The sequence below is a fragment of the Hemicordylus capensis genome, chromosome 4, assembly GCF_027244095.1.
Source record: "Hemicordylus capensis ecotype Gifberg chromosome 4, rHemCap1.1.pri, whole genome shotgun sequence".
Classification (NCBI taxonomy): domain Eukaryota; kingdom Metazoa; phylum Chordata; class Lepidosauria; order Squamata; family Cordylidae; genus Hemicordylus; species Hemicordylus capensis.
The window spans coordinates 36,054,859-36,110,308 of NC_069660.1; the positions used below are offsets into that span (position 1 = coordinate 36,054,859).

At 46.6% G+C, this 55,450-nt stretch overlaps 1 protein-coding gene and 1 long non-coding RNA gene across 3 annotated transcripts; both read left to right on the forward strand.

The window, feature by feature from the left end:
- The first annotated feature begins 13,719 nt into the window (after positions 1 to 13,719).
- DBNDD2 (dysbindin domain containing 2) lies at positions 13,720 to 53,325 on the forward strand. 2 transcript variants are annotated; one of them, XM_053247096.1, is made up of 4 exons: positions 13,720 to 14,104; positions 40,474 to 40,629; positions 41,412 to 41,558; positions 52,669 to 53,325. In XM_053247096.1, the coding sequence occupies exons 1-4, from the start codon at positions 14,062 to 14,064 to the stop codon at positions 52,869 to 52,871; spliced, it is 549 nt and encodes a 182-aa protein (XP_053103071.1). In that variant the 5' UTR covers positions 13,720 to 14,061; the 3' UTR covers positions 52,872 to 53,325. The 2 variants fall into 2 exon arrangements, with proteins under 2 accessions (XP_053103071.1, XP_053103072.1); XM_053247097.1 differs by lacking the exon at positions 13,720 to 14,104 and adding an exon at positions 35,334 to 35,499.
- On the forward strand, positions 25,907 to 27,691 carry LOC128323630 (uncharacterized). Its single transcript, XR_008306397.1, has 2 exons — positions 25,907 to 26,015; positions 27,425 to 27,691. It is a non-coding gene; the product is annotated as an uncharacterized LOC128323630 (long non-coding RNA).
- Positions 53,326 to 55,450: the final 2,125 nt, after the last annotated feature.

A 55,450-nucleotide genomic window follows, 5' to 3' on the forward strand; every position in this document is an offset into this window, starting at 1 on the left:
GCTGTATCCACCATGAGCCCAAGATTTATCTGACCATTGCCAAACCTAGGGAGGTTAAAGCCTGGGGGGGGGGAGAAACCCAGAAAAAACCTGGGGATCGATGGAAAACAGGTTTTTTTCCGTGGGGGTTGGGGAGGATGGTCATGCCACCTCCCCCACCCCCTCCCCCACCCCCACCAGGCCTGCACACCTCTAGTCAAACCATTTGAACCATTAAGAAGTTTCTCCTAACATTCAGCTGAAATCTGCCCAGCTGTAGCTGGAGGCCATTAGATCTACTCCTGCCCTCTGGGGCAAATCTTTTCCCTCTATGATGTGACAGCCCTACAGAGATATTTGAAGAGTGCTATGAAAGGCGATGAATAGGAGAGGAGAGCTGGTCTTGTGGTAGCAAGCATGACTTGCCCCCATAGCTAAGCAGGGTCTGCCCTGGTTGCATCTGAATGGGAGTCTTGATGTGTGAGCAAGATATTCCCCTCAGGGGATGAAGCCGTTCTGGGAAGAGCAGAAGGTTCCAAGTTCCCTCCCTGGCTTCTCCAAGATAGGGCTGAGAGAGATTCCTGCCTGCAACCTTGGAGAAGCCGCTGCCAGTCTGTGAAGACAATGCTGAGCTAGATAGACCAATGGTCTGACTCAGTATATGGCAGTTTCCTATGTTCCTGTGTTAAAGGCATCATCTCATACTGCATGGGAGATGGCAATGGTAAACCCCTCATATATTCTACCAAAAGAAAAACACAGGGTCAGGGGCATAGCGAGACCCCCGGGGGCCAGGGGACAAAATCTTCTTTGGGGGCCTCCCCATCGTGCCCCCAGCCCCTTAAGCCATGCCCCCTCCATCTGACATCAGATACAAGGGGTGGGGCAACAAATCTCCCCAACGCCACCTCTGCCCTGCCCTGCCGCCACTATTTGTTGGCTTGGGGTGGGGGTGAGTTAAGCGGCGGCGGCGGCAGCTGTGGCCAGCCAGCCAGTTTCTCTGCCAGCCTCTCTGTCCGAACTGCGCACCTGTGTGATTCGATGTGGATTCATGTGCCTGTGATGTCACAGGTATGCAATGTCCATATCTGAACTGTGCAGATGTGCAGTTCAGATGGAGAGGCTGGCAGAGAAGTTGGCCAGTCGGCCACAGCGCCCGCTACCACCACCGCCCGATTCACCACCCCCCAACCCCCCAAGGCCAACACAAATAGCATTAGCAGGACAGGGGTGGCAGGCATGTATTTTGGCCAGAGAGGCCGGCAAAGAAGCCGGCCGGCCACGGCACCGCGGTCACCACTTGGCTCACACCCGCTATTCACTCCCCACCCCCAGAGGCCAACACAAATACTGTAGCTATGGTGGGGCAGAGGTGTCCTGCTTGGGGGCCCCTTGAGGGGCTCCTGACCCTCTAGATCCAGGGACATTTGTCTCTGTTTGTCCAATAGACGCTATGCCCATTCACAGGGCTATGCCCATGCACAGGGCTCTGTGGGCGCCAGGAGTCGAAATCGACTTGACAGCACACTTTTACTTTATCATGCTCCCTCCCCATCTTCTCTTCTCTAGGCTAAATAGAACCAGTTCCTTCAACCTTTCCTAAAGGACTTGTTACTCAAACTCCTATCTTTGTTGCCCACCTCTGCCCCTGTGCCACTTGGTCTTCAGCTTCGTTCAAGTGTAGCATCCAGAACTAGACATAGTACTGTAGATGTGGTCCAACTAGTGTGGAGTAAAATGGAATTATAATTGGGATGATAACTTGAAAACTATGGTTCTGTTAATGCAGCCTATAATCGCATTCACTTTTCTTTTTTCTTTTTTTTGGCAGCACTATCACACTGCTGACTAATGTTCAGCTTCTGATCCACTGCAACCTCAAGATCCTTTTCACATTTGGCACTGCCAAGTCAGGTATGCTGCATCCTATACCTCTACATTCTATCTTGTACTCTTTTGTTACCTTTGTATTTGTCTCTGCTGAATTTGATTTTTCAGTTTTTAATAATAATAATAATAATAATAATAATAGTAGTAGTAGTAGTAGTAGTAGTAGTAGTAGTAGTAGTTGTTAACATATTAATATCCCACCCTTCCAGTACAATAATGCTTGGGTTGGCTCACAACAGTAAAAGTAATATAAAGTTTAGAAAAACAAAACAAATAATACACAGCACGAAATCAAATCAAATAAAACAAACTCAATTAAAAACAAATAAGAATAAAAATAAAAACAATAAAAAATATTTATATACCACTTTTCAACAAAAGTTTCCAAAGCAGTTTACATAGAGAAATGATAATAAATAAGATGGTAAACAATGGCCACCGCACATGCATAGAGGCCATTTGCATAGCCAATACTCACTCACTCTCTCTCTCTCTCTCTCTCTCAACTTTGTCAAGTACCTGGCTAAAATCAAGATAAACTAGCTGAATCCGCACAGAGCATCTGTGTGCTAGGGCTTTGTTGCTCTCCTTGGTCCCTGCCCCCTCCCCCCCTGCCAGGCCACAGCCCTTGCTTTATTGCTCAGTGTCAGCCACCCACTCTCAGCCCCCCACTGCTGCTCACTCGCCCATTCGTCCCCTCCTGGCCGCTTGCTCGCCCACTCCCTGACGCTCACTCGTTCACCCACTCACTGCCACTTACTTATCTACTTGCCCCGCTCCCCCCTCCCCCCTCCGCTCACTTGCCCCCACCCCGCCGCTCACTCACTCACCACCTACCCGCTCCTCTTCTCTATCTGCATATGGAATCCCCACTGCCCAATCACCACAGTGCTTCTGCTCTGTGACCTCCGATTGGTAAAGTACTGTGTGGGCAGAGCTTGCCACATACGTCCTTAGCGTATTATATATATAGACTAGCTGGGCTGAGCGCAGAGCATCTGTGCCTCCGCCGGCCACTCCCCCCTCACCCCGCTTCTCCTCCCGCCACGCCTGGCCCGCGCTTTCTGGCTGGTGGGCCAGCCAGCCCGCCCACCACCTCCTCCTGCCCACCTGCCAATCCCCGGCGGCCAGGCCACCGCTGCCTGCTCCCGCCAGCTGGCTGTCCACCCGCTGGCGGGAGCAGCCCACTTCTTCTCCCTGCCCGGTGTTTTCTGACTAGCGGGCTGGCCGCAAAGCCAGCCCGCCATGTCCTCCTTCCCCCACCCCCGCCACCAATCACCACCACCTCCAGCTCCCAGCGGCTGGGTCAGGCAGGCTCACCAACACCTCCTTCTCCCAGTGGCCGGCCTGCCACCGCCGCCTCCTCTCAGCAGGGCCCAGCCCGCCTCCGCCTCCTGTTCCTGGCGGGGCCCTGCCCAGCCCAGCCCGCCCCCACCATTCTCTCCCCGTTGTTATCCCCCAGGCAGCTGCTCTCATGAGAGCTGCCACACATGGGAATAGCGATGGGTACGCCATAGAGAAATAAATATATAGATTATACCCACATCATTATTGCAATCCACTTAAAAAGTAACCTGATCTTGAAATAAAGAAATAAGAGTAATCTGTCAGGATACATTCTTGGCAAATCCATGCTGTCTTCTGTTAATCACTGCATTGTTATCAAGCTGCATCACATGGGCTGCTTTACAAGTGTTAGTGTATTCCCCTGATATCATGGTCAGACTGATGGTCTGTGATTTCCCAGTCTTCGTTTTTGAAGACTGAGACAAGATTAGCCCACCTCCATTCTTGTGGCACTTCCCCTGTTCGCTGGGATTTCTCACAGAGGATAGGCAGGGGTTTTGAGTCTCCATTAGCACCAGACTCCATTAGTTCTTTCCGTTGCAATTAATCCAGCTCTGGAACTTGAACTGGTTAAGGCAGATAGATTGTTTCCTGACCAGCTTCTTATCGGTCTTGCGGTTGTGACATGTATGTTGCATTATGCTGAGGTTGCACAGAATTCCTCTTTTGAGATAAGAGGGAAGCAAAAGAGAAATCAAACCATTCCACTTTGTCATCCTTGAACAATTTCACCTATTGAGGGCCTGCCATTTCTTCCCCTTCCTCCTACACTGACCATGCCTGGAAAAAAGCCCTTAGCATATCTGGTCAGCCTCAACTCATTCTGAACTAGGGATGTACACGGATCGTGATTCATTCACTGATTTGAAGCACAGCCCAGACTCCTTTAAAGGAGAGGAGAGCAGGTCCACTCCTTCTCTGCTTGCCAAGGCTTCCTACTGCTGTGGCGCTCTCTCTCTCTCTGCCCCCATGCAGTGGCGGCATGCACATGTCCGCCACACATGCGCGGAAGCCATGTACATGCCACTACTGCGGGAGGGCAGCTGCAGGAGTACCACTGCACAAGGGCAGCTGGGGTGGGTGGGCACAGCAGCAGGAAGCTGTGGCGAGTGGAGGAGAAGCAGGTATGGACCTGCTCTCCTCCCTTTTAATGGTGTGCTTCAAATCAGTGGATGAATCACGATTCATGGTCTTGTGGTAGCAAGCATGAATTGTCCCTTTGCTAAGCAGGGTCCACCCTAGTTTGCATTTGAATGGGAGACTACTGAGGAATATCTTGTTAAATTTTTGAGAGCCAGCGTGGTGTAGTGGTTAGAATGCTGGACTAGGACTGGGGAGACCCGAGTTCAAATCTCCATTCAGCCATAATACTAGCTGGGTGACTCTGGGCCAGTCACTTCTCTCTCAGCCTAGCCTACTTCACAGGGTTGTTGTGAAAGAGAAACTTAAGTATGTAGTACACCGCTCTGGGCTCCTTGGAGGAAGCGTGGGATATAAATGTAATAATAATTATTCTGAACTTTAGCTTCCTGATGCTATCGCAACCCATCTGTGGTAGTTCTCATCTGTTTTTGTCCTTGGTGTCCCATCTTCCTTCCATTTATTGTATGTGTCTTTTTCTTTTCTTTTAAGCTCATTACTAAGCTTTTCGTGCAGCCATAATGTCCTTTTTTAAAAATGTCTCCCATTTTTCTTCCTCATCGGAATTGTTTTGTGACTTTGCCTATACTGATTCCCACCCACCCACCCCCGCCCCAGAAAAACCACCCAGGATTCTTGCCTTGTTAGTTTATCTAACTGTGGAATCCTACCAAACACCTCTCTTATCTTATTAAAATAAGAATTGAGTAGGTGAAAAGGGGTTAAGTACAAAAAAGCAGGGTGTTGTTGTTACATAAATGGATTGTGATTGAAAGAAGCAGATCGCAGAGGCCCTCCTCTAAAATTGCAGCATGTTTCTCTGTGTTTCGGCAGCAGGGGGCAGTGTTGCTCAGTGCTATGTCTAGATGAAAATTACCATGGAAACAACAAGGCATGATCACAGGTAAGGTAAAGGGAGACAGCATGCTGTTGTTTTTAACAGAGCTGTCAACCAGTAGAAATATTTAGTCTATCAGCTGTCTGAGTTGTTACTGAACTGATTAATTCATTAAGCAGTGAAGGCACAAGCCAAGCCTGCAAGTATCTCATCATCTCTGATGTTTGGAAGGCATTTTAGGGCATAAGGTGGTGGCCCCAGGGGCTGTGGTGCCCGAGGTGAGGGGCAAAATGCTGTTTTGCCCCACGCCCCAGGTGTGGGTCAGCCCCCTTTCAAAAGCAGCCTTTGCAAGCTTTGAAAGTGCATGGGAGGCAGGGAGATTGCTAGCAGCCTCTGCTGAGGAGACTTCTTCTTATCTCACCACATGCTCCCGATCGTGGTGGTGGTGGTGATTTGGAGTCTCCTTGGCATTATCCCTCTGAAGATGCCCTCTTTCTTGGCCAGTACTGAATCTGCCAGTCAATTTCCTTGAGGGACCCTGAGTTAGAGAGAGACCCTGAGTTAGAGAGAGAGAGGTATCCATTTTCACCAAGACAGGATACCTAGAACTGTATTCAGGGGCTGACATCCAGACTAAGTTACTCAGTCATACTACTGAACAGCCAGCATGGTGTAGTGGTTAGAGTGCTGGACTAGGACCGGGGAGACCTGAGTTCAAATCCCCATTCAGCCATGAGACTTGCTGGGTGACTCTGGGCCAGTCACTTCTCTCTCAGCCTAACCTACTTCACAGGGTTGTTGTGAGGAGGAACTTAAGTGTGCAGTACACCGCTCTGGGCTCCGTGGAGGAAGAGCGGGATAGAAATGTAAATAAATAAATAAATAAATAAAATACTCAGGAGTTACTCTCAAGAGCTACTTAATTAAGGACTTCCAATGAGTAATTCATCTAGGCAGGATGTCAGCCAGTATTCCAGATGGAGCTTCACTACAGATTTATATCGAGGCAATATTGACCATTTTATTTCCAGTCTCTTTCTTCATCGTCTGTAAAAATTGAATTTGCATTTTTCACTTCTGTTGCTACACACTGAACTGATGTTCTCATTGAGCCACCCAACATGATTCCAAGGCTCCTGTTTTGGATACTCTCCCCCATGGGCTTACAGCCCCCATGGCCATGCCCACCCCAACAGACAGAGAAGCCGAGAAGTACCACCACTATGTCCCTGCGCACACACACACCCCTCCACTACGCCTCTGATTGTCTGCAGTGACTGGCAGCGGCTCTCCAGGCTTTCAGATAGGACCTTTTCTCACCCCTGGCTGGTGATGCTACACTGGGATGAACAGCAGAGTTGTTGTCCTCCTGCTAAATGTAAGAAAACCACCAAATGGTAGCATTGATTCTTCTCATTGCATCTATTTTGCAGCAGTCTTTTGCCTATCCTTCACGCTGTCTCTGACTAACCTGTCCCACAGGCAGCTAGATACTGTGGGTCTCCCTGACTGATGATGGTTACGAGGTACCAGCAGCCCTATCTTCTTTGCAACACAGTTTTAGTCTGAATTGTTTTTGCACAAATGTGCTGACTAGAGCCTAACGTGTCATAAGACTCTGGCAGCTATTTTTTTTAAAAAAAATATTTTAACGTAACAAAATACACTTGACATTACAAACTATGACACTTTAAAATCTGATTCCATATGCAAGTTAATGAATCCATATAAATAAATAACCATTTCACATCTAAGACTAAATTAGATTAAACTCTTGCTAAGTCAGCATTATCACCTTTTTAAAAAAGTAACACTTCAAACTGGTTGCCAACGCCAAATGTAACTCAGCTTAGCCTTGCCATCAAATTCCTCCAGCTTGAGTAGGGCCTCTCTTCTGATACCAGAATTACAAAATATCAGTTAAACCCAGACACTTAGGTTTTTGCTCTGTGATGAAAAGCTGCTTTGGGCAATTTTGAAACAGTTTTTTAAAATTGAGGAATAGGGGAAACAGAAAAGCGGGGAAGAGTAACTCTTTCTTTGCTTGCTGTTCTTCTGCCCCAGATCATACCCCCTTCCACAGCTTCTTTCTCCCAGTGGAGTTTCACTTGCTTATATATCATTGCAATCAGGAAGAAGAAGAAAACAGATCTGCAACAACAAAAGCTGCTGGGGAACAGGTGAAGCACCCCATTCCCCCTCCCTTTATTACTCTGCTCAGAATGCTCCCCCTACCAGCAGCTTTTCTTTACCAAAAAAAACCAGACCACTGAGACCTTGATTGCTTGTACTATAGTTTGTCTCTGGGATGCAACAGATGAATTGATCAATCAGGCAATGCAGTTTGCCACTCTCTTTTCTGCCATCTCACTTTCAGCAGATAGATGTAAAAGTAAAGGTAAAATGTACCATCAAGTCAATTTCTGGCGCCTATAGAGCCCTGTGGTTTTCTATCAAGACAATTTCTGGCGCCTATAGAGCCCTGTGGTTTTCTATCAAGTCAATTTCTGGTGCCCACAGAGCCCTGTGGTTTTCTTTGGTAGAATACGGGAGGGGTTTACCATTGCGTCTTCCCACGCAGTATGAGATGATGCTTTTCAGCATCTTCCTATATCACTGCTGCCTGATATAGGTTTTTCCCATAGTCTGGGAAACATCCCAGCGGGGATTCAAACCGGCAACCTTCTGCTTGTTAGTAAAGCATTACCCCGCTGCGCCACTTAAGGTGGCTTCAGATACTGTAGATGTGTAAAGGTCCTAAAAAGCTGAAGTTGCTCTGCTGGGAAATCTCCTTTGCTTTTTGCACCAGCTCTTGCAAATGCTAAAGGAATGTCTGTTCCACAGACAGAAAGATCATGTGTTGTGTTCAGCAAATGTTATTCAATGCAGCACCTGAACAAAGCGATGCTAATGCAAAAATGTTTACATCAGCACTGAACTTTCTTTTATGAACAACAGCACCAATTAGACTCTGGTTTTAATTATGCCTTTTCTTCAGACTTTCTGTGAACCGCTGGCAATTACTGCATGTATGCCTTTAAAAAGAATGTATTAAAGGGCAGATTCTTGGCACTCTTCTCCTCTCTATAAGCAGGGAGGATTTCAAAAGTCGTCAGTACTCAGTGAACACAGATTTGGTAAGATATGAAAAGGCCTAAGCTGGCCCAGTGTTGGGATTCTCCTCCCATAAGTACAACTCCTGCCTGCCCTTATCCCCTTATAGAGCTCTTGGGAACATAGGGAGCTGCTTTGTACGGAGTCAGACCATTGGTCCATCTAGCTCAGTACCGCCTACACAGACTGGCAGCAGCTCTCCAAGGTTTCAGGCAGGAGTCTCTCCCAGCCCTACCTGGAGATGCTGCCAGGGACTGAGCCTGGGACCTTCTGCATCATCATTATCATCTATTTGATTTCTATACCGCCCTTCCAAAAATGGCTCAGGGTGGTTTACACAGAGAAATAACAAATGAATGCATGCAAAGCAGATGCTCTTGGCCCACATCTCTGATTTTTTTCTCTGTCACCTTTATTTATTTATTTATTTATTTATTTATTTATTTATTTATTTATTTATTTATTACATTTATATCCAGCTCTTCCTCCAAGGAGCCCAGAGCGGTGAACTCCATACTTAAGTTTCTCCTCACAACAACCCTGTGAAGTAGGTTAGGCTGAGAGAGAAGTGACTGGCCCAGAGTCAAGATCTCTAGTTTCTTTAATATAACAAACAGCTAGACACATCGCACAAATACAATATACATATAAGTGGGAGAGAGGGAGAGAGAATAATTTATAACAAATTTGCAACAGCAGCAAGAATGTCTTATGAGTGGGTATCAATCTCGTAACTACTCATGTAAGATAAAGGGAGTCTAAGTCTTTTTAATGTCTCACATTTCCATTTACCATCATACAGGCAGCCATATTCAGTCAGTTTGGTCATTTGTGCTAAGTTCTGGGATCTTTCGTTTCCAGTGATGTCAGAATCGAAAGAGGCAAGTCGATGGAAACAGACAAGGCATCTAAACTAAGTCTGTAGATAAAGAGCAATGCACAGGGAGAGGAGACACACCAAGTCCAAAGCTTAGCAAGCAAGGAGGCAGAGGAGAGCAGTCTTAGCATGAGGAATTATGTAGTCAGGGACAGTGGTGAAGTCTGACCGCTGGCGGCATGTGTGCGGCCGCGGCGGTGGCCCTGCTGACCCCGCCCCCTGCGTCTGACATCAGATGCAGGGCCTAGCCATTTGATGTCAGATGTGGGGGGCGTGGTCTGGCTCCCGGAGCCTTGAGGCTCCTTTCGGGAGTTGGAGTTTAACTTCTGAAGGGGCCACACAGCCCCTTCGGAAGCTAAGCTAAGGCTGGTGCTGCAGGGAAGAGCTGCTCCTGGCTGCGCTACGAACATTAGTTTAGCTCCCGAAGGGGCTACGCAGCCCCCGCTCGGGAGCTAAACCTGCACCCCTGCATCTGACATCAGATGCGGGGGGGCGGGTGTCGGGACTGCAAGGTGTGACCCCTGATTGAGCACGGCCCGGGTTCTTTGAACCTGTTGGCCCAATGGTGGCTCCGCCCCTGGTCAGGAATATATATATCCAACCAACCAACAACATTTGAACATAGGATGCTGCCATATACCAAGTCAGACCATAGGTCCATCTAGCTCAGTATTGTCTACACAGACTGGCAACAGCTTCTCCAAGGTCGCAGACAGGCATCTCTCTCAGGCCTATCTTGGAGATGTCAAGGAGGGAACTTGGAACCTTTTGCTCTTCCCAGAGTGGCTCCATCCCCTGAGGAGAATATTTTACAGTGCTCACACATCTGGTCTCCCATTCATATGCAACCAGGGGGGACCCTGCTTAGCAAAGGGGACAAGTCATGCTTGCTACCACAAAACCAGCTCTCCTCCCATTAAATAAGTAGGGATATTTTTTTTATTTTACATTTATATCTTGCTCTTTCTCCAAGGATCCCAGAGTGGTATACATGGTTAGTTTATCCTCACAGGAACTCTGGGAGGTAGGTTAGGCTGAGAGATAAGTGATTCGTCAATAGTAATCCAGTGAGTTTCATAGCTGAACAGGGATTTGTACTCAGGTCTCCCCAGTCCTAGTCCAACACTTTAACCCAGGCCTGCTCAACTTTGGCCCGCAGCTGTTTTTGGACCATAACTCCCATAATCCCCAGCCACAGTGGTCAATAGCCAGGGATTATGGGAGTTGTAGGCCAACATCTTCAGGAAGGCCGAAGTTGAGCAAGCCTACTCTAACCACTGCACCATTCTGGTTCTATCCAACACTTATACGGAGAAATTACAGCAAAGTCTTGAGGTATACAGCAGAACATAGGGTGCCATTCACCTTCCATCATCACTGGTTCAAGAAAGTCCTAGTCAGTAGTTTGCTAGTTGGCTTGCAGTGCCTGCAGCTCTCACTCCCTGATCTATTTATTTATTTAGCTAGCTAGCTAGCTAGCTAGCCTAATGGCAAAATGAACAGGAAGCCTATGTTTGGGGCCTGGTTTGAGTCCCATAGTGTCTAACAGTGATGTGCGTATGGATGATGCCAGATATTCAAAATGGCAGCCAATATGGGTTTAGGAGGAGGCAGCCTGCCAAATCTTTTCATAGCCAGCACTAAGATAGATGGAGAATGCATTTGAATATCTATATTCTGTGCTCTGTATGAAGAAGTGATGATGTGCCAAATCACACTAAATATGAGAGTCGATTTTGCAAACACTTTAATTTGATGTAGCAGTCCTGAGTGCAGATTCTTCATCTCATCAGGGGAGAACTGAGATTTTTCCATGAGCACAGTGGGGACCTGAGCATCCTCTTTTTCCCAGAGGCTCCTCTCCCTAATTCACTCAGACACTCGGGTCCTGTTTGGGGAGCAGAAAAACAGTGCAGTGGAAGAGCATTAGTGGTTGCCTGGCAACTGTTACTTCATCCTTCCTCTCGGTTCCCCAGCAAACAGCTGCAAATCCCCCATATGAAGAACAGGAGTGTGGAGATGAGAGAAGTGGGGGTGGATGGTGGGTAAGAAGTTTTGTTGCTTGAGAAGGGGTTCTGTAGCGAATAACTCCTATTCATTCTGCCACCGGACTAGCTAAATAAATAAAATAAACAACGCCTTGGGATGGCGTGGATAAATTCACAGAGGACAAGCTTATCAGTGGCTACTAATAGTGATGGCTATAGGCTACCTCCAGGCTTAGAGGTCGGGAGCCTCCAAATACCAGTTGCAGATGAGGAGCAGAAGGAGAGGGCATGCTGCCCTCATCTCCTGGTGGTGTAACATCCTAAGGCATTTGGTGGGCCACCGTGGGAAACAGGATGCTGGACTAGATCAGTTTTGGACCTGATCCAGCAGGGCTGTTCTTATGTAACTATCCCATGGAAATAACTCCCAGAGAGAAGCTGTTAGTAAGGGCTCCCAACCCCAGTTGCCGATGGACTACAACTCTTATCATCTCCAGCCATAAGGGCCTTTAGCCATTCTGGCTAGGGATGATGGGAGCTGTAGTCCTAAAACATTTTGGGGACCTAGAGTTGGGAACTCTTGCTATATTACAGCAAAAAATAAAAATAAAATAAAGATCTGATTATAGCATTAGCTTTAGGAACATAGGAACATAGGAAGCTGCCATATACTGAGTCAGACCATTGGTCTATCTAGCTCAGTATTGTCTGCCCAGACTGGCAGCGACTTCTCCAAGGTTGCAGGCAGGAATCTCTCTCAGCCCTATCTTGGAGAAGCCAGGGAGGGAACTTGGAACCTTCTGCTCTTCCCAGAGCGGCTTCATCCCCGGAGGGGAATATCTTGCAGTGCTCACACATCAAGTCTCCCATTCATATGCAACCAGGGCAGCCCCTGCTTAGCTAAGGGGACAAGTCATGCTTGCTACCACAAGACCAGCTCTCCTCTCCTGGATCATATCCCACTTCATCTAGTCTACAAAAGCTTGTGCTACATTGATCTGTCTTTAGTGCTCAGTACTTGGGCCATCAATCAGTAGCACAGGCAAATGTATGGATTTCCCACCCCCCCCCCCAAATGTATGGAGAAGACACTGTGAGGTGGGGAGACCCAATTTCAAATCCCATTTTAGCCATAATTCACTAGGTGTGTGTTATCTACGTCATTATGACTCGGAAAGCCATCCTGACCAATCAGCTACCCGCCATAAAATGGTAACTAAGCTATAATAGACAGTGGCTATGGTTATGCCTTCATCAACATCCTGTGCTGCTGAGTGAGCACTGCAGCAGGGCTTGTCTGAGCAGCTGGAATGCAAAGAGACTATCAGATGGTGGAGATGGAAGCATGGTTGGGCCAGACAGTGGCCACCAGAAAATCCGGTTCTGCCTGCCTGACCAGTGAAGCAGGAAGAGAATGTCACAGAGTGAGATGGGCTCCTCTCCAGGCATACAGCTCTCATCCCAGCCTGCCTGCACTGTGACCTAGAATCAGTTGTATAGAGGAATGTATCCAATAAGTTACAGGCAGTTGTGTTCTGTCCCAATGCAAGATCCAAGTGCCATTTGATTTTTTTATTTCTAATATTTATTATAGATCCCATCTTTCTATACACTTATGATCAAGGCAGCTAACAGAAACCAACCAACCAAAATAAATAAGAAAAAACTGTAAAACAAATATCAGTCAAATGATCTAAAATAATACTCCAAAGATGTTTTAGAAAAAAAAAAAGCAGAAGTCAGCACTTAATTTAAAAGCAGCATAGGAATTTTATTTTTAAATGCCTATTGCAATAAAACTGTCTTTGCTGGCCATCAGATGTCTTTGAGAGGCTGATCTGCATTCTAAGTGCCACCACCAAAAAGGCCCTGTCTCTTGTTCCCATCCACCACATACTGGATAGGGGGAGAATATGGCGAAGGATCTCAGCAGTGGATTGTGGTACCCAGCAGATTCATGGGAGGAGACAATTCTCTAGTAAACCCCCAGCCTTACTCTCCCTAGTTTCTTCATGATTTATCTCCCTCACTCCGAGGGGCTACAGGGGAGAGGGGCGAACATGATGGCCCCCTCTCCCCTTGCTATGCCCCTGACTGAGCGTCTCACTTCCCCCCCCCCCTGTTCAGCATCCCTCTTTGACACAAGGCAACCCCAAGTTATGATACCACGTCCAGAGGGTACTCAGGAGAAAGGGACGCTTTCATCATGGGCACAGAAGGAAGAATCGCCCCATGAAAACAACATCGTTCTGCACTAGAAAGCCAGGGGCTGAGACCAAATCGAAACCTCCCCCCAATCCCTTGGTTCCCCCCCACCCCTTCTTGCCACCGGCTCATCTTTTCCATTAATCATAGTTTGCCTTTCACTTTTGCTGCGAAACTCAAAACCCATCACGGCGAGTGGGTGCTCAGGGGATTTCTGCCGCCCACACTGAGCCCATCATCAGTAATGAAACAAACACCAGGGGTTCCCCTCCTCCTCCTCCTCCTCTCCTCCTCCCCACGACACGTTTCTCCGCTTCGGATCTTGGCGGCGGCGGCGGCGGCGGCGGTAGCAGCCCGGCAGGCACCCTCCAGGCGAGGAAGACGCCGCTTCGCCCGCTCGCCCCTCCCACCCCTTTGCTGATACACCACTTGGTACGTTCTGCTGCCTGGGTCCCCGCCAGCCCTTCTTGCCGAGCCAGACAGCCTGAGTTGCACTCTCCCGGCCAGAGGGAGAAGTCCCGGCGCTGGACCACTCCCTGGGAAGATGAGATTGCTGGGAGCTGCGGAAGGGCTTGCCTCTGACCCGCTGCTGTGAGTGAGGGGCCTGCTGCGGGGTGGCCCTTGGAGCAGCAGAGGCCGGCACTGGCAGACCACTTTGCCTGTCACCATCGGGAGAAGAAGCCATGTCAGGACCTGAAGCGCACAGCCACGCCAGGAGGCTGCCCTGTGAGTGTGACTTATTTGCTGAGTTGGGGCAGGCCAGGTCAGGGACCCTCTCATTTCATCCTGCCCCGAGCTTCTGCTAGGCCAGAGGTTCTCAAGCCTGGGTCCCCAGAAGTTGTTGGACTACAACTCCCATCATCCCTGGCTTTGGCCATTGTGGCTGGAGATGATGGGAGTTGCAGTCCAACGACATCTGGGGACCCAGGTTTGAGATCCCCTGTGCCATGTAATTGCAGTGAACTGGGAACTGGGCCCTCCAGCTGCTTTTTTGACTATGGCTCCCATCATCCCCAGCCATAGTGACCAGTAGTTAGGGATGATGGGAGTTGTAGGCCAACATCTGCAGGAGGGCTGAGGTTGTGCAGCCCTCCCCTTTTTGTGAGGAGAAACTGAAAGACACATGACTGTTGGAGCAAATGAAGTAGGGAACAGACTCCCAAGGTTGGGTCCCCAGATATTGTCTAATATGTGCAGTAATAGTAATGAATAATTGTTGGACTACAACTCCCATCATCCCGTCATTCGGCCATTGTGACTGGGGATGATTGGAGTTGTAGTCCAACAACATCTAAGGACCCACGGTTGGGAAGCCCTGGCACATTTATTTATTACTCATTTATTTATTTGCTACATATGTATCTTGCTCTCCTTCCAAAGAGCCCAGAGTGGTGGACATGACTGTGTTTACCCTCACAACAGCCCTGTGTGTCGATTGGGCTGCAGGCTGAGTGGCTGGTCCAGAGGCAGTCTCATCCCACTTCTGGATTTTTCTGATGTGCGAACTTGGAGGACTTGGCCACCCCACCCCGCCCCGTGCTCAGTGCCCAAATGGAGGTGGGCTGATCATGACTGTGAACTTTAGTGCAGGGTTAACATCAGCTACTCCTCAAACACGCAGAGTGGGAGGGTTTGGCTCCCTAGACCCAGGACAGAATCCTCCCCTCCCCTCTGTGCTGTGGGAAAAACCAGCATACCAGCTTGAATAGACGGATCGCTCCACAGCGGATCTGCTCTGGGCTCCGGCTCAGAGGATTCACACCTCTTTGTTAATGATCAACAGCTGGGAACCATCCCAGCTATTGTGCGGTAATTGTAGTACTAGTCGCCCATTAGGATTGGATGTCATGCAAACAGCATCCCACGGCATTCCTTTCTCAAGCCCGGAGGGTGGCTGACGCACCCGCCTGCATTGTCTTCTTTGGCACACACAATGATCTGTTTTACACGAGCTTCACCTTGAAAAGATACACCTGTCGACCTTGGACTTTGAACCGAGTTCCTTGTTAGCATTCGGTAAATGTACCCGGACACATCACTGCCGCTCGCTTGCACACGCGTCTGCAGCGTCTTAAAGGGGCCTCTGCTTGCGCTGCATTTATAGGAAGAAATGGGTGCCTTTGGTCTCATTTCTCAGCTGTCATGTACATTGTACACTATCGCTCTATTTCTCTCCTTCTCTCCATGCAGTCAACAGGAAAGCTTGGGTTGAAAGCCTTTTATTGCAGGAAGGGAGCATTGGAATAGAGTTTTATATCTGGATGCACAATCAGGTTGTAGAGTGGGGCTGGGCAAATGTGGCCCTCCAGATGTTGTTGTACTACAACTCCCATCATCCCCAGCCACTGTGTAGGTCAACAACATCTGGAGAGTCACGTTTGCCCAGGCCTGTTGTAGAGCCTTCTGTTTCCATGAGGGCAGTGCTCAAATTATGTGGGGGGTGGGGTGGGAGTGGTAAGGGATTCTAATGAAATCCAGCCCCAGTCCCAGACTCCCTGGGTTAAGATTGCTGGTCTTGTGGTAGCGAGCATGAAGTGTTACCTTTGCTAAGCAGAGTCTATCCTGGTTTGCATTTGAATGGGAGACCACTGTAAAATATTCCCTTTATGGGATGGGGCCACAGAAGGTTCCAAGTTCCCTCCCTGGCATCTCCAAGATAGGGCTGAGAGAGACTCCTGCCTGCAACCTTGGAGAAGCTGCTGCCAGTCTGTGTAGACAATCCTGAGCTAGATGGACCAATGATGGACTTAGTAGAAGGCAGCTTCCTATGTCCCTCTCCAAATTTAGCCAAATAATGCACCCAGTAACATTCCAAAAACAGTTGCTAAGGGGCAAGAAATCATCTACCCTGCCTTCCCGAAATGTGTGCATTGTAATAATGGAATATATAGGCCCACAAGATCCTGAACACTTTTCTGAAGTTGTGGGACATTTTTAGGAGCTCCTGCCAAGGTCTCATTTGGAGTGAAACAGACTACATAGGAAGCTGCCTTATACCAAGTCAGACCATTGGTCCATCTACACTGACTGGCAGCAGCTATCCAGGATTTCAGGGAGAGGTCTTTCCCAGCCCTGGAGATGCCAGGGATTGAACCCAGGACCTTTTGCAGGCAAGTAGTTGCTCTACAACTAAGCTGCATCCCCATCCACTATGGGGAGTACCTTGCAACACATAGTGAGCACCCATCCAAATTTAAATGAGGGCAGGCCCTGCTTAGCAAAGGGAACAATTCATGCTCACTACCTCATGACCAGCTGTCCTCCCCACAGTCCTAATGACAAGATGTTTGATGCCCTATGAAGAGATGCCAGGCAGAATGTGCTTTCTTGTGCCCCATAGACACTCTTTCTTGTCATGTGCATCACCATTCCTCCAGAGTCCTCTGACAGCACTGGACCACTGGGACATGTGCCTCGGACTAACTTTTTTTCATGCCTCAGTCCTCCATGCTGCCGGACATTCGTGGACACATTGTTGATTAATGGCTTCAGCACTGGAAGAGAGTGTTGGATTCCTTTAGAAAGCATTAAAAGGTTTAATTATCAAACTGGGAGGGCGGGGTCTGTCTGAGCCAAGCCCTATGGGTCTAGGGCTCAGATCTTTTAAGGACCTATTAATTCCCTTGTCCCACACACACACACTACATATTAGGGCAGTTCACATCATTAACATTAATTTGGGACTGGGCGCGTTCCCGGTTTTCGATTGTGTGTTAGATGAAAACAAGTTTGAAGGTGGGGAGCTTGATTGTCAGTCAAGACCCAGCTGGGTAGAACAATTTCCTTCACTTACCTCATTCGGAAGCTGGGGATGGAATCTGGGTAGGGCACACTCATCCTACCTGGCTGAGGCTTGACCGACAATCAAGCTCCTTGCATCCAGCCTTATTTTTATCTAACACATGACAAAAATCAGGAGCGTGCCTGGCTCCCAGATTAGGGTAGGGGGCTTCTCCTACCCAAATGTTGATCATGTGAACTGCCCTATTGTGTCTCTGTCACAAAGCACCTGAGCAACAGTGCCCAACATTCCTTCATATTCTGCTCAAACCCAAGTATGCTGTACTCCATTACCCCTCATAATTTTATTTATTTGATATATTTCCACACCACTGTTCTCAAAACAAATGTTTACCCAAAGTGGTTTTTACATAAACATGTAATTCCTCCACATGCACACGGTCTTTGCCGCACCACCTTGAAATCTGCAGGCGGCAGATCTTTCACCCAAGTCACCAGCTGTGAATTCACCCTCACCATAGCAACCAATCCTAGGTTTTAATTTACAGTGGTCATGCACTGACTCCCCAGCCTCATTTGACAGACAAAGCAGTTTTCTCCATTTTTAAAGGTGACCATTGCTTCCTTTCTCTCCCTTCTCTCTTGTGCATAGAAATATAATTTTTTTATTTTATTTTACATTTTATATCCCGCTCTTCCTCCAAGGAGCCCAGAGCAGTGTACTACATACTTAGGTTTCTCCTCACAACAACCCTGTGAAGTAGGTTAGGCTGAGAGGGAAGTGACTGGCCCAGAGTCACCCAGCTAGTATGATGGCTGAATGGGGATTTGAACTCGGGTCTTCCCGGTCCTAGTCCAGCACTCTAACCACTACACCACGCTGGCTCTCTTGCCAAATTGCCAAATTCAACCTGATGAGGCTGCAAAGGAGGATCCAACAGTATCATACCCATAGGATATTATTTCAAGTATTCAAAGTAATTTGCATCTCGGTAATCTTTACAACCAGTGTTCTCTCTAACAGGGATTCCCAGATGTTGCTGAGTACAACTCCTATAATCCCCAAGCAAAGTTGCCATTGCAGCTGGAGATTCTGGGAGTTGTAGTTAGCAACATCGGGGAATCTCTGTTAGAGGGAACACCACTTACAACCACCCTGTAAAATAGATTAGGAGGATTGTTGTCCCCATATTACAGGTGGAAACTGAGGCTTGGCAATGGTGGCTTGCCTAAGGCCATCTAGTGTGTTAATGGCTGAAGTGAGATTTGAATTGGGGGGTTTTCTGCTCATAGCTTCTACACTACACTGAGAATCTGCATTCTGTCAGAGTTCAGAACCTCAGACCTCCAGAGAAGAGGAATGGATCGTCCCACAGCTCTGCACACACAACTAGTTTCAGTATGTTTTGGCAACTCATTCTATACCAAAGAAAGCTGGATTCTATAACGTATCATTTGTGCACATTTGCATACTAATTTTGCATAATTTCTGCTTCTGCCAGTCATGAGGAGGTGGAAGAAGAACTACTGGGAAATCCTGCACACGCTTGCCCCAGGTTTCAGAGATGTTCATAGTTTCAAGCTTATCTTTGAAATCTTAGGGCTAGAATGAACACACATGCATGCACGCAGACACGCACACGCACACACATTTCTGTTTTGTTTTGAATAAACATGAAGATTCTGGGAATCCTGAAAATTATTTCCTATTTGCACACATTTGTGCATCAGAGTATACAGTGCTTTCCAGAAAATGCTAGGCCAGGTGCCTGCCGCAAAGTAGGGCTGTGCACAGAACTGGTTCCTTCCATGCACTCCCGGGATGGTGGTGGTGGGGTTTACTTTAAGGGACAAGGATGGTGCCTCCTACGTGCTCATCCCTGCCCCATCACTTTCCTCCCGCCAGCGCTCTCCCAAAAAGTGTAGGTGTAGGGCTGCAGCCTGCAGCGTTCCTCCTTGCAGCCCCGTTCAGTGTTGCCACGCAAATGGCTGACACACGTGTGGTGAATAGGGAATAGAAACTGAAGCCTTGTGCCAAAGGCTTTGCAGAAATTGCAGAAATGGTGAATATTAAGAGGGGATATGAGGAAAGTAAGAGAAGAGGCATCATGCACATGCAGGTGTCCTAGGAGGAAGTTTCAAGCATGAGGAGCAATAAGTGGAGAGGGGCAAAGTCATTTGCGGGATCAGGCAGGTAAAGGTCAGGGCCAGGAGTGTAGTGAGAAAGAGAGCTGAGAGGTAGGGAGGGGAAAAGCTATGGGGGCTTTGTAGGTAAGAACAAGAAGCTTGTACAGAATGCAAGAGTGGAGAGGAAGTCAGTGAAGGGATTTAAGAGGGGCATGAAGTGGTCAGCATGATGAGAGATTCTGCACCCCATTCCAAATTCCACAAATTGCATGTTGACTGCGGAATCAAATAGGGATGTGCACAAAACACGATTCGGAGTGAGTCTGAATCATGGCACATCCCTTTCGAAATATAGAGATTAAAAATCCCTTTTAATACGGAGGAGAGCAGGTCCATACCTGCTCCTCCTCCACATGTCACCACTTCTGTTATTATTATTGTTATTATTATTATTATTATTACATTTATATCCCGCTCTTCCTCCAAGGAGCCCAGAGCGGTGTACTACATACTTGAGTTTCTCTTTCACAACAACCCTGTGAAGTAGGTTAGGCTGAGAGAGAAGTGACTGGCCCAGGGTCACCCAGCTATTTTCATGGCTGAATGAGGATTTGAACTCGGGTCTCCCCGGTCCTAGTCCAGCACTCTAGCCACTACACCACGCTGGCTGTCACGGCTCTGCCCTCCCCCAGCTATCCCCATCCGGTGCCAGCACACAGATGGCCTCCACGCATGCGTAGTGGCCATGTGCGTGCCAGTGTCGCACGGGGGCAGCTGGAGGAGAGCGCTGCCAGTGTGCGCTGAGAGTGGGGAGGGGAAGGGGAGGAGCACCGTGATTACGGAAGTGGCGGTGTGTGGAGCAGATAGGGGCCTACTCTCTTCTGGGTGAAAGGGGACTTGTAGTCCCTCCATTTTAAAGGGATGTGCCACGATTCGGACTGCAAATTGCATTCCGTGCACATCTCTAGAGTCAAACTGCAGAATGCATGCAGTCCTGGACAGTATGTCTTGCTAAACTCTAGGAAGCGACCTTATTCTGAGCAGGGGTGTTGCTGTAATGGAGCGGATGGGTGCAAAGAACCCGGGGGGCCCAGCTCCTGAGGGCCCCCCAGTTCCACCCCTCCCTATTTTCTTCATTATCTCCCTCACTCCAAGGGGCCGCCAGGGAGAGGGAGGAACACAGGCCCCCTCTCCCCTCGCTAGGCCCCTGATTCTGAGTCTGGCCATTGGTCTTCTAGCTCAGTCTTGACGGTGCTGACTGGCAGTGGCTCTCCAGGATTTCTGATGAGGATCCTTCCAAGCCCGACCTGGTGGGGCCCAGGATTGAATCTGGGACCTTCTGCAAAGCATGTGCTCCACGAAGCGACTGCCCATCCCTTAAATCATTCCCCCACTCCCTGCTAACAACATTTCCAGAGACTTCTCTTTTATAAAGACTAAGATGCATTCTAGGGTCTGCATAGTCCAGAGATAATCACTTAAAGGAGCAACAAATGATACTCCAGCTAGGTTTATTCAAGCACTTCACTTGCCTTAATTGGAAAAGAGCAGAACCAGCTTCAATAGTTAATTCCACCAAGGGCTCATTAGATTCTGCATGTGTTAATATTAATGGGGCTTATTTTATTCTACCTTTGCAGATTGACTAGAGAGAACAGCTCCTCTGTGCATGTGCCGAATGCCTTGCCCTCCATTAATGTAACTACATGCATCTGGATTAACTGGTGGTTAACGGGGTGGAGGGCTTCCATCCAAATCCAAGCCCAGTTAGATTGTATACCCAAAAGGAGAAAAGGTACCACCAAGTCCAGAAAGATGCCAGCATGGCCAACAAGTAAAGTACAGGAAGCTATAAACAGGAAGAATAATTCCTTCAGAAATTGGAAGGCCTGCTCAAATGAAGAGAACAGAAAGGAACACAAACTCTGGCAAAAGAAATGAAAGGAGACAACAAGGGAGGTGAAAAGAGAGTTTGAGGAACATTTAGCTAAAAACATCAAGGGGAATAACAAAAACTTATTTACATACATCAGAAGTAGGAAACCTGCCAGGGAGGCAGTTGGTCCTGATGATGAGGGAGTGAAAGGGATTATTAAGGAGATTGCACAGAAGCGAACAAGTTCTCTGCATCTGCCTTCATGGCAGATGTATACCTGTGCCTGAACTGAGCTTCACGGGGACAGAGGCTAAAGAACCGAGTCAGATAGAAGTGACATGAGATGACGTTCTAAACAATCTGCAAATCACCAGGGCCAGATTTCAGGGGAATGAAAATAAAGCTGCTAATATTATAATGCCCTTATACAAAACTATGGTGCAGCCACACTTGGAGTACTGTGTACAATTCTGGTCACCACATCTTGTGGAATTCTCTGCCACAAGATGTGGTGACAGTCAACAACCTGGATGGCTTTAAGAGGGGTTTGTATAACTTTGTGGAGGAGAGGTCTATCAACGGCTACTAGTCGGAGGGCTATAGGCCACCTCCATCCTCAAAGGCAGGATGCCTCTGAGTACCAGTTGCAGGGGAGTAACAGCAGGAGAAAGGGCATGCCCTCAACTTCCAGCGGCATCTGGCAGGCCACTGTGTGAAACAGGATGCTGGACTAGATGGGCCTTGGGCATGATCCAACAGGGCTGTTCTTATGTTCAGATGGCATCCACCCAAGAATCATTAAAGAACTCAGATGTGAAGACTTCCTTGCACAAATATGTAACCTACTAGTATGTGTAAGCCCGTTGTAATAACGGGCTCTAGTGGGGGGGCGGTTCCCGCTGCCGCCTCACCCGCCTCGGGCGCACTCCTTGGGCCGACACCTCCGCCGCCGCCTCGGGCGCTCTCTCCGCCCGCCGTTTCTTGTGGCGGCGGCCGCCGCCATCGGAGCCAGTCGCCCCGCCACGGCCACCGCCTCCTTGGCCCGCACTCCTTTGGCCGAGGCCGCGGCTCCGCCGCCGCCTCGGCCGCACCCTCCGCCCGCCGCTTCTGCTCCTTCTGGTCTCCCGTGGCGGCCGCCGCCGCCATCGGGGCCAGTCGCCCACCGGCAGCCGGGTCCAACATGGCCGCCCATCTCCGCGCATGCCCAGAACGGGCGAAAAAGACACGGGCGGCACGGACGCACGCCCAAGGCTTTTATGGGTAAGGATCCCTACAATCAGGCTCTGTATCAGAGGACTAGAAGGCAGCCAGTGTAACACCGATTTTCAAAAAGAGATCCAGGGAGGATCCAGGAAAGAATAGGCCAATTAGCTTAATGTCTGTGCTGGATAAATGGATGGAAAGCATTCTCAAAGATAAAACTGTTAAGCATATAGAAGAACAGGCCCTGATGAATGAGAATCAGCATGAAATCTTCAAAGATAACTCTTGCCTCATCAACCTTTTGGAGTTCTTTGAGTGTCAGCAGTCATGTGGATAAAGGTGATCCAGTTGACATAATATACTTGGGACTTTCAAAAAGCTTTCAACAAATTTCCTCATCAAAGGCTCTTGAGTAAACTTAGCAGTCATGGGATAAGGGAACAGGTTCATGTGTGGATTGTTAACTGGTTGAAGGACATGGAACAGAGGGCAGGTATAAATGGACAGTTCTCTAAATTGAGGGGAGTAAGAAGTGGGGTTCCCCAAGGACCTGTACTTGGACCAGTGCTTTTAACTTGTTCATAAATGATCTAAAAGTTTGGCCAGTGAGATGACACTAAATTATTTGGGGTAGTGAAATCAACAACAGTTTTTGAGGAGCTCAAAAAGGATCTCTGCAAACTGGGGGAGTGGGCAACAAAATGGCAGATGCGGTTCAGTGTTAGCAAGTGTAAAGTGATGCATATTTGGGCACACACACACACACACACCCCGCTGCCACCAAATTCACATATACGCTGATGGAGTCTAAGCTGTTGGTGACTGACCAGGAGAGAGATCTTGGGGTTGTGGTGGACAGCTCATTGAAAGTATCGACACAATGTGTGGCAGATGTGAAAAAGGCCAGTTCCATGCTTGGAATCATTAGGAAGAGAATTGAAAATAAAATTGCTAATATAATAATGCCCTTATAGAAATCTATGGTGCTGCCACATTATTTGGAGTATTGTGTACAGTTCTTCGTCACCATACCTCACAAAGTACATTATAGAACTGGAGAAGGTACAGAAGAGGGCAACCAAGATGATCAGGGGCCTGGAGCACCTTCCTTACAAGATAAGGCTATAACACCTGGGGCTTTTTCATTTTAAAAAAAGACAACTGAGGGGTGACATGATAGAGGTCTATAGAATTTTCCATGGTGTGGAGAAAGTGGATAGAGATACATTTTTCTCCCTCTCGTATAACACTAGAACGAGGGGTCATCCCATGAAACTGATTGCCAAGAAATCTGGACTAACAAAAGGAAGTACTTTTTCATACAATGCATAATTAACCTATGGAATTATCTGCCACAAGATGTAGTGACAGCCACCAGCCTTGATGGCTTTAAGAAGGGTTTAGAGAAATTCATGGAAGACAAGTAACAATGGCTGCTGTTCTGAGGGCTATAGGCCAACTCCAGCCTAAGCGGCAAGATGCCTCTAAACACCAGTTGCAGGGGAGCAACAGGTAGGAGAAAGGGCATGCTCTTACCTCTTGCCTGTGGGCTTCCCAGAGGCATCTGGTGGGCTGCTGTGTGGAACAGGACGCTGGACTCGATAGGCCTTGGGCCTGATCCAGCAGGGCTGTTCTTAAATGGCAGCTTAGACACCTTTTTCTTTAAGTACCGTATTTGGGCCACTGGTCTAATACACATTAAGGTTGTTCCTATGGCTTGTGTAGCATTTTTAAGGTTCATGAGCTGAAGAGAACTGAAAATGTCCTCCAAAGAGGAACTCATTTGGAAACCCTTTTGCTCACAAGCCAGACAGATCATTTCCTATAAATGGTTCAGGGAAGGAAAACAACCTCCTAGGACTGAACTGGAGCTGATGACTTTGCGGTGTGTGGATAAAATGCGGTGCAGAAGCCACTACCCACTGTTTGTTGTCCTTGGCGAGTCGAGAGCCTCTTGACCTCCCGTCATTCTCTCTAAGGCACTCATGGCTTTATCCTACTCGTCATTCTATATAAAGCTACTCCTGGCCCTGTAAATAGCAGGGTCTTATGATGTAGTCTCTGCTGGGGAGAGAGAGCTGTGGACAGTGGGGATATTTTTAGCTCTGAGACTCAAGGGATTTGGAGATTGGCTAGTCTAGCTTTTGTTACGAATTTGTGTCGGAGAGAAAGGTCACGGGGTACCACCTCCTGGCCCCGATTCTCTTTCTTTCAGTCCCTGTTTCTGTGCCAAAACCACTGCCCATCTTCCCTCCCTCCTCCTCTGCTTCTTCTCACTGTGGTTTGGATTACTTTATGCTTCTGCTGCAGTATCACATCCCAAAGGAAAGCCGTTCAGAGCATTTGCATGGGAGTCTTGGATAGATTCTAGGCCTCCAGTTTCAGGCCAATTCATCCTTGGAGACTTCAATCTAGGTTGTTCCCAAGATCTGTGCCTCCGTCATCCCTGTGGAGTAGCAGAGTTGTTAGGAAAGGGGCAACTTGTTTTACTCAGTCGTGTTCCTCCAGGGAACAATGTCGGCAGTACCTTTCTTGGAGTGCTACTGCATGTCTCTTTATAGACCTTCTTTCAGGAGGAAGGCCTTATGCCTGGACCAGATGAGACATCAGTCCACTTTGTAGATTCTAATCCACTTAGGTAAAGCATTTGTCCTCCTGACAAACGATGGCAGGCTGCTCACAACTGCAGGAATTACTCGAACAACAAAGGTAGTTAACTTTGCAGAGGAAAATAGAGACATGTATACTTATATAACAGGTCACCTTAAGTGGCGCAGCGGGGAAATGCTTGACTAACAAGCAGAAGGTTGCCGGTTCAAATCCCTGCTGGTATGTTTCCCAGACTATGGGAAACATCTTTATCAGGCAGCAATGATATAGGAAGATGCTGAAAGGCATCATCTCATACTGTGCAGGAGGAGGCAATGGTAAATCTCTCCTGTATTCTACCAAAGAAAACCACAGGGCTCTGTGGGCGCCAGGAGTCGAAATCAACTTGACGGGCACACTTTACCTTTATACTTACAACAACCTGATTCTCACACCAAGGATCAACTGTTTGCCTGACCATACAACCCCACCACCACACATACACACACAATTACAGAGCCAACGTAGTGTAATGGTTAGAGTGCTGAACTAGGACCGAGGAGACCCAAGTTCAAATCCCCATTCAGCCATGATACTTGCTGAGTGACTCTGGGCCAGTTACTTCAGCCTAACCTACTTCACAGAGTTGTTGTGAGGAGAAACATAAGTATGTAGTACACCGCTCTGGGCTCCTTGGAGGAAAAATGGGATATAAAATGTTTTTAAAAGTAATAAAAATAAATTTTAAAAATATTGCTGACAGATCATCTTCATTCTTCATCAACACCGCCCAGAGTCTTCGGAGTGGGCAGTATATCAAATGTTTCAAATAAATAAATAAATAAATAAATAAATTCTCTGTATGTTATATTCTTAGCATTAACCAGCCCTGCGCTGGCTTCTGAAACGTGGGTTACTGAACTGCCCGTTTAAAAATGTTTAATAGAATATTTTGATCACACAGTAAATCTGGTTCTATTTACTATAGAATAGCTGCAATTCTGATACATTAAGCAACATTTACTTCCTGGAGAAAGGCCATAGCTCAGTGGCAGAGTGCCTACTTCCCACAGAGAAGGTCCGAGGTTGCCAACTTTGCAAGTAGGTTCCACATTATGTGTGAACGTGCCCTAGGTGTATATGGGATCTTTGGGATACTTATATTTTCTATCAGGAACTGGGAATGCTTAGCAAAGCTGTGTCATGTTAAAACCAGATCAGGTGTGAGTTTATAGCTCATCTGGGGTGTGGAGGAAGGAGAAACTAAGAATAGAAGTCGTTTTGTTCAAACACGCCTGGGAGCTATTGCTTTTGACCTAGAAATACTAACCTCTGCAGTTTTAACTTTTAGATATGTGGGGACTGGATCTGATTATTTGATGGTGAGAGATGGGCATGCTGTACATGCTTAGTGGTTACCAGCACATCCCAGTTAATTATATGGTACATAATTGGAATCTTGCTTACCACAATTCCAGGATTAGCCCTGGTTCAAATTAAACCCTTATGTGAAGGGCAGAGGTGTTCCACGCGAGCCCCTTCTGGTTTTAGAAACTTCCTCTGACACTCCTGCACATTTTTGCTTCAACCATGAGAGCTAGAAACTTGCCAGGAGCCTGAAGAAGCCAAATTCAGCTGCATGTGTGGAGCTGTGCTGAGCATGAACAGCTAAATATCACCAAGGGTTCCAATACCAAATGTAATTGGGCCTGGGAAATCTTCTTCTTTATATATATTTCTCTAAGGCATACCCGTCACTAATCCCATGTGTGGCAGCTCTCGCGAGCCTGGGTATCGACTGGGATTGGGGGGAGAAAGCAGCAATGGCAGCTGGTGCCGGCAGGAGGAGGTGGGAGGTGGCTGGCCGGCAGGCAGGAGGAGGTGTAGGGACGGCGGGGGGCAGCCAGCAGAGGTGGCAGGCAGGGGGTGGGGCAGGTGGCTGGCTGGCTGGCTGGCCAGAGGGGAAAATAAGTGCCAGCGGAGTGCGGGGAGAAAACGGCTGCGGCACACTAGAAGCACAGATGCTCTGCGCCCAGCCCAGCTAGTTAGTTACAGTACAATTGCACACATGAAACAAGCATTTTGTTGTGTATTGTGATGGATTGGATGGCCAACCCATGAATAAGGGACTGGAAATCCAAACGGGAATCCTGGTTTGTTATGTTCCCATCCCAAGCCCATATCTACAGCCCTGGGCTGGGTGCTCCAAGCGGGACACCCCGTGTTCTTCATAGCAGGTTGCAGATACTATTGTGACCCTTCTGTAGGTCCTAGCTCCATTAGAATAATTTTCCCTTTAAGCATTAGGGTGTTTTCTCAAGGACTTTAAAGAGCCTTGACAAAGAAAGAAAGAAAGAAAGAAAGAAAGAAAGAAAGAAAGAAAGAAAGAAAGAAAGAAAGAAAGAAAGAAAGAAAGAAAAGCCTCCCTTCATCTTCTCTTGGATTTATGCCTACACTAACAAGCTTCTCCCTCCCCCTCATTCTTTTCATTCATGCTGCCTGGTGCACAGAAGGCATCTGTATTCAAGATCCAGCAGGACACGGAATAATGACAAATGTCACAACTCCTGACGGAAATGCAACCAGACAATCCCATCAGCTCTTGGCCAGAATGGGCACTGCTTATGGGTTTCAGGGCAGCCCCAAAGGATCACCACCGTGACCCTGACATTAATTCCATCGTCTGTTCCCTGTGCTTCTGCACAGATTCTCTTTCATATGTCTGGCAGTTGTTTCTTTCTGGGAGAAGACATAAATGGCATTGCCCATACACTCGCTGATCTTGTTTGTTTGTTTGTTTGTTTATTAGACCTGTGTATTCTTATAGTGCATACTAATGTTACATAGTGATGTCATTCACACCATCAATCACTGTGTTCTACCCAGGAGCTGTGTGTGCTCCCAATTTTCGGTTGTGTGGAAGCAAGGTAGGAGGGAAAGCTGGGTAGGAGTGATTGTGTGGAAGCGAGTTAGGAGGAAAAGCTACCCAGGTTTTCCGCCTACCTTGCTTCCACAGAAGCCAAAAATGGAAGCATACACAGCTCCCAAACCAGAGTAGAACACAGTTTTTGATTGTGTGAATGAACTCATAGAGGCTGTTCCCATGAGCAGCATGAACTGTGTTAAGGGAGCCCAGCCTGGTTCCTGCTCTTTGTGTGCAGCAATTGGAGCTGTGTGGCTCCCGGCGGCAAGCCTGCTTGCAAAGCCCGCTGCTTAACTCAGGTTTCAGTGTTGGCGCAGCTCAGCGCTGCAGCGACTCACAAGTCGGGAGGCTCCCCACAAGGCACCGCACACTCTAGTGCCTTATGGAACTTCCGTGGGCTGGGAGGCCCCCGAATCCCGCTGCCCTAACCGGCTCGTCCGCCGGACCCACTCTCTTCACAGACCCCATTTTGGCTCTGCACGCGGATCATGAGCCTTACTGTCTCAGTAATCCTGATAAAATCCTTGTAAGATTTGTTATTATTATTATTGTCATCCTCCTCCTATTATGTTGGACGAGGCTGAGACTATGAGATGGCTCCTTGCCTAAGACCACCCAGTGAGTTAATGTTTGAGCTGGAGATGAACCAGAGAGCTGGCAGCTCATCACTCCTGCTTTTAACCCTCTATGCTTCACCAGTTTCCTTATTCATAACAACCCTGGAAGGTCACTGTTAATGGGAAGCTGAGGGAGAAGTGACTTGCCCAGCACAACTCAGTGAACCTATTTCTGAAATGAGGTTTGAATGGCCGTGTTCAGCTCCATCGCTTTCCATCTGCCTCCATGGGCTGCACACTGCTTACAGGCCACAGTATTAATTGTAAACCGTTTATTCCATTTATAGCCAGCCTTTCCTCTCAGGAGCACAAGATGCTCTCCAGGCACTGACCAGATCTACTTAGCTCCAACAATTTGGCAGCATCATGGTCCTTAAGAACATTCCCTGGTCCCAAAATAGCCAGTGATGGCTTATGCTGTTGTAGCCCACATTGGAAAGTACACCAAGTGCAGAAAAAAGGGAACAATATTTAATCTCTTCTACATTAAATGGGTATTTGACATTAAGCGTTTAATTGAATCCAGTGCTTGAGATTATCATTGTGGGACTCCGCCCTCCCCCCATCCCCAAAATGCATCTGAGGGCAGAAATCCAAATCAGAACTTTGGAAGGAGAGGCAAGCTAACTCTTTGCCTGTGTGGTTTTCTCATCCAAAATTAACTCCTGATGGTACTGTTTAGAACAAATAACACCTTCAGGGGCAAATAAAAACTTTTAGATTTCAGTTAATGGCGAGAAAGGGTTAACCCTCACCGGTCATACGCCATGGTTCTAATTTTGTTGTATTCTATCCAGTAATCTCTTGCAGTTCATTTGTTTTGGACATTTGTCCCAGTGGGGATCTTGTAGAGTGTGGGGGAGAAGTTGGACAGAAAAAGGGAGGGAAAGGAGAAGGAGAAAATGGAGTTGTTGCTGAATAGACTATTAGTTAATCTACATAAGATTTCCTTATGTGCATGAGGGAAGCAGCTATAAAACAAATCTGAATTAGGGCCTCTGCAGCTAAGGTTGGTGAAAACACATGCTGGGAATCCCAAGTGTTTTAACGCCACTTCTAGGTTGATCCTTAATAATAGGCCTATAAACATTTAAGGCTTTACTAAAAATGGATCAACAGCATCATTGCTAAAACCTACTTTTTAAAAAGTGGGTGTTTTATTTATGTATTTTGCTAAAATTGACATTTAGTGCCATAATTCCCTAGCTCCAGTGAAGCCTAGCTGTCTAAGGCTGGATTTGGGTATGTGGGGAGTGCACAGAGTGGTTGGGGTGTAGCACCCAAGGAAAAGAAATTATAGAAGCTGGACATCTTTTTTTTATTTTAAAGTAATGTTATTTCATACAAAATTTGTCCACTGTCTTTCTGTCACTTGGACATCTAAGGTGACTTTATGTCCCCCTTCCCTTGAGAAGAGGTGAAGTAGCCGAAGCTATTGCCAGTCCAGCGGCTTCCAGCTTCTTCCTGTTCGTAAAGTCTTGCATGCCTATGATGAATAGAGGAATTAGAAGGAAACCCTCAGACCGCCGTCCCAGCTTTGTCCCTTCTCTACAGTCCTCACACTTATATTCAGGCCCAGGCAGCATTAAGAGCCGGAAGGATTAGCAGGCAGTGGGGAGTCTGGTGCTCCCTTGATGCTCTTGGTTGAAACCCAAGGGGCAGGCGTGTTGGGAAGTCAGCATTTCAGGGGAAAGCAGTGTCACGTCCCCAGCTGTAAATGTGCACAAGGCCCTCCTTGGTTGGGTGCCATGGGAAAGCAAGCCTACCAGCCGCAGCAGGTACTCCCCCCCCCCCCAAGGCAGATTGTATTCATTTCTAGCACACAGGGATAGCATTGTGCATGCATGAGGAGCATAACCATTGTGGGGAACATGCCATGCCGATGAGGCAATCTGAGCTCCCGGCAGTGTGTGAGACTGCGACCATCAGTCACATGGAGAAGGGGAATGGAACGCTGCCTTCTTTTATGCTGCTGCCTTAGCAAAGGAGACAAAGAATGCCGTTCGACTTCTTTGCCTGCCCAAGAGACCTAGAATGAATGCTGATGTGTGGGGGAGAATAAGGGAGATGAGGATGGAGAAGACACTGTCTCTGACCCTCACTGCAGTCATGGGGCAGTCAGGGCCTATTGCCAGCTGCTCAGCTAACCCGCTGGCGATGCAAGTTACATAATGGCATTTCAGTGCTTGCGGCCGGTGACCAGATGGCTAATGAAATCTCATCAGGGAATTTATCAGCAGGCTTGTTAATTTACCCAGGGAATAAATCCTGACACGTCTTTCCGATTGAGACTCTAACACAAGACAGTTTGTGTGAGGGATGCCCTGGCATGTACTGACACAGTACCAATCTGTCCCATCTCTCTTTGTCTGGCTGCCAGCCCCTTCCTACTTGCCTGGCTTCCTGGTGCATTTCCTCACATATTCAAATGGTGTTGCCTGGGACAAGGAAGAGGAGGAGACTCACAGTGTTCCTCCACTCAATAGGATTAACTCATTGTGGAACAAGACCAGGGATTGATTTCAGGTGCCAGGGTTGCAGTGTGTTTGGAAGCTGTGCCTTGTGAGCTCAAACCTAGCCTGAATCTGGTGTGTGGTAGGGCTGGCGGTTAATTATTCAGCAGTGAAGGAAAGTCACTTTGCATGTACTCAGAGGCACTCTTCTCTTTATTGCATCACTGTCCCAGGGGTGAGCACCAGCATTCCATCAGGCCAGCCCTGGCTCAGTTGGAGCTCCAAGGGCATAGGCAGAGTGGGGTTTCTTTTTTTAAAAAAGTTGAAACTTGGAGAGACTGGCAGAGATGCTGAACAAAAGACCATTCTCTTGGTCTGTACTGTTGGCCAAAGAATTAGGGACTGTTAACGGAAATATGCCCTTGCATGGAGTGCTGAGTTGTACACACAGTTGTAATTGTTGTCCTACCAAAAAGGGAAACTTGTACTGTCAGCTGTGCCAGGGTTTCCAAGACTTGTTTCTGCGGATGCTTTTGTCCAAAATTCAAGCTGATTGAATGTTACTCTTCAGCTTCAGGAAGTACATCTGAACCTGAAGCACTGATTAGAGCAGGGGTTCCCAACCTTGGGTCCCCAGATGCTGGGACTACAACTCCCATCATTCCCCAGCCACAATGGTCTTTGATGATGATGGAAGCTCTAGTCCCAACAACATCTGGGGACCTAAGTTGGGGACTTTTTGGATTAGAGCAGGGCTGATCAACCTCAGCCCTCCAGCTGTTTTTGAACTACAACTCCCATGATCCCCAGCCACAGTGGCCAATAACCAGGGATTATGGGACTTGTAGGCCAACATCTGCAGGAGGGCTGAAGTTGAGCAGCCCTGGATCAGAGTGTAGGTGCCTATTAGAAACTGCTGCAGCCATGTGAATTTGGCACAGTGTATATACATCCATACATACATACATACATACATGCACCTATACATGTCCATCTTTTTCTTACTTTCATACCCAGATGGATGTCCAGACACTCGGGACGCACGTGATCTAGGTCAGGGCTGCACAACTTTGGCCCTGTTGTTGGACTACCATCACCCCCAGCCATACTGGCCAGTAGTCGGGATGGTGAGAGTCCCAAAAGCAGCTGGAGGGCCAAAGTTGTGCAGACCTGATCAGGGGCCTGGTTTCCTTAAGGACTGTCTAATGCCATAGAAACCTGCCTGCACCCTTGGATTGGCCTCAGAGATCCTGGTGTCTGCCTACCTTTTACTAGAATGCACGTAGTGGGTAGCAGAGCCAGGTCAGAAATGGGCACCACACCTCTGGGATTCTCTTCACAGAGAGTTACGTCAGGTTCTCTTGAAAGGCTTAGTGTTCGCAGTTTTTTGTTTATGGCTTTTGGACTGTAATTTTACTGGGCCCATGAAACTTTTATCTGTTTTCGAATTGTATCTGTTTTTGGATTGCTGCTTTTATGTGTTTATTGGAGTGTATGTTGTTATGTCTTACTGGCTTCTTTGTTTTTATATGGCAAACGGCCTTGTGCCTGTTTTTAACGAAAAGGCAGAATATAAATCATAAAAATATGAACAGCCTTTTTGCACTCCATGGAGAACCTAGGCCTTTCTCTCACATACGCAGTGCCATGTGCCTTCTGTGATTGCAGGGAGGGGCCATGGTGCACTCGGGTGTAGTGCATGTGCCTTATCTGCTGCACAAGGTCCCAGGTTCAGTCCCTGGCAGAATGAAGAAAGGAGTCCCTTCCCATGAAGAAAAGATTCTTCAGTAGCAAAGAGTCTTCTCTGCTAGAGAGCCACAGCCAATCGGAATCAGCAATACTGAGCTAGCTGGACCAAGGGTCTGACTTGGTATAAGGCAGCTTCATGTATTTGTGCAAGTGCTGAAGAAACACATAATGAATTACTACTGGGCGTGGAGTTCTGCTTCCGGAGAATCTGAGTCTCCTGTTTTAAAAATAACAATTCCAACCCTTTTGGAGTATGAAAGCAGCCTTCCAAGTGCACGTGTAGTGCCTGGTGAAATCTCAGAAGCTGTGGAAGGGGGCTAATTTAGCTTGTATCAGGGAGCTAGGCTTCAACACCTCGCATCACTCCTTGTCTCTCCCCATTGGGCTATTTACATGTTGCAGAACTCAGCTTTTCTTGGTGCAGAACATTATATGCATTCATTACATTTATATGGAACCACTCAATAAGTCTTGTGGTGGTTTACAATCAAATTAAAACAGTTAAAAGCAGTTAAAAATGCATATAAGCAGTTAAAGAGAAACTCAAGTATGTAGTACACCGCTCTGGGCTACTTGGAGGAAGAGCGGGATATAAATGTAAAAATAATAATAATAAATAATAAAAGGGTATTTCATTTATATCTTGCCTTTCTCCCATCTTAGAGCTCAAAGCAGTTTACATGGGATTCCCAGGTGGCTACCCTCTCAGGCTCAGACCAGACCTAAACCTGCTTAGCTTCAGTAATACGGCTGCATTTTGTGGCCCTGTTGCCCTGGCACATGGTTTTGGCTTTTCTAGAGCAGAATACACTGAGATAAGCAAACACATTGGTCCTTCTTTCACTGACTGCCTCATTATTTTGGTCCAAATGGAGAAACATCTCTGGAGTGGCATTTATATAGAGATTATTTTTATATTTTATATTATCTGTACTTTTGTATTATGTATTTCAGTTTTTGAGATCATCTGTACCTTTGTGTTTTAATTATATTGTAAACCGCTTTGAAATTATTGTAATGAAAAGCGGTATATGAATCGAACAATAAATAAATGCCCCTCATGACTCTTTCATTACTCATTTGCATTTGTTTTAATTGTTGGCCACTTTCTGTGGGAAAACTAGGTTAAGCAGCTGATTTGTCTAGCCTATTATTAATGGATTCCAGCTGTGATACAGCTGGGGGTTTGCAGGAAAAAGGGGAAATGGCCATGGCTTACAGATGCTCGACCTTAGTACACTAGCCTTGAGGGCCATAGGTCAGTGGCAGATTGTCTGATTTGCATGCTGAAGGACCCAGGTAGGAATGTGCATGGAATTGGTGGGGGCCGGTTCAATGCCAGGGGGGTGTCTTCCTTTAAGGGCAGGGGAGGGTGCACTTAACTGCCCCGCCACGTTTCCCCCGCCGGCACTCGGTTTCCTAAAAGTCCGTCAGGGCAGCAGCATACCTCCCTGCCACCCCATTTCCCCCTTTACCTCCCCGTTGCCCACTTTACCCAATGTGCATGAGTGTGACGCGCACAGGCACATTGAGTACCTCCAGTTACTTCCAGTAAAGGGGGTGGCGGGGAGGTACGCTGCCTCCCCGACGGACTTTTAGGAAACCGAGCACCGGCGGGGGAAACGTGGTGGGGCGGGTAAGTGCACCCTCCCCCGCCCTTAAAGGCAGACACACATATACAACGCCCCTCCCCCAGCATCGAATCTTCGAACCTGGCAGTGTTCGAACCTATTCTGAGGCCCATAAAAGGGTTCGTGCATATCCCAGGTTAAATCCCTAGCATTTCCAGGTAGAGCTTGGAAAGTCTCCTGCCTGAAACCTTGGAGAGCTGCTGCCAGTCAGTGTAGACAATACTGAGCTGGATGAACCAAGAGTCTGACTTACTATAAGGCAGCTTCTGATGTTCCTGTGAGGGGGGCCCTGAATTCCACATTGGACTGCTCTTCCTCCTGGATCAGTCTGTTCTTGCTTCATGTAGCATTTGGGATTAAATTACCCTGATGCCCTTCAGCCGATGTGTTCTCTGCCTCCTGGGTTTTAGCACACATGCACCCCGGCATGACTGTTGAGCCAGGAAAGTCGTATTTGTAAGCTGATGGGCATGAGCCCTTTTGAGACTATAGCTTCAGCAGACCTCTCTCCGGCCTGTTTCCTCTTGGATTTGAACACCTCCTTGGCCTCAGTGCAGAGACATTGCCTCACCTCACCTCCTACCTCCTTGTCCTGCACAAAGTCCCAGTTGTTGTTGCTGCTTGACTGAAACGCCCCTTGAAGCAGCAGACAAGGCTGCTCAGCCCGAGACAGAGACAATTAGAATGTTCACTGTTTGTTTGGTTTCCTTGGTTATGGCACTGCCCAGCAATGTAATCACACTTTCCTTATACCAGTCTGGCTGGTCTCTGCATCAAGACTCACTGAGTGGAGGGGCTGAGATGCCGTTGATGCCTGGAGGCTTCTGAGATCTGCTATGAAAAACCTTGCAGACAAGGCCCAAGGGCCACACAGTGGTGTTGTTGTTCCTCTGTTGCTGTGTTGAGCACAGATTCTCTGGCTTCCCCCAAAGCGGAGAAAGTCCCGGCTGTCCTGTTAAAAACAAGCTGTGATCATTTTGCTCCTGGACAGAGTCTGGCACATCATGTAAAGCAGCAGTTCCTAGCCTTGGGCCCCCGGATGTAGTTGGCCTTTGGCCATTGTGCCTGGGGATGATGGAAGTTGTAGCCTAACAACATCTGGGAACCCCTGATGTAAAGAATAAAAATAGTTTACTTCTTTAATGGTCGGCAGAAACTAGGTCATCTGTGAACCAAACTGGATGTGCAAGGCAACCATGTTATATGTTTAAGGTATATATGGGGGGGAAGGGTGAGGGGGGAGAGAGGGAGGAGCATGGGGGAGACTGGGTTTCACTCTGCTCCTTTTTTGTTTAGACTGCCCCCCCCACACACACACCTGCTTTACATATGAACAGGAGAAACACATGCATAATATTGACACAGTCAACTTGCATGTCTGGTATAGCCCTGTGGATATGTTCAGTGGTGAACCCCTCTTCAGTATACACAACGTTTCAACGTTGTTTTAAGTTTTAAATTGTTGTAATGTTTTAACCTTTTTTGCTTGTTTTTATTGTTTTGTTGTAAACTGCCCAGAGACTTGTGTTTTGGGTGGTATACAAATATGTTAAACAAACAAACAAACAAACAAACAAACCTCTGTAAATATCTTCAATAGGGAGCTCATAATGCAAGGCCGTGGTTTTTTCTTAAAGTGGAAGCAAAAACTTCCTCATTCTTCTTCCGTGGAGGATGGGAGAAGGAATGCATGGCTCTCGGGGCTCGTTCTTGTGGCCGGAAACCTTTCTTTCCCATTATGTTTGAACCTACCCGGAACCTTTGCATGTGCCTGAAGAAGCGTGAGCATAGATTAGAGGACTGAAAAAAAGTACAAGTAGACCTCTTTTCATCAAGGAATTTGGGAACAAGCAGACCTGGCAACTTTCCCACTTCAAGTTAAAGATACCCAAGGACTCTGATGTCTCATTTGAAATCAGGTCCTTTAATGTGCTTTTTTCTTGGTCAGTTTCTTGACTAATATGGTTAGCAGTTCAGTTGCCCCGTGCTAGATCAGAATATACCACTTTGCGACACGGCTCAACTCTAGTGCAAGCCCAATTGGCTTATAAGGGAGCTGAATTGTGTTGCCAAGTTCTGTGCTTTGATCCATCAATTCCTTGGAATTTCTTAAGCCAGGCAGAACCTGAGCTGCTAGTTCCAAGCAGAACTCTATATAAACTCAGTAATTTTGCAAATTAATGAAGAGAAACTTTGCTAAATCTGAGCTGAGATCAAAGGACTTGCCAACAGATCTTGTCAGATTTCTGGTAGTACTTAAACCTCCTGTTCATCCTAGAAGCAGGGCAATATGAATTCCCTTAATGTGTTTGCTTTTAGCACTCACAGAAATAGTATCCAAATGACTACAAGTAATAAATATTTAAAGATAGGAACATAGGAAGCTGACTCAGTATATTGAGTCAGGCCATTGGTTCATCTAGCTCAGTATTGCTCTACACAGACTTTAGCTCAGTATTGTCTACACAGACTGGCAGATATCTGGAGCTCTCGGCCGTATCTGGAGATGCCAGGGAGGGAAACTGGAACCTTCTGCATGCAAGCATGCAGCTGCTCATCCCATAGTGGCCCCATTCCGAATATCTTACAGAGCTCACATGTAGTCTCCCATTTAAATGCAACCAGGGTGGACCCTGTTTATCAAAAGAGTCGATTCATGCTCGCTACCACAAGACCAGCTCTCCTTCCATAAAAAGATCTGCCATAATTCAGAGCTTTTTCTCCCTACTGCACTTGGAGTTTCTGGGACACCCCCTATTCCCTGCTCTTGCACTTTTTATAACCCAAAGAAAGACAATAGGAAAGAGAGAAGAGACAATGAGAAATGTTCCGTTTCTTTGGTACTGCTGTGTAACAGTTGTATACCTACATATACTGTGTAAGCAGAGTTCAGTATGAATCAATAAATGCCTTTGACTAAGTAACTAGTCCTGTAAAATACTATTGGTATAAGGTTATGAAGACTGAAAGGAAAGAGTATTAATTTTCTATTTCTTTTTAAGAAACAACCTAGCCCAATTGCACCAAGACTTATTTCACATTGCACATTTTTTAATACAATACTGCACAACTCATTCCTCACTGCATATTAGAATAACCCATAGTGATTCTTTTTATTTAGCAGGGGAAGAGTAACTGGTCCTATCTACTCCCAGCACAGTACCTACAGTGATTGTTGCTGGTGTCTATCTTATGTTTCTTTTAGATTGTGAGTCCTTTGAGGACAGGGATCCATCTTATTTATTTGTTATTTCTCTGTGTAAACTACCCTGAGCCATTTTTGGAAAGGTGGTATAGAAATCAAATTATTATTTGTTGTTTACACAGTCAGACAGGTGTTATTGACTGGTTTTTTATATGCAGACATCGAGTCCTTCCCAAGGACCTGGGATGGCTGAATTTTGTTATCAGTATTGTTCTTGTTGTTATTATAGATATCGTCGCAGAATATAGGCTGTTCCCAGTAAAGTTGCTTTTTGTAATTGGCTGATGGTGATTTCTGTGGCCCCTATGGCGTTGAGGTGCTCGTCAAGGTGTTTTGGAATTGCACCTAGGGCACCAATTACTACTGGGATTACTTTGGTCTTCTTCTGCCACAGCCTTTCAGTTTCAATTTGTAGATATTTGTATTTGGTGATTTTTTTCTATTTCTTTTTCTTCTATTCTGCTATCCCCTGGTATTGCTATGTTGATTATTTTGACTTGTTTTTCTTTCTTCTCGACTACAGTTATATCTGGTGTATTATGTGGCAGATGTTTGTCTGTTTGTAGTTGGAAGTCCCATTATATTTTTGCATCTTCATTTTCTGCCACCTTTTCAATTTTATGGTCCCACCAATCTTTGGCTACAGGTAGCTTGTATTTTTTGCAGATGTTCCAGTGTATCATCCCTGCTACTTTGTCATGCCTTTGTTTGTAGTCAGTCTGTGCGATTTTTTTACAACAGCTGATTAGGTGGTCCACGGTTTCATCTGCTTCTTTACAAAGGCGGCACTTGCTGTTTGTAGTGGATTTTTCTACTTTTGCTCTTATTGCATTTGTTCTTAGTGCCTGTGCTTGTGCAGCCAGTATTAAACCCTCTGTTTCTTTCTTCAAGTTGCCATTGCCAGGTCTTGGTGATGTTTGATTTTCCACTTATATTGTGCAAATATTGACCATGCAGTAGCTGATTTTTCCATTTTTCTGCTCGGTTCTTGACTTGTTCTTTCTTGTAGGCCTGCTTTGTTTCATTGGTGTTGAATAGTTTCTCATTATAGACCATTTGAAGTGCATCTTCTTCACTGTCCTTGATATATTCTTCAAGGCCTCTTTTCTCCCCCTCTACTGTTTGATGGACTTGCAGCATTCCTCTTCCACCTGAGTTGCGAGGGAGGTATAGCCTATCTACATCCCTGCAGGGGTGCAGAGCATGATTGATGGTCATTATTTTCCTGGTCTTACGATCTAGCGTCTCTAGCTCTGCCTGGGTCCAGTCTATTATTCTTGCAGTATATCTGACAACAGGTATAGCCCAGGTGTTTATGGCTTGTATGGTGTTCCTGCCATTTAATTTGGACTTGAGGATTTTTCTAACTCTCCTGATGTATTCACTTCCAATTTTTCTTTTGACTTCAGTGTGTGTGCAATGTTATCAGCCTGGATTATTATTAATAATAATCCAGGCTTATTATTATTTCTTGTTTACACAGTCAGACAGGTTTTATTGACTGGTTTGTCAATCCAGACATCGAGTCCTTCCCAAGGACCTGGTATGGCTTATTCTTATTCTTATTCTTATTCTTATTCTTATTCTTATTCTTATTCTTATTAAATATATAATATGGCTGATTGGATGTTTTGGCAGGATGGGGGGGTTGCTTATCGTTTTATCATGAGTCAGGCCATGGAGCTAGGAGAAGTGGGGACTTCCATATCAGGGGAAGAACCTTAAATTTCTCCCTTTTTTTAGATTTTCAAAAAGTTTGGGTTTGGATGAGAACTAATAGAAAATGAAATTGGAAAACAACTGGGATGGGAGGAGACAGTGAGCGTCTTTGTGACCACCAGACTACTGATTCATTAGTCTCATGGGAATATCTCAATATGATGACTGTTCTCCATGATATGTGTTATCTGACTTGTTTAAGAGCATGGAAGGCATCGTTCTAGAAAGTCTGCATTTATTTTGTACTGTCCTTATTCAGAATAGAGAGCTGCTGTCTGGGCAATCTGTCAAAATCCTTTTGAAGAAATGACAAGTGACAATTCTTCTCCACAGAGGCATATGAATGAATTAATTCTAGAAAGGAGGAAAAGTTGATTGAGAGCTTTGAAAGAAAGGAGGCTCAGAAAGGTAAAATAAGAGCCGGTCACCTTTCTGGTTTGTGTCCTAGGTTCCCCAACCCCCATGCTATAGCTCTGCAGCAGGTAGTGCAGTTAGTTGGACTGGCACGGATGCTAAAAGCATTGCTATGCATGGAGACGATTCACACGAGCAGCCCTACCTGAGCTTGCACATCTGGGCTAATAGTGAGGTAGAAGAGTTCAAATGCAGCCTTCCACCCCACTCCCTGGTCATATGAATGCTTGGACTGCCTGCAGCCTGAGCGTTCATAGAACCGGATGGCTAGTGCACCCAGCAATGCATCACACTCCTTGCATGGTGCATTGTGAGATTTCTGAAAGCTGGGCTCCATTTCCCCCAGCCTTCTGATAGCTGTGCCCCTCACTGCAGTGTGGCTTGTGTGGGTGCATGAGCGGCGTGGCTGAAGAGAGGCCTGTGCTCATTTGTTGGGGTGGGGTGGGGGGAATGGTAGGACCGATCCTGCCCTCCACTCCACCCTCCCTGACCCCACCAACAGCAGTCGTGTGAACCACCTTACTGTGTGTATGCTTTCACCCCACTTTCATTTCTGGTTAAACAGATGTTGCAGGCTATTTCAAAAACCTGCAAAACCTGTTTGAACCAAAGAGCAGAAGAAGCGTGTGTATGCATGGGAAGTGAAGATTGTCTGCCTCCAGCTTGTGCTGTATTTGTGTGTGTGTGTGTAAACCGCTTTGGGAACTTTTGTTGAAAAGCAGCATATAAATATTCGTCGTATTCGTGTACTGGTTAGCTTTTCCTTTCAAACGAATGGAATGGGGAGGAAGGCACTGCCAGTTTCTTCTTCTTCCTTTGCCTCACCTTCCCCTCTGTTTCCTTTGTAGCCGACATGGACAACGGGCAGCGGGGGCTGGACCCAGAGCAGATGCAGCAACAGCAGCTCAAACTACGTGAGAGACAGAGATTCTTTGAGGAGGTTTTCCAGCATGATGTAGATTTCTTCTTCCCCGTATCCCATCTGCAGATAGAGCACAGGAGACGTAAGTGCCACTGGGGATGTCATGTCGCACACGGTGCATTAGATGATGGGAAAGGGTTGCACCACTTGCATGAGAAAAGGAAACAGCTCTTCATCATATACGTTGTGCTTGTCTGGCTAAGAAATGGACACAGTGGCTGACATGAGGAAAATTACTCCAAGCAGTCCCATTGGCTGACATGACAAACAGTCTAATGGACCTGGAAGGTTCTGTATTGGAGCTGCAGCAAGTGCTGGCAAGCAGCCCTGGGGCTTTTCAAAACCAGTGGCTGCACAAGGAGCATTACCGTATTTACTGCCATTGTCGTGACAATGGGGATATATACGGTAATGCTGCTTGTGCAGCCTCTGGTTTTGAAAAGTGCTGGGGCTGCCTTCTAGCATGGCTGCAGCCCCGATACAGAACCTTCAGGGTCTATTACACTGCATGTCATGTCAGCCAATGGGACTACTTGGAGTATTTTCCCTCTTCATGTCAGTCAGTGAGAATCCAGGTCAGTGCCAATCCCGGTAAGAGTAAGCAAGCATGTGGATCTAGCTGGTTAATTTATCAAACTAGTTCCCAGTTCTTTAGATTCCACTAGGCAACTATATCGGGCAGCAGCGATATAGGAAGATGCTGAAAGGCATCAACTCATACTACGTGGGAAGAGGCAATGGTAAACCCCTCCTGCTACCAGCTACCAAAGACAGCCACAGGGCTCCGTGGTCACCAGGAGTCGACACCGACTCGATGGCACACTTTACCTTTAGGTAACATTGATGGTTTCCATGTCTTACAAGCTCCCTTAGGCAGCATTTCCTCCATGGAGGTTAACGTGGACATGCTGGAGCAGATGGACATGATGGACCTCTCTGACCAAGATACTGTGGATGTGTTTCTCAGCTGCGGGGCGGAGGACAACAACAATGTCGCCGCTCTCTTGCCAGGTATGTACAACTCTCTTAGCCATATTCATCAGCTTAGAGCAGGGCTGCTCAACTTTGGCCCTCCTGCAGAGGTTGGCCTACAACTTCCATAATCCCTGGCTATTGGCCGCTGTGGTTGGGGATTCTGGGAGTTGTGGTCCAAAAACAGCTGGAGGGGGCAAAGTTGAGCAGGCCTGGCGTAGAGCATCTCTTGTGACTGGTGCCATTCAAGCTCATTATCAGAGAATGAGAAGATAGCCAGCCAAGGGCTTTGGGGTATGAAATATATTGTTCAGTGGACCAGTGCAGCTGCAGCACCAGTACTAATGATGGAAGCTCAGTTTTTAGCTTACTTTCCAGTAGGCTTCTGAAATCACCTGGCATTCTGGTGTGTGTCCGTGTGTCCATCTACGTGTGTTTCTGTCCGTGTGTCGTCCCCCCCGCACATTAACTTCTCAACACCTGTACCAATTTAAACCAAATTAGGTACAGTTGCAGTGAGTGACACCCAAATCAGTTAGAGTTGTAGGGACATATAGGGACACCTCAATGGTGTAGTTTGTGATGATGTCATCCATCCCAATCCAAGATGGCGAATGCGTAAACTTTTGAGGCACATGTGGGCTAACTTATGAACTGCCTAACCGATTTGAACCAAATTGGCTACAACTGTAGAGACACATAGGGATTCCCAAATGGCATGGTGTGTGATGATGTCATCCACTCTAATTCAAGATGGTGGCCACATGAATATCTGAGGCACAAGCAAGCTAATTTGTGGACTGTCTAACCAATTTTAACCAAACTAAGTACAGTTGCAATGAGTGACACATAAGAACTCCTCAAGGGTATTGTTTGTGATGATGTCATCCACCCCAATCCAAAATGGCGGACATGTAAACTTTTGAGGCGCAAGTGGGCTAGCTTCTGAACCGCTTAACCGATTTGAACCAAATCTGCTACAGCTGTAGGGACACAGAGATGCCCTAATGGTGTGATGATGTCATTCACTCCAATTCAAGATGGCAGCCACGTGGACATCTGAGGCGCAGGCAGGCTAATTTGTGGACTGCCTAACCTGTTTGAACCAACATTTGCAGTGAGTGACACACACGGACACCTCAATGGCATAGCTTATCATGATGTCATCCACGCCGATTCAAGATGGCAGACACGTAAACTTTTGAGGCACAAGTGGGCTACCTTGTGTACTGTCTAACTGATCTGAACCAAATTACATACAGTTGTAGTGAGTGATACACAGGGACACCTCAGTGGTGTAGTGTGTGATGATGTCATCTACCCTGACTCAAGATGGCAGAAGAATAAACCTTTGAGGCACAAGTGATCTAATTTGTGAACCGTTTAACCGATTTGAACCAAATTTGCTACAGCTGTAGAGACACATAGGGATGCCCAAATGGTGTGGTGTGTGATGATGTCCAGTCCAGTTCAAGATGGCGGCCGTATGAACTTTTGTGGTGCAAACGGACTAATTTGTGGACTGTCTAACCAATTTAAATCAAATTAGGTACAGTTGCAGTGAGTGACACATAGGGACACCTCAACAATGTAGTTTGTCATGATGTCACCTACCCTGATCCAAGATTGTGGATGCATAAACTTTTGAGGCACAAGTGCACTAACTTGAGGACTGTAACCAATTTGAACCAAATTTGGAAGAGCTGTCGTGAGTGACATACAGGGACACCTCAGTGGTGCAGTTTGTAATGATGACATCCACCCCAATCCAAGATGGCAGAAACATGAACATTTGAGACTCAAGAGATTTAACTTGTAGACCTCGATTTGCACCAGATTTAGTCCAGATGAAGAGACAGTGAAAGGAAAGTAGGTTGATTAGTTCTTACTAGAACAACTTGTTTGTCACTGTGATAACCAGACCACTTAGGACAGGGGTTCCCAACCTGTGGTACTCCAGAAGTTGCTGAACTACAGCTCCCATCCACCCCCAGCCCCAATAAATTGTAGCTGTGATGGGAGCTGTAGTTCAGCAACATCTGGAGTACCACAGCTTGGGAACCCCTGACTTAGGGTGTGCCCAGGTAATAAGGAGCACAGGAAGCTTTATGTTAAAAGGGCAGATTCTAACAGGTGTTACAGGGCTAGAACCAGCAACCTCAGAGGCTGAGAGTAAAGACCACGTGGTCTAGGTTCATGATGAACGGACCTGGAGAACTATCTGTGAAAAAAGCCCACACATCCCATTCCTACTAGGTACTTACTCCACGGGGTGAAATTAGGAGGAATCACTCTCCTCCTCCTCCTCCTCATTATTATTCAATAATAATTTGGCAAGGTTGGGAAGAAAAGCTTCCTAAGATACCACTGTCTCAGTTTTAGAGGATACAGAGACCGACACTATGTCAAAGAATCAGCAGGATGAGGAACCATCACAACCATATGTCCAGCCAATGGTTTCATTATTGCTATACCAAGCCCACAGTGGCTGGGAAGTTTATCCTCCTCAAAGACTGATTTTTTAAAACTGTAATATATAGGCCTTGTGAGGCTAGCAGCCTGGGCAGGGGTGTTGCTAGGGGAGAGGGGGCCTGTGTTCCCCGCTCTCCCCGGTGGCCCCTCAGAGAGATAATGAAGCAAATAGGGAGGGGTGGAGCTGGGGGCCCCAGGTCCTTTGAACCCATTCACTCAGTTATAACTACACCCCTGAGCCTGGGCAGTTAGAGCTTGTCTAAAAGCGGGGCGATGTGTTGGAGGCTTAAAGGTTAAAGTTGGGTGGGGGGAATGGGAAGTACAGTATATGTTGAAGGAGGCCTAGCAGGCAGGGAGGCATGTTGTTAGTTTGTTATTAATAAAGCAACTTATGTTTGAGAGGATCCCGGAATCTTAGTCTTCACTAACTGCACACAAGTCTGGGACTCCCTGTGAAAAGGACACAGCTCTGTCTTCAGGCCAAGGGCAAAGCGGCTCCCAATAACCTCGTTAATTATAAGCAGGTGCTCGGGCTGCGTCTGTACCAGCTACTCCTTTCCTAATTTTTTCCAGCACATAGTAGGGAAAACTGTCCCTCTGTATCCTGCTATGTCCATGTTTGCAGATGTGCAAAAATGAGCATAGAAACAGTGATGAAGCACCCCAGCCTGCTGCTTGAGATGGCAAAGAGGGGTGCTTACTTGTAAGTAGATCCAAGTGCAAGTAGACCTGTTCATGGGGAGGTGTGCCAGCTTGATACCTAAAACAGCATGCTGAGGAAGGAGAGAAGAAGGCAACAATCTGGAAGAAAGGGCAGGAGGAGGAGGAGGCTTTTGGGCTCCACAAATACTTGGGGCCCTGACTACTTAAAATACTGGCTGTGCGTCCTGTACTGCCTGCATTCAGACTTTTCTCTGTAAAAAAGAAGAGAAGACCAGAAGCTTGCTTTTGGGTGTGGGGTGTCTGTGTCTTTTCTTCTTTCTTTCTTTCTTCAAATGGTGATTCAGGTGGCCAAAATCTTCCTTTAAAAAAATTAATTAATTAAAATAGTGGTGGTGAAATATTGTAATATTTATTAACTGAACGGTGGGTGAATGACCACCCAAGGAGAGAACTGGAAGAAAAGTGTGCTTGGATGCAGAAGTGAAGGAGCATGTAGGACATACCCTTAGAAGCCAGCCCTCTCATACGCCTGCACCTACACAAGTAACCACGCCTGTGCAGGTTATGCTATAGCTGTCCACAGCACTTCCTCCTCACAAAAATTTTGCACTGTACATTCAAGTTAGAAAAAAAGCAAAAACCAAACCAAAAAAAACATTTCACGAATTGGACAACTAATTGCAAAAAGATCTAGGAGGGACTGTAGTGATCTGAACCCTCAGCAGGGTTGCCATATTCTGGCTTTCCAACTCCAGATGCCTAATTTGCATATTATGTACATTGGCTTGAAAATAATTTTCGAGCAGAATAGTGACTGCATGTTTTGCTCCATACCTCTGCTTCAACAAGAGCTAGTACTCAGCTCTTTCTTTCTTTCTTTCTTTCTTTCTTTCTTTCTTTTTCTTTTTCTTTAATGAAAGCTGAAATCCGGGAGAATCTGGGTGGGCTAAGCGATCTGGGTGAGATTCTTAAAATCCAGGCGAAACCTGGAATTTGAAGGGGCATGGCAACTCTAACCCTCAGCAACATTGCCAGTAGGAATTGGCAAAGAATATGAAATAGATCACTGTATGGAAAGACTCAAGATAATGTATCAGATAGCCAGAGGAAAAGATTGAAGCTTTTCTGAGTTGTGTGCCAAAAATTGATTGGCCCTTGATGCATACATTCCTATCCCTGGCTGAGAAATCCAAATGCTTGAAATCAATTAGTTTAAATGCAGAAGATGTCACATGCCACTGTTTCCATTCAAAAATGGTCACATGATCAAGGCATGCTTTGCTACTAGCAGACAGACACTGCTGTTTCTCTCTCTTCTACTTCCTGCAGCATTTATACAAATAGACTTTGCTTTATTTGGACATGCCTTCTACCTATTAGCAATGGCTGCATTTTAAAATGTGATTCTGAGCATGTTTACTCAGAAGTAAGTTTGTTTAGGATTGCTGCAGTCAGTGAAAAGTATATTTTCTCCACTTCTGCCCCCTACATGCTAATGTCAGTCTCTCCAAACAGGAATGGATGAGGAAATAAGCACTGAATACAGTGGATCTACAGCCACCTAATGGCACAGCAGGAAATTTGTTGACTAGCAAGCCAGAGGCTGCTGGTTCGAATCCCCACTGGTATGTTTCCCAGACTATGGGAAACTCCTATATCGGGCAGCAGCGATATAGGAAGATACTGAAAGGCATCATCTCATACTGCATGGGAGAAGGCAATGGTAAACCCATCCTATATTCTACCAAAGACAACCACAGGGGTCTGTGGGCGCCAGGAGTTGACACTGACTCAACGGCACACTTTACAATGGATCTACTTGCAGATGAATAATTTGGCACATTATTTAAACTTTCAGATATTCCTTGGGGTCAAACACATGGTTTGCTCCTTTGGTCACACTGCCTGGAATCAAGATCAGTCTAAAGGATACTATTAAACACACTCCTGGATATTTTCATGGCTTGATACGGTGAAAAATATTGCGGAGGTAGAAATCTCCAGGAATAACTCTGCCACAAGATGTAGTGATAGCCATCAGCCTGGATGGCTTTAAGAGGAGTTTAGATAACTGTCCTCATGGAGGACAGGTGTATCAATAGCTACTAGTCTGAGGACTATAGGCCACCTCCAACCTCAGAGGCAAGATGCCTCTAAATACCAGTTGCAAAGGAGTAGCGGTAGGAGAGAGGTCATGCCCTCACCTCTTTTCTGTGCAGACTTCCCAGAGGCAACCGGTGGGCCATTGTGTAAAACAGGATGCTGGGATAAGCCTTGGGCCTGATCCAGCAGGGCTGTTCGTAGGTTCTTAACTTCAGCCAGAGTTGGCAGCTATGATTTTAGTGTAACCCAGCACTATGTCCTTTAGGACCCAAGGTGAGCAAACATGACAAATCCCGGTTCCATCTTCAGTTTCTGCCATAACTCTTATTCTTTTTCTTTCTCCCCTTACCTTTCCTCTCCATTTTTCTTTAAAAAACAGCATTGCTGTTGATTCTGGGGAGTGGACCGTGGAAAGTACATGTAAGCTGTTGCCTAGCAACCACATACTTGTTACTAGGCAATTGTGCTTTCCTCAGTCCTCCCCCTCCCTTGGAGTAAATAACAATGGAGGGAAGGTTTTCAGATAAGAAGCTGTGACCGCTTGAAGGAAGAGAAAGCACTGGAAGTGGCCTTTCTGAGCCTCCTCTGGTTGCCAAGGAATCCCTATAGCCCTGTTTAGATTTTTTTTTAAAAGTTCTGTGTACATCCAGCATGCATCCAAAAGTCCCACCCCCACCCACCCCTTGTGTGCTCTTCTTGGTTGTGGTGTTTGCCTGAAGAGGCGGATGCCATAATTGTGATAGTGGGTGGTTTCGTGATTGGCAGTCTGGTGAATGGAAATGCCCATCATCCACAAACACCATAACCCCAAAGAGTGCATGAGGAGGTGAGATTTCCTGGCGTGCTGGTGCTGAAGGCGGGACTTTTGTTTGCACTCTGCATGTTGTGCTCATGTACACCATCCTTTTTGTTTACAGTTGAATAGAGCTCGTTATCTGGTCCTATTTAACAGGCATTCGCCTTTTAAATAATGCTTACCTTGCATGTTATGAAAAGCTGTATCTCCTGATTTCATACAGATCAAACTGTGGTTACAGGAGCAGGCCTGGTGGAAGCTGTCAACCCTATTAGCAAGGGGCTTAATTTTGTCTGCCTTGTTTACTAGTTTACAAATGACAACTCTAGTTACCATAAACCGAACTTATTCAAAAGTGAGGGATGCCCCTGTATGTTGCATCTTCCATACCATCATCCTGCAATTTTGCTGGCATTAATAGGAATGCAGCCACCTCATGGAGCAGCAGGAAAGTAACTTGACTAGCAAGCCAGAGGTTTCCGGTTCAAATCCCCGCTGGTCTGTTTCCCAGACTATGGGAAACTGGTATGCTGGTCTGTTTCCCAGACTATGGGAAACACCTATACTGGGCAGCAGAGATATAGGAAGATGCTGGAAGGCATCATCTCATACTGTGCGGGAGAAGGCAATGGTAAACCCCTCCTGCTCTTGTATTCTACCAAAGACAACCACAGGGCTCTGTGGTTGCCAGGACACTGACTTGACAGCACACTTTACCTAATAGGTATGCAGTAGCACAGCTATGGACTAAAGATTTTGGGTGAGGATCCTCTGCTATAGTCCTAACCTGACCTGTAATAGGGGTTCCCAGATGTTATAGAATATTAATAGAACTCCCATCATCCCCAGCTGCAGTGGCCTTTGGCTGGGGATCATGGGAGTTGTGGTCAACATCTGAGAATCCCTGTTATTTATTTATTTATTATTTTATTTTATTTACATTTTATATCCCATTCTTCCTCCAAGGAGCCCAGAGCAGTGTACTACATATTTAAGTTTCTCCTCACAATAACCCTGTGAAGGTAGATTAGGCTGAGAGAGAAGTGACTGGCCCAGAGTCACCCAGCACGTATCATGGCTGAATGGGGATTTGAACTCGGGTCTCCCCGGTCCTAGTCCAGCACTCTAGCCACTACACCATGCCCCAAACCCATTAAAAAATCACCCCCTGCAAAGAAAGACCACACCCTTTTCTGAGAAACCACTTCCACCAATTGAAGGGTGCTCCACCCTATCACTAATTTGAACAATGAAAATTTAAAAACATGAAAATGGGCCAGTTTGAACTATTGTTACTTGAGAAGCACCTCCCATGCCTGATATTCAAGTGTGTGTGTGTGTGTGTGTCTCCCTGTGCATTGCACTGCCTTGGGCCCTGCAGTCTGGAAGAGCTGGATTGCATCTAATTGCATTGTTGAAATACTACATGACAACTACTGTGAATACTTATAACCTGCTTATCAACAAGAGTTCTCAAAGTGGTTTACATACTAAATAAATAATAGTATATTGCTATTTTCACCACACAATTAGGCGTGATTCAGACCTTCCCCGCCTTGTGACTGTGTGGGGGTGGGGGTAGAAAGGCAGGTGGTGGTGGTGGTGGTGGGAAATACGCGAATCAGTCCCAATTTGTATTCTGAAAGCATAAATTCTCCCCTACCCCCACTTCTTTTTTTAGTGAATGCAGCCCTTCAGCCCAGGCTGGTTTGAATTTGTATTGATTGTGGGATTTTTTTAAAAAAAGTAGGGGCTTGAAGCTATGAATCTCTACCACCCCTCCCTGCCCCCGCCCCATCTATTTGCTCTCATGCTGGCAGACTCTTTGCTCTGTGCTGGAGGAGGAGGAGGAGGAGGAGGAGACCAAGTGGTGAGGTGATAAAAGATTCTGTAGTGATTCACCCTGAGTGTGACTCAAGCATTTTCCCGGCAGAGCCTCTTGCATTCCAGCGAAACAGCCTCACTGATGAGGTCTCCAAGCCGTGCTATTCACAAGCCATGCACAAAGGCTGCCCTTGCCAAACATGGAGAAGGAATGCAAGGCACGTGCCTAGTGTAACGAGGAAGGCCAGGGATTTGTCAAGGAGATCTGCCAGACTAGCAGCTTGGCTTTCGATGGAGGGATTACAGGGTCATTGGCTCAACTGGCTCCTACTGTCAGCGGGTCATGCTGTGTCACACATTCGGTGGTGTCTTTTGCGAATGATTCTTAGCAGACTTTTTAAAAATCGTAACAGTCATACAGAAACACATTTTGTGGGGGGTGGCAGGTGGGGAGGAACTGTCGCTAAGCAATGTTTGAGGTTCCTTACAGGTCCCAAGTTCTGTACCCAAGGCAACTCCAGTATGGCAATCAGACCAATATGTAAATCAACCAAAATTTCATATATTTTACTGCATAATTAATTTTTCTTCAATAAATGGAGGAATCGAAGGAAAGAGAGGTAGATTCCACCCTATGCAAGCATGGGCAGGCACGAGGACTGTACAAACATGGCAGGTATGGGGAATTGTAGCCATGGGTGAAGTGGCAAGATATTGTAGGCTCACTTCTAGATCACTGGGTGCTCTTGACATCTTCACTAGCTGACATACTGCCTGACATTATGCACACGGTGGAATGCAACAGCCGTGCAGTTGCAGAAGAGCATTGTTGCACAAGCACACAGTTGTGCAGAGTTGCACAACAGTGAGGCTATTATATATAATGCCATTATGGTCGTGCAACTCTGCACAAATTTGTGCTTGTTCAACAGTGCTCTTGCATAACTGTGCAAACATTACATTATTATTATTATTTTAATTATTATTTTAACATTTATATCCCGCTCTTCCTCCAAGGAGCCCAGAGTGGTGTACTACATTTTCACCAAATAACCCACACATTTGCAAGCTTTCCTCCAGAAGCATTAGGAAGAGAAACAACTTCCATTTCCTTTCTTAAGTTGCAATTGATATAGAGCTGCATTCCGCACCAACTGCAATTTGCAGCTATTCCACAGCTATTCAAAAGTCACATGTTGCCTGCATTTGCACCAAGACAGTCCTACCAAGAGCACTGAGCAAGCCAATGATATTAAATTGACATATCCCCGCAATTACAAGCGTGGTCACTCATGTCATACCATAAGGGGAGAGCCAGCATCATGCTTTGAGAAGTGCAGCATTTTTAAGGCGGGTGTGAGGGAGTAGACACTCATGGCTGCTTCTTAGATTACATTTTGCTGTTCACATATGAAACAGCTGTGCAGTGCAACCCCTAGAAAATGTCCAAATTGTGGTAAGATGCATACAATCTGGAAACATAAGAACAGCCCTGCTGGATCAGGCCCAAGGCCCATCTAGTCCAGCATTCTGTTTCGCGCAGTGGCCCACCAGATGCCGCTGGAAGCCACAGACAGGAGTTGAGGTCATGACCTCTCTCCTGCTGTTACTCCCCTGCAACTGGTACTCAGAGGCACCCCGCCCCCGAGGCTGGAGGTGGCCCACAGCCCTCTGACTAGTAGCTGTTGATAGATCCCTCCTCCATGAAGTTATCCAAACCCTTCTTAAAGCCATCCAGTTTGTTGGCTGTCACCACATCTTGTGGCAGAGAATTCCACAAGGGGATTAAGCGTTGTGTGAAAAAGTACTTCCGTTTGTTGGTCCTAGATTTCCCGGCAATCAATTTCATGGGATTACCCCTGGTTTTAGTGTTATGGGAGAGGGAGAAGAATTTATCTCTATACACTTTCTCCACACCATGCATGATTTTATAGACCTCTATCATGTCTCCCCGCAGTCTTCTTTTTTCTAAACTAAAAAGCCCCAGGTGTTGCAGCCTTGCCTCATAAGAAAGGTCCTCTGATCATCTTGGTTGCCCTCTTCTGCACCTTTTCCAGTTGGTTCCTACTGTATCTGTGTTTGACTTTACAAAGGCTTATACAGACCAACGAGAGGGAGGTATGCCCCAACACCATTGTATGGTTTGCACCGCTTTTACAAGGAACAGTAGCCTAGTCCTTGTGTTGGGTCACCTGTCTGCAGAGCAGGCAGCCTTGATGGAAGATAAGCAGAGAATCTTGCCTGAGGGTTGTATAATATTCCCTGTGTAATGTGCAATCCTCCACTGTCAGTTTGAGTGGAACCATCACCCTGGAACGTACTGCATAATTCTCTGGGAGCAGCAAGGGTTTTATGGCAGATGAATCAAAGTGGAAAATGGCTTCTGTGAAGGAATAAAGCTTGAACCCCACTGACCTAAAATGTAGCCCAGATGTTTAGTTTCTGGCTGGGTTTTACAATATATTTGCAGCAACTAGCTCTCAGAGCATTTAGGAATGTAACGGGGTGGTATATATGGAATTATACTACTGATGCTGCCGTGATCAAACTTGACACATTCATAGTGTGGAGTGTATGCCTGCCCGTGGTACTACTGCAGTAACCACTGCACCTATGCACCTTTGAGGAATGGCAGCAGTACCTACATTGCACAGTTCTACTGACAGAGATTGCAGTGAGGGGCGGGATAGTCTAGTTTTTTAAATCAGAAAAATGACAAGGATAGAGTCATGAGGGCTCTGTCCCCTGCTAACTGGGCCAAGAGGCACATTTTTACAGTCATGATTCTCATTATTAGCAGGGGGAGAGCAACTGGCCCTCTCCATCCCCATCACAGCATCCCTCCTGTTGCTGTGTTTATATTCTGTTTCTTTTTAGACTGTGAGCCCTTTGGGGACAGGGAGCTGTCTTTATTTATGTATGTAATATTTCTCTGTGTAAACCGCTTTTGAAATGTTTGTTGAAAAGCAGTATATAAGTATTTGTTGTCGTTGTAGGAGAGGACACAGTGGGCAGCAAGTGTCAGCCTTATTCCAGCCAGAGCCAGCGTGGTGTAGTGGTTAGAGTGCTGGACTAGGACCGGGGAGACCTGAGTTCAAATCCCCATTCAGCCGTGAAACTAGCTGGGTGACTCTGGGCCAGTTGCTTTTCTCTCAGCCTAACCTACTTCACAGGGTTGTTGTGAAAGAGAAACTCAAGTATGTAGTACACCGCTTTGGGCTCCTTGGAGGAAGAGCGGGATATAAATGTAATAATAATAATAATATTCCCTTTTTGCTTCTTCTTGTCCAGATTCCAGCCAGTACCAGGAAGAAATCTCTCTGCAAGTGCCCAACACAGCTGAAAGCAAGTCCCGGATCTCGTCCACATCCTCCGCCTCCACAGACCTGAACAGCCTGGACACCAGTGAGGAAGGGGCTGAGACCCCCGTGGTACAGTCAGATGAGGAAGAGCTGCAGCAAGATGGCCCTGAAGAGCAGGAGAGCAGAAGCTAGCGGGAGGCGAGGGGGTTGCCATGCTCCACCTCCACCCGACCCGCATGGACGCCGCCAGCATGAGATGATGAAAGGACATTGTTGGCTGGCTTATCTGACTCCTACTGAGTAAACCCTGCAGAGGCTCCCCTATCCCAGTCGTAACATGGGGAAAGTTAGAGAAAACACTCCCCCCTACAAGATGGTTGGTGTGTGGAGAAAGCAAGGAGCAGAGGGGGGAGAGCTGGGTGAGGCAAGGGCACTGTAGAACTTCAGAAACTAACTCTCCAGGCTTTTCCTGCTAACGCTCCTTCTTCACTCATCCTGACTACTTGGGTTAGCTGTGACAGCAGCCCTAGTTATGTCAAACAAGGCTTTTGCATACGCTCGCGGCTTCCCTAATCCTAAAACACACACGCACACACCAAACGTTAACCATGACATAACAGAAATTATATTTCTTTTCAAAAACCAACTGGGATGATGTGTGTTATTGGAAAGGAGCCCATGAGGTGTTCTGGGTGGTAAAGGTGAAGACAAGATGGCCAAACTCAAACAGGACTGGAATTATTATCACAAATACTTATACACCACTTTTCAACAAGGAAGTTCTCAAAGCGATTTACGTAGCAAAGCGTTAAGAAAACAGTCTTCCCTGCCCCCAAAGGGCAAGAGCTACAGACAGGAGGGGAGGGAAGGGCACAGGTGGTGGAGTTAGGGTTGCCAGTTCCGACTGAAGCTATACATGGAGACATTTTCCCCATATCTAGCCATTTAAATCTCCAGGGCTGGTTTCAATGATCACATGGAGTTTGATGCCCATTCGTGGAGACTCCAGGCCAATTCTGTGGGTTGGCAGATGGTGTAGGAGTATCCTTTCTGCTCATCTGATTCTCCCTTCTTGCACTACAAATTGGGAAGGAATGACTCTTGGGAAAAGCAGTGGTCTTCAGGGAAAGGAGGCAGCAATGACGAGTTTGCTGTGGCCAGGCTGCACAGCCTATAAGACCCAGCAGCCACGGAATGAAGCATCAGAATCATCATCAGAAGCTTGTTAAGCTACCTGTTTTTGCTGCCTGTATAAGATTACAAGACAGAGGGGCTGTAAAGCTCCTGGCAGGCTATTCTAATACACAGGTGGTGGGTTGCTACCAACTTGAGGGTCACTAACTTTTGCAGGTTTGACTTAGGTTAATACCTCAGTAGCAGAGGAACCTTAGATTGCTACCTGGCTCAACAGAGTTCTCTCGGTGTAGTGGTCAAGTGTCTCAGGAAGCCCCTGGTTCAAGTCTCAGCTTAGCCATGAACTCACGAAGTCATTATTCCTTGGTCTGTTTCTTGCTTTGCAGTATGGTGATTCTGACCTACCTTACAGGGGTGTTGTAAGGATCACTAAGACAATGTATCTGACATGCTTTTACACTAAATGTTAAGTATTCATCTTACTAGGCAGTTCTAAAGGGTCAACCTCCACACCAATTTATGGGGGACATGAAATATGAGCACATTCAAAGGAATTAGCAGGGCAGATATGGAATGGTGGGTTAGTGAGGGGGTCACAATTCAGCACAATCCCCAGTATCTCTGGTTAAAAAGGCTAACACAGAGTGCAGCCTCCTGTGGGCGTTTAGCACATCACAGACATTGCTGGGTCTTCATAATGGCTGTTGTGAAAGCACACGCTTGTGCAAAAGCTGAAATTGTGTGAGGGGATTATGCAATCACATGACATCTCTAGACAGAGTTGCAGTCACACTGTTATTCACACCAAGGTCTCTTTCTTATCCTCCTGTAACATTGACACTGGGTTTGTAACACAGAAGACAAAAAGAACCAGGACAGAAACATGTTTAGAAGACAGGAGCTTTTTATGGAAGGAAATGTGACACTGTGCAGAATGCATGTAAGAGATTTAAATATCTGCTGAGTTTACATGCTGCTGTTGTTCACATAACTTCTGTTATCGGTTATGACTTCAATGTGTGAACATGCTGCCATCAAAGAGCATCAAAGATCTGCACCTGTAACATTTAGTCTATTAATTGGTTAGATTAACTGATTTAAAACATTTCAATCCATGGAAAAGGTGCCCAACATAGGCACTTCCCTCCCTGATAAATGGGGCAGCAGATTTTAAAAATGTGTTGTATGACTTCAAATATAGATACTTATAAAGAGCTGTGGGTAGTAAGTGACATATTGGAAGAGGCACTCTCTCTTCTTTCTCACGCAGGAGGGGGACTGCATCTCCACACAGGACAATATGACAGATGCCTGCTGCAACATATGTAGATCATCTAAAAACAAAGGCTGACATACTCCATAAGCTGCTGTCAGGCTATGAGCAGAGTGTTTGCACAGTTGCACAAGATCACACAATTGAGCAAACGCAGTTGCGTGATTGAGGGCCATTGGAACATTGCTTGCACAATGGTGTGGACTTGTGCAACTGCCCAAACCCTCCATTCCTAGATTGAGGAAACCTTGCACAGCCCGTCAGTCAAAGAATGGAAGCATTTCCTTAAAAAATGCTTTGTCTCCTATGGAAATATATGGAGATTAAATCAACCAACCAACCAAAACTCATACAATTAAGCGAC

Coding starts and splice junctions, on each gene's coding strand:
- DBNDD2 (XM_053247096.1), top strand. CDS start 14,062: ATGTCAGGACCTGAAGCGCACAGCCACGCCAGGAGGCTGCCCT. Junction 14,105..40,473: donor CCACGCCAGGAGGCTGCCCT/GTGAGTGTGACT, acceptor TTTCCTTTGTAG/CCGACATGGACAACGGGCAG. Junction 41,559..52,668: donor TGTCGCCGCTCTCTTGCCAG/GTATGTACAACT, acceptor CTTCTTGTCCAG/ATTCCAGCCAGTACCAGGAA.